The sequence below is a fragment of the Lissotriton vulgaris genome, chromosome 8, assembly GCF_964263255.1.
Source record: "Lissotriton vulgaris chromosome 8, aLisVul1.2, whole genome shotgun sequence".
In the NCBI taxonomy this organism is placed as follows: domain Eukaryota; kingdom Metazoa; phylum Chordata; class Amphibia; order Caudata; family Salamandridae; genus Lissotriton; species Lissotriton vulgaris.
In genome coordinates, this window is record NC_141696.1 from 19,005,435 (window position 1) to 19,077,523 (window position 72,089).

General features: G+C 44.3%; 1 protein-coding gene across 1 annotated transcript; it reads left to right on the plus strand.

The window, feature by feature from the left end:
• The first annotated feature begins 6,737 nt into the window (after positions 1 to 6,737).
• LOC147693252 (uncharacterized) lies at positions 6,738 to 44,512 on the plus strand. Its single transcript, XM_086933650.1, has 5 exons — positions 6,738 to 7,219; positions 13,391 to 13,492; positions 30,062 to 30,160; positions 41,951 to 42,052; positions 44,244 to 44,512. Exons 1-4 carry the CDS (start codon positions 7,087 to 7,089, stop codon positions 42,043 to 42,045), a joined length of 429 nt encoding a protein of 142 aa, XP_086789776.1. The 5' UTR covers positions 6,738 to 7,086; the 3' UTR covers positions 42,046 to 42,052; positions 44,244 to 44,512.
• The last annotated feature ends 27,577 nt before the right edge of the window (positions 44,513 to 72,089 follow it).

The following is a 72,089-nucleotide window of genomic DNA, read 5'->3' on the forward strand; positions in this document are numbered from 1 at the left end:
TTCTTCATTATTCACAATCCGGGTTCAGAGCCAACTTTTCAACTGAAACCGCTCTGCTTGGGGTTACTGAGAAACTGCGCCAGCATTTAGATCAAGGGGAAACTGCGACACTCATTCTATTAGATTTGAGTGTTGCATTTGACACTGTGTCGCATAACATCTTGCTTAACGCCCTCAGGTCTCTTGGGCTGGACGGCACTGCCCTATCCTGGTTTGCTTCATTCCTTGAGGGTCGCACTTTTCAATTCTTTTCTACTAAGGCATCATCCAAGATCTGCGTATCAGCATGTGGAGTCCCACAGGGATCCATTTTAAGCCCCCTGCTCTTCAACATCTATATCAGACCCCTGGCAAAGATCGTGGAAGAGGCGGGTCTTTCCCTATATTCGTATGCTGATGATGCACAGATTGCCTTTTCGCTTTCCACCACTAAAGACGCTATGACATCCACCCTTCGGTGCGGCCTATGGCAAGTGACAGAGTGGATGCGCCTTAACTTTTTGAAGTTAAATGGGGATAAGACCGAGGTCCTTATCTTGGGCAAGCACAAGGACCTATGGGACCCTCACCACTGGCCTCAGGAAATGGGCTCCTTTCCCTTCCTATCACCCATGTCCGTAATCTGGGCATCATTATTGATGATAGTCTCTCTATGAGAGAACAGGTGGCGAATGTTGCTGCCATCTGTTTCACGATCTTGAGGTGGCTTCGTAAGATCATTTGAATGCTTCCTGCATCCACTCAACGCACGGTAGTCCAGGCACTCATCACCTCTCCCCTCAATTACGGCAAAATTCTCTATCTCGGTAGCTGCCAAACGGTATTGAGAAAGCTATAGGTAGTTCAGAACTCTGCAGTGCGCCTCCTTTGTCAAGTTCCTAGACAGGCTTCCATCTCGCCATATTTACGTGATCTTCACTGGTTTCGAATTGATCAAAGAATTACATTTAAAACCCTTTGTTACATCTTTAAAATCAAACAAGGTGTGGCACCAGCGTACCTGCAAGAGCTCATCCATCCTTACATTCCTTCTCGTCCCCTGCGCTCTAAAGCCCATGGAGACTTCGTGATTCCCAGATTTAAACTTGCAAGAATGGGAGGCCGTTCCTTTTCTTGTCTTGGCCGAAATCTGGAATTCTCTTCCGGTGTCCTTGAAGAATGATCCGTTTTATCTGAGCTTTCCAAGATATCTTAACACTTGGCTCTTTTAGTAGCAAATGGTTCTTGACTGCTCTTTTTCTAGCACTTTGTGTGCTAGGCGCTGGGAAACCCTTTTTGGGTATCTGCGCGCGTTACAAAACTTATTTATTAATAATAACCATAAAGGATAAAAAGCGAGGCCCATTACTAATTTTCAAAATTTCAAAAGATGCTGTACAATGTAAAGGTGAAAATTGCCCGTCCTACCAACCTGAACACTCTGCTGGTAGGTATCGGTGTTGCCACCTGAATTAGGGCAAGAGAAAATGGAAGCGCACATCAAAAGGATGTTCTAAATATATACAAGTGCTAATGAATGCTATGGAATAAGATTAGAGAGGGCTCACCCGCCTCAATGTTGCAGTATGGTACCCGTTAGGCTCCAGAAGAGTACATAATGTACGAGGGAACGTATCCTTATCTTAAAATAATGCGATATTTAGTATATATATATATATTTATATATGGCTGCACCCGCAATTGTGCTGGGCATCAATAAGAGAATTGTGTTTACACTTACCCTTGTATATGTTGCAGGGTAGTGAGCAAAAAAAAACAATATAGGTGCAGAATTCAATCAGCAACTGAAATGAGAGATAAAAGGGGAAGGGGTTGATTACAAGGCTAAAAGGTAACCAAACCCCCAGTAGGATCCCTTTATGGCCCGTTTATTACCTTTACGTAGAATCCCTTGGTCCTCTGTCCAACGCAGTAACCTCAGAATGAGCCGAGCCAGTAGGAAGGCTTATAGCGGCTCGATGACACGAGGACTTACAATGAAGTGTCCCCGTGGCGTCAGACTTACGTTGGTGAAATGACTCTTTGTAGCAAGTCGGTCAGGCTATTGTAATGGAGGAAAAACTTTAAGACAACACCCCGGCAGTAATGAATGAGCCATGTGGTGCGTCCAAGATGACCTGTGGATGATGCTCAACTGAATGGTTCTAAGGGGAACTCATGGAGGACGATTTAGAAAGGAATAAAGAACAATAACCATGGAGGACGATTAGCTCATTTGGCATGAAATAAAGAACTCATAGCAACATAAATCACAAAACAAGGTACATACAAAACTAACATATTTATGCCTACTTTCTGTGACATAACGATAATTACAGTGAATGACGAGCGGTGCAAGGTACATACAAAATTAACATATAGATGGCCTTCTCGCCGTGACATGCTCATTCTACCCGACTTCCCAGTCATGGGTCATGTAATGTAAACTGTTTCCATTCTATACATGTGTTCCGGCACACTATACACCTTATTACCTTCAACGTGTAATTGATTTGCCTCACGGACGTTAAGGTTCTATGCAAACACATATGTTAATATCTGTATGAAATTATTGCTCTTCATTCACTGTAATTATCGTTATGTCACAGAAAGTAGGCCATAAAACAACAGCACGCACCTCTCTGCAGGTAGAATTCCCAGCAAGGAAATTCAGGGGGGCTTGTGGTGAAGTCTTTGTGTCCCTGAGACTTCAGAACAGGAGGCAAGCTCAGCTTCAAGCCCTTGGAGATCTTCCTCAAGATAGTAAAATTATACACAGAGTTCCTTTTCTCCTTTCCTTGAAAATAAGTAACCATTGCAGCCCAACCCCAAACAGCAAACAGCACAGGGGCGGTCTCCTCCTTCAGCTTCCTTGGTTTCTCTCCTTGGCAAAGGGTTTCTCTTGATTCCCAGAAGTGATCTAAAGTTCTGGGGTCTGGGCCCCAATATTTATACTGGAAAATCCTTTGTCCAATGAAGGCAGAGAGCGTCTGTACCCAGCCAAAACCAGTTCTGTCCTCCCTGGTGCAGCTTCCTGGCAGGAGGTGGAGACGGCATTTTTGAAAGCAGACCTGGCCCAGGAAGCTGAAAGGACCCCCCCTACTCTATATTCTATGAAGGTTCATGTCGGTAAATGGAAATCTCATCCCCCTACTCTCTATTCAATTTAAGTCCTATTCGGCCCAGCCCTGACCCATCAGTCTGCTGGAGCCAAGACCCTCTCCAGCCCCCTGTCACTCACAAACCAGACATGGAATACACAACCCTAGCAGAGGCATGCTGAATGGTTAGGCAAGAAAATACCTTCTTTCTAAAAGTGGTATTTCCAAACACAGAATATAAAAATCACCCTCACTAAAAGATGTGTTTTAACATTCTGAGTTCAGGCATACTAACCTTTTTTTTCTGATCTTGTTCCCTGGGTCAGTTATGATTATGAGATGTTATAATCAATCTGCCCATTCTGGCCCATGGGAACAGATACCCTTGCAATAGTGAAAAACAAAATTGGCTGTAATTCACTATCAAGACATGCCACACACATCAGGGCATGTCCTACCTTTTACATACAATGCACCGTTCCCTTGGCCCTACCTTAGGGGTGACTAATCTAGAAAAAGGAAGGTTTAGGGAATGGCAAGGGAGTGCACTAGCCACGTCTACATGGCAGTCCCGGACTGCACACAGGCTCTGTAATGGCTGTCCTGAGCCATATTTTGCAAGCCCCTTCTGTGGGTGGCACAATCATTGTTGCAAGCCCACCAGCAGCATTTTATTTACAGGCCCTGGGCACACATGGTGCACTGTACTAGGGATTGACAAGTAAATCAAATAAGCCAATCATGGAGTCACTAATCCATTACAACAATTTATAATAGGGAGCACTTGCACTTTGGCACTGAATAGCAGTGGCACAGTGCCCAAAGCATCAAGACCAGCAAAAACATAGCAAAAATACAGGAGGCAACAGCGATAAAATGGAAGGGAGACCCAGGCCAATGGTGCCAGGTCTAACATAGCATATGCCTCACTTATGTCACATTTGACATTTCAAAAGTTAAATAATCTCTTAACACACTATTATAACAATATATATCTAGCATGTAATTGCGCATGTTAAGATGGCTGCCACGTATTTGGGGTCAATTTATGGTTTGAACTATGAAGGGTATATAAAGGCCGAACAAGATGGCATCCATGCAGAACGCCATGAAGACAGCACACTACGGGAAGTACGGGAAGTACTCTACAGATCGGTAAGGGCTATGACCTCTTAACAGCGCTAACAACTATTTTGTGCTGACATATAGGGCTAGATGTAGGTAGCCCAATACCGGTCAGTCACAGCCAAAATTACCGAATTTCGGCTGTTACCGACCGGTATTTGGCATTTGGAATGTAGGTGGCATGATTGTAGGATTCGGTATTTTACCGAATCAGTAACTTAAGGAATCGGTAAAATACCGAATTCTTAACATACCGTTTCAGTAAATTACCAAATCCGTAATGTAGAGAGCACTCAAGTGAGTGCATTCCTCAGTTAAGGATTCGTTATTTACCACCAACTACAAGTATGTATGTGTGCCAAATGTGCACCTATGCACTATTCAGGAGTGCAACAGGGTGTCAATGTGACACCCTACCACCCTTGAGTGTGTTCTCCATTTTACAGAATCAGTATTTACTGATTCGGTAATTCCAATTCATTCCTATGGGCCTCCGGGCCCATAGGAGTGAATGGGAATTACCGAATCGATAAATACTGATTCTTAATTACCGAATCCTACCGATTCAGTAAAATTTACTGAATAATTAGCTACATCCCATTCACCGATTCTTAAATACCGAATCGGTAGAATTCTGTATTTATGAATCGGTAAATGGGAATTGCCTACATCTGGCCCATAGTAAGATAGTAACAGATGTGTTCTAAATTAGCTAGGCGTCTCACAGTACGCTTATTTCAGATACTCTGGCATATTTTATGGATTTTGCCCGGTCTAGTTCAACGGGGGCGATCCTGCCGTTTGTTGCCTAAATAGCCAGGTGATGGGGATACATTTACTATGCTCATGAATATAAGGTAGTGCCTCCCGTCTAGGTGTTAAGCCTTAGGCTTTAAGCTAATGGGATTATGCGAATGATGGAGATGGTATACACTCAGAAAAATATATATCCACATAATATTGCCACTGAGCTCTGAATCTGTCATGTGTAACATGGTGCCCACACAATGGGACCTCATGTTGTGACTCAAACTTCTTTTTTTCACATTTCAGAGTTGCGGAATGACATAATTGACATTTTACATTTAAATATGCCCGGACTTATGAAATGATGGTAAGTGAGGCATTTTAGTAATAACTACATAATAAGATATCAGATATCAGATGATGCGTGTATCACAAGTATATCCAGTTATTGAATCATTTCAGCTCTTTGGACGAGAAATAACCAAATACAACAAGGGGACACATTTGGAAAACCCTGGTTCTGGTGATGACGTAACACCTAAGCTTGACCTACACCCACAGGTTTTCTCGCTCTTCAATTCCATTTTTTTCTTTCCCTTCTTTTACATCGGTATCCATACCTTCCTGTTAATTGGAGTGGCTAATAGATAACAACAGCTATTTTACAAGATCCGAAATACTGTGCATGGCACAATTCGGGTGATATACTTTGGTGATGGGTTTAACTCTGGATCCCATCACTCCCCACATTCCTTATGATGCCATTGTTTTATGTTTCTGCCCTGATGAAGACTAGTTATATTTAAGGGCCGAAACACGTGTTGGCAAGGAGCTGTATTGACATGAATGGCGGATTGTAATTCCTGTAAAGAAGCCTGGAGGTCTGAATAAAAGACACTGGACACTTCTACATATAATCACACTCCTTTTCTTGACTTTGAGTGCCTGGATTCATTGTGATAGGTGTAAATATCAGTTAAAACAAACCATACCACTGAAATTCACCAGTTACAGTTATTTCAAGTTATTATACATCGTGCCCTATGGCAACTATACCTCGCTCCCCCTCCTGTTAACAATTGCTGCGGGGACATTATAAATGATGTCATAACTGATTCAACATGAGGGGTAGTTAGCAGGGCATGGAGAGGGTATGCAGTATAGTTACTTTAGGACACAAGTTATATTTACTATAACTGGTGAATTTCAGCGGTTTTGTTTTGTTTAAAAACTGTAGGTTTTAACTGACATTTTCACCCAGCTGTTTCATCCCTTTGTTTTTTAAGCATTACTGGCTCCTCTGAAGGACAAGGGCTGCTTTAAAACAAGTTCTCTGTTTGGAAATGCAAAGACATCCATGGTGGTCTGGAGTCCCTCGCAGGCCACCGTCCCTGTATTCATGGCCAACCTCAGGGGGTTGCACAATCAATATTCATGGGGCTCGTGGCTCTGCAGTCTGCTGTCACTCAACATGTTTTGAACTCACCAATGTGTACATCGAATGCAAAGAAGCTGAGAGTGATTTAAAAAACATGGGGGGGGGGTCAAGGCTCGAAACTTGGAAGGATTAAAACGATTAAAAAAAGAAATGTAACAAGAGGGAAATAATTCAGTTTCACAAGTGACCGAGTCCCAGTGAGGAGGAAATATGAAGAGTTCACACAAGTATTAATCCATCACTCAATTAATCGCACTAGATTTGTAGAGCGTGGCTGATCCCCGCGAGGGCTTCTGGGCGCTGATTAACAGAAACATTCTCTAAACGTGGCGCTGTGCCAAGTCTGAAGAAGAGATGGGAGCGTGAGTATGAGGTGAGGAAGGCGTCGATACTGGGCTTTTCTGCAGACCTTTTCATCTGTGCTGGGAAGGTCCCGGAACAACCCGGATGAGAGGGACAGGTTACAAAGCACACGCAGGTGAGCAGCGGCCGAGGATCACACGTGGCATCATGGAGTGAGACGCGGCACTAATGCACCAGGAACAGCTGAATAAATAAAGAAACCATGAACCCTCAGGGGGATTAGTCAGTGATGCTGGGAAGTGTGGCCCTTGCTTCACCTGGCCCTGGGTGACGTCACTCGCGCAGTGCCTCTGGACAGGCGTCACCGACAATGCAGGGTGTGCCACCCAAGGGATGTATAAAAGCCACCGGGGCTCAGCTGCTGGGATCACTCCCGCCGACTCCAGCAGCATGAAGGTCACCGGCTCCCTGCTCCTCCTCGCCCTGCTCGCCCTCTCGACTGGGGGCGCTCTGTCAGCACCACAAGGTAAGAGCCCGAACCAAGATTACTTTTGAGGCAGGTGATGTTTGTTGGCAGCTCGAGAGCTCCCCAGACTGCAGGGGCTGCTGAATTCAAACCACAGGAACATACATTAACACAGGGCACTGCTGAATTCAAATCACAGGAACATACATTAACACAGGGCACTGCTGAATTCACACCACAGGAAAACACATTAACACAGGGCACTGCTGAATTCAAATCACCGGAAAACACATTAACACAGGGCACTGCTGAATTCACACCACAGGAAAACACATTAACACAGGGCACTGCTGAATTCAAACCACAGGAACATACATTAACACAGGGCACTGCTGAATTCAAATCACCGGAAAACACATTAACACAGGGCACTGCTGAATTCACACCACAGGAAAACACATTAACACAGGGCACTGCTGAATTCAAATCACCGGAAAACACATTAACACAGGGCACTGCTGAATTCACACCACAGGAAAACACATTAACACAGGGCACTGCTGAATTCAAACCACAGGAACATACATTAACACAGGGCACTGCTGAATTCAAATCACCGGAAAACACATTAACACAGGGCACTGCTGAATTCAAACCACAGGAAAATACATTAACACAGGGCACTGCTGAATTGAAACCACAGGAAAACACATGAACACAGGGCACTGCTGAATTCAAACCACAGGAAAACACATGAACACAGGACACTGCTGAATTCAAACCACAGGAAAACACATGAACACAGGGCACTGCTGAATTGAAACCACAGGAAAACACATTAACACGGGGCACTGCTGAATTCAAACCACAGGAAAACACATGAACACAGGACACTAATGAATTCAAACCACAGGAAATACATTGACACAGGGCACTGCTGAATTCAAACCACAGGAAAATACATTGACACAGGGCACTGCTGAATTCAAACCACAGGAAACACACATTAACACGGGGCACTGCTGAATTCAAACCACAGGAAAACACATTAACACAGGACACTAATGAATTCAAACCACAGGAAATACATTGACACAGGGCACTGCTGAATTCAAACCACAGGAAAATACATTGACACAGGGCACTGCTGAATTCAAACCACAGAAAAACACATTGACACAGGGCACAGCTGAATTCAAACCACAGGAAAATACATTGACAAAGGGCACTGCTGAATTCAAATGACAGGAAAATACATTGACACAGGGCACTGCTGAATTCAAACCACAGAAAAAAACATTAACACAGGGCACTGCTGAATTCAAACCACAGGAAAATACATTGACACAGGGCACTGCTGAATTCAAGCCACAGAAAAACACATTGACACAGGGCACTGCTGAATTCAAACCACAGGAAAATACATTGACACAGGGCACTGCTGAATTCAAACCACAGAAAAACACATTGACACAGGGCACTGCTGAATTCAAATCACAGGAAAATACACTGACAAAGGGCACTGCTGAATTCAAGCCACAGAAAAACACATTGACACAGGGCACTGCTGAATTCAAACCACAGGAAAATACATTGACACAGGGCACTGCTGAATTCAAACCACAGAAAAACACATTGACACAGGGCACTGCTGAATTCAAACCACAGGAAAATACACTGACAAAGGGCACTGCTGAATTCAAATTACATGAAAATACATTGACACAAGGCAAAGGCACTGGGAAACAGTGAGGGGACAGGGTGGGTGGTATATTTAATTGAATTGGATTAGGGATTCGTAAAGCGCTGCTGTCCCTCCTAAGGGAACACCTTGGCACTAGGCGGTATACAATTCAGAGGAGGTACTTTTGAGTAAAGCAGAGGAAGGGCTCTGGGAACCTTTTAGTGTTCTTCCAGGGCTTTAAGTGGACCGGGTCTCACCAAGTCTGACACCGGCAGTTTTTTTAACACCTTGCCTGCTCATGACGGAACCACACCGCCATGAGCCACGGGCAGCGTGTACTCATGACGGCGTGGTTCCGTCATGCGGCTGCCGCGGTTTTAATTTCCCGCCTGTGCGGGGGAATTAATGAGGAGGCGGGGCCGTGATGGACCCACGCAGTCATGAGCACACGCCGCCCGTGGCTCATGACGGCGTGGTTCTGTCACGAGCACAGCGGCGCCGCGCACACCCTCCATCTTCCCACGCCATGGCGAAATTCGCCCTGCAGCCAAGGGGTCAAGGGGGCCTCGAAATTGGTCTCCATCGGGCTCTGGTTTGTGCCCTGGCACGGGTTATCCATTTTTCTTGGACTGCAGTGACAGCAGGAACATCATGTGTGCATGCTTACACTGTTCTTCTCACTAGTGGAGAAGTTACGGCATGACGTCATGCCAGGTGACCCCCGCCCCCAGTTTTTTCATCCTACATAAAGCCCTGAGTTCTTCAGATGAGAGAGTGGCAGATAGGGTCAGGGGCTGAAAAAAAAGCCACGCCTTCAGCTGTTTCCCGAAAATGGGGTTGTGGGACCGTATGTCTCAGCCTCGCGGGGAGCTTGTTCCAGGCCATGGTCACAAAAAATGAAAAAGATCTGCCTCCTTCCGGCTGTACGCCTAGTTTGAGGAGGTTTAAGGAGATTCACAGTGAAGTCGCAGATGGGAAACAGTCGGAGCACCGCAGTCTTAACCACGCGTGTTCCATCTCCGCAATCTAAACCATGCTTGCCTTAACCACGCACATGCATGGTTAAGGCAGTGCGCGGTCTAGCTGCTGGGGAAGGAAGCAGGGAGACCGTGCAGGAAGAGATCCGCGGTGAGGTAAGTGGGGCTGGGCTGTAGTTTGGGTTGGCACTAGTTTTCAGGGCTGGGAGGCGGCAGTCGTTTTCAGGGCTGGAGGGGGCCGGGGGTAATTCATATTCAAAATTACCCATTCACGCATACCACTCTGATTCAAATATACCCGTTCCCCATACCCTTTCACATTTAGACCCACCCTACACTATCAAATAAGCCCTGTCATATTCAAACCAACTTATTCACTATCATGCATGCCCCATCACATTCACACATACACGTTCATATATCACGTGCCGCTTTGCATTCACATATACCGTTTCACATTCACATTTACCCTTTCCCACTCACCCATCACCTTTCCCATTTACACATTTCATTCACGTTCACATATACCCCTTCACATTCAAACATACAATTCACATTCACTTATACCCCTTCACATTCAAACATTTCCTTTCTCATTCACACATAGCTTGGAATGTTCATATATACCCCTTCACATTCACGCATACCCTTTACAAATACTCTTTTATGTTCACATGAACCTTTTACATACACACATACCCTTCCATATTCACACATACCATTTACATTCATGTATACCATTTTATATTCTATCATACCCCTTCACATTCACACAGCGGTCTGAATATTCATTCATAACATTTCGTACTTGTGCATAAAACAACATTCAAAATGACCCCTTTCACATCCATTGCTAGTCCTTCCCATTCATAAACACCCCTTCACACTCCCACATGGGCCTTCAGATCTCTTTGTATCTTTAGACAATCTCCCATGTCCTCCCACATTCATGCGTACACCTTCAGATTCATGCTCGCTGACTTACATTCACACATTGTCCTTCGCTTGAAGGCATGTCCCTTCACTTTCACACACCCCTGGACATTCACACATACCCCTTCACATTGATGCACACCCTTTCACATTTGCACATAGCACTTCACATTCAAGAATACCCCTCTACATTCATTCACTACCCATCGTATTAACTCATTGGTTAAAACATTGACCGAAGACGTCCCAAAAATCAATGGGAAAACGCTCCCGGTGCTACTCTATGCGGATGACACAGTCCATATGGGCCGCACTCCTAATTCCTTTCCCACCTTAGTGCATGGTTTTGTCAACCACATGGATAGCTTGGGCCTATGTACTAACTTTAAAAAATCTTTTCTAATGTCATCTGGTTGCAGGAAATGCCAACTTAGTTTTATGTCTGTGGGCAATCAGAAGTTGATGAGCACTAGCACCTTTCCTTATCTCGGGGTGGTCTTTGCTGCGAACGGCTCCTGGACTGAGCACATGGCTCACTCCAGGAGCAAGCACTGAAAGGCCTCCAACTCAATTCTCAGTCTTCTAAGCCCAAAGATATCAGGTGACATTTTAGCAATTTACATTTTTTTTTTGAAGTACAATGCCTGCCAACAGCCTTGTATGGTGCTGAGGTTTGGGGCATCGCCAAGAGCCCCTGTATCCAACTGGAAGAGAATAGATTTTGCAGAAAGCTACTAGGTGTCCCAATCTCCACACCTCTATGTTTGCCATAGGGAACTCAACCTAAATTTTATAGAAAATTTTATTAAGACCCACCCTGCCTTCTTTTGGTTATCCGTTTGGAAATACCGGGCCGCATCCCTAACGAGAGAGATCATTAGTGATTGTATTGGATGTGAGAAAGGGAAGGACATCCCTTGGCTAGCAGGGGTGTTTCAGAGCCTATGCAGCGATAACAAGGGAAGTATCTTCCTGAATCCTAGCACAGCAGTGACTATGAATACAAATGAGCTCAGGGGTGCCCTCTATTCATGATAAAGAGTGGAAAGGATTGAAAAGGAATCCAAAAAAATCCCTTGTCCATAGCTACATGGCCATTGAACATCCCGTGCATCCGCTGGCTAACTACCTTACCCTGTCTATGAGCCATTGGGAGAGGAGCCTTTTATTTCACCTAAGGGCAGGCCCTATCACATTTGTTTTATGTTTTCCCCTTGGTCACCACTCTGGCCTTGACCACCTTCCTTGCCCATGTGATGGTTAGAGTGGACAATCTATCTTACATTTTTTGTTTTTCTGTAAATACTATTTAAAAGTATATTAAGTGGCTTTTAACCCCGTATTTTAAAAAAATGTCACCCATTAGTCTAGAAAACGCTTACCTGAGGTTACTTTCCCTGGATAACGAAAAGCTAGTTTTTCGCTCATGCAGTTTTTGGAGAATTGCTGTTCGAGCACGTCAGTTGATGTCCAATCTTTGAGTTTCAATATTATTTATTCATGTATTTTTGCACAAATTTGACAGATTATTGTATACTGTATGTTGCTAATGGATTTTACTATGACTCTCTTATTTGTAAACATTTAACCTGCTGAGTAGCTGCGCTTTTATGGATAAGATGACATCCGAATAAAGTGTCTTTGAACCTTGAACCATAGGTTCACGATGACCTTTAAACCATCACATTATGAAGCCAAAACAGGTCGAAACTGGTCTGGGTTTTCTTGCATTTCCTCTGAGGTGGACCTGGCCTGGCAGTACAGGGTGGACTGTTCCGGAATCAAGACTGATTTACATCTGGCTGATCTGTGTCTAAAGTAGGATAGTGACAAAAAGCAAGGGTCTGAAATGTGACCCCAGTGATTTCAAATGCACAGATGAATTCCTGCGTTCCACCCATCGCCATCGCTTTTCCTCAACGCTGGTCTAGGTCGCTGCATCTTGTGTCTTTTAGCAAGAGCTCAATACCTGGTGATCGCATGGCAGGACCCAGCGTGCCGCAGAGTGGGGAGATGAGTCGTAGGGAGCTTGAGGTGAACGCCCTGCCCAGCTGTCCATACGAGGGGGGCATCATCTGATCTGAGCCCTCGGTCATCCAATCAGAGGCAGGAGCTGCTACCCCTGCATTAGCCTTTTAAACCCTGGCACCAGCCTTGCTGTCCCTGCTCTGAGGAAAGGACACTGTCTTTCTGAGCACAGTTTACCTTATATAATTCGATCCGTTAGTCCTTCTCTTGTCCCTCAGCATCAAGTAGGAGACTACTTCATGCTTACTGCCTAAGAGTCTGGGGAGACATCTGATGTCATGAGTCCCAAAGCATAGATGATGTCACTTCTTGTACAGCCGCCATTTTGGTGACTTGTTGTTCATGTTTCAGTCTGGAACATCCCAAGGGAGGGTTTCTCTCTAGGGGGTGAATTAAGAATGAGGCAGGTGGGATTGGATTTCGGTGTTGAGAAGTCAGCGAAGGTTCAAGGTTCTGAGGGAATGGCGTATCGACTCCCGCCTGCCATTACTCATAAACATCTTCAGGCAATAAGATGCTATTTCATTACTATGGTGAAAGAATGGGGCACTCACAAGTTTTTTACATGTTAATAATGTATATTCATACTGCTGTATTTCTCTATTCTAGGTGTAGGACTGTGCGCTGAAATGTGTGGACCAGAAGGATATTGTCCTGAGGGTCAGACCTGCGTAAGCAATGGCTGTGGACATGAGTGCAGACCAAGCCCCAGTAAGTATTGACGCGTGATAGGAAATGGCCAACTTCAGAAGAGAAGGCTGGCAGCAAGTCTTGGGGTCCTCCCATGGTGGAACCCCTCCTCCCAAGGGTTGTGAGGGTCCCACCCTGAGCTGTGATGCTGCCTTGAGCCTTTGTCTGAAGCAATAAAGCTTTAATGCACCAGTGTCTCCTACTAAAATGGAGGCATGTGATGTGATGAGATCATGAGACTGATCACTGGACACACAGCGTTGGCTAAGATGATCAAACATGTGTGAGTTGTACATATTTTGTTTATAGTGTTCATTAATATATAACTAAGGTATAGTCTTATTTGTATATTTATTTTATTTGTTGTGTTTATAAAGGGCAATATTACTATTTAAGTCAGGTGATGTTTGTTGGCAGTTCAAAGCAAACCAGACTACAGGTGCTGCTGAATTCAAAAGCACAGACACATATAACTACATTAACACTGGACACAAGACCTGGGAAATATAGCAATGGGACAAGTTAGCATATTTAAATCACAATGAGGTCTTAGACAGGGACATCCCAATATATATTTTGAAATCAGCCAAATTAAAATAAACAACATTTTAGCAGAATCCCAAAGAAATTTTAAAAGAGCATTTTTTGGTTTGCTTTACGATTTTATAAATCACGTGTAGGTTTTTCAAAATGTCAATTGGTGGTATACCTCAGAAACAGCTGAAAGCCACACTGATCTTAAACAGATGTGTGGAAGTTGGTATCACACCTTTTAAATGTTGTTTAGAGAGTAAACAAGGTATTCATTAGGAGGTGAAAGAGTTAATATTCATAAGCAGCCCCCCGCGGGGCCTCAGGTGCACATCCAGGGGCTGCTCCCAGTGGGCTGGGTTTAAAGCGCCCTGAAGCCAGATTACACAAGTACAGCGTCATTCCATCCACGCAGCCACCCTGCCAGGGCACCGGGGACACTTCCCTGATTCCTCTTAGCTCAAGTAGGGGGAAGGAAGGGAGTCCCTGCTCTAAATATAGAGGGGGGGGTCTCTCCTCACCCCCAGGTTCGCCCATGTCTTGCGTCCGCAGCATCTCAGTCTAATGAAAGACTGATTGCACAGAAGGAGGTGTGGAGAAGGCACATGTAAGGCTGCAGTCCCAACCCCACCCCTGCGGAGACGAGGGTGGGTGAAGGTAATGCCTACAGCTCCCCTCCGGCTCCACAGCCTCGACGTCACCATTTATGGCTTTAGTGCCCCAAATAAATCCCAGCTCCACACACCGGCCATCAGTTCTGATAAACAGGGCTGCCCTGGACGGTGATCCCCTGAAATACCAGGGTTACTGAAAGCGACATCACAAAACCTTTGACATCAATGATAGCACAGGAAGTGACATCACACACCCTTTGACAACAATGATATCACAGGAAGTGACATCACCCACCCTTTTGGCATAAATGATATAACAGGAAGTGACATCACACACCCTTTGACAACAATGATATGACAGGAAGTGACATCACACACCCTTTGAGATCAATGATATCACAGGAAGTGATATTATATGACTTTGAATCCCAGAAAGTGATGCAACATGACCTTGAGCCTGATGACATCACAATAATTGATGCCACTCCCCTCAAGAACGATATTATTACAGTTTTCAGGCAACGCAGCAGCTACTTTGCGGCGCTGCACCGCCTAAAAGGGAGAGGGCAGGAATGCCCCATATATAACATTATATGGTGCATTCCTGTCCTCTGCTTGCACGGGCGTGCTTTTGGCTGTCTAGCGCAGTGAAGTCTGCTTTGCATCATGATGCAAGTCTGCCTTCTTCTAAGCAGGATTGTTTTGGGGATGGAAGGGGCACCTGATGCTTTTCCTCATGAATGCGAAAATTACAAAAAACAATTTGATGGACAGAATGTAGATCAATGTCTTACATTCACCCCAGTACAAGGATCTGGGCCTAAATCCATCGTTTTTTGCACTCCACACCACCCTGGGTCAGATAATGGCTTTATGCAAATCAGCTCTGACCCTGTGCCCCATGGGAACAGTCCAGTCCGAACTACAACAGCCATATCTTTCCCAGACCAGAATCAAGCATTCGAGGACCGGACCGGTTTCGAGGTAACACCTCTCATCAGCCCGGCTAGCTTGACTCCAGTGGTGTGGAGGCTCTGGGACCCACGTCTGAGCTGCCCCAGTACACTCAGGGAGAAAATTACAAAAAACAATTTGATGGACAGAATGTAGATCAATGTCTTACATTCACCCCAGTACAAGGATCTGGGCCTAAATCCATCGTTTTTTGCACTCCACACCACCCTGGGTCAGATAATGGCTTTATGCAAATCAGCTCTGACCCTGTGCCCCATGGGAACAGTCCAGTCCGAACTACAACAGCCATATCTTTTCCAGACCGGAATCAAGCATCCGAGGACCGGACCGGTTTCGAGGTAACACCTCTCATCAGCCCGGCTAGCTTGACTCCAGTGGTGTGGAGGCTCTGGGACCCACGTCTGAGCTACCCCAGTACACTCAGGGAGAAAATTACAAAAAACAATTTGATGGAGAGAATGTAGATCAATGTCTTACATTCACCCCAGTACAAGGATCTGGGCCTAAATCCATCGTTTTTTGCACTCCACACCACCCTGGATCAGATAATGGCTTTATGCAAATCAGCTCTGACCCTGTGCCCCATGGGAACAGTCCAGTCCGAACTACAACAGCCATGTGTGACATTGATCCACATTCGGTCCATCACTTGTTTTGTTTGCAAATTCGCCATAAGTGCGCTGGGGATGCTCAGACGTGGGTCCCAGGCACTCTACACCACTGGAGTCCAGCTAGCCGGGCTGATGAGAGGTGTTACCTCGAAACCGGTCCGGTCCTCGGATGCTTGATTCCGTTCTGGGAAGGACATGGCTTTTGTAGTTCGGACTGGACTGTTCCCATGGGGCACAGGGTCAGAGCTGATTTGCATATCGCCATTGTCTAACCCAGGGTGGTGTGGAGTGCAAAAAAACGATGGATTTGGGCCCAGATCTTTGGACTGGGGTGAATGTGTGCCATTGATCCACATTCGGTCCATCACTTGTTTTGTTTGTTTCCTCATGAATGCAGCACACAGAGAAAGAGAAATAAAAGTCAAGGAAAAATCAAGATATTTCTCCTCGTTACACCTCCCTTGGGAAGGCGTCGGATTTAGACATATTCCAGGTCAGACACTCATGATGAATGTGGGACTGCGCCTAAATTCATGGCTGATGTGATTCCACCCATGGAGCGCCTCCATGGGCAGAGTAATGGACCCTGCGGCTTCTGCTGTCTTGAGTCACTCCAGCTTTACCGAGCCCCACAGGGACGTGCGAGGGGGCCATGCGCGGCTTGGTAAATCTGACTTTAGTTTGGCATTACTGTTGCGTCACTCCAGATTTACCGAACCCCACAGGGACATGCAAGGGGGCCATGCGTGGCTCGGTAAATCTGACTTTAGTTTGGCATTACTGTTGCGTCACTCCAGATTTACCGAGCCCCACAGGGACGTGCGAGGGGGCCATGCGTGGCTCGGTAAATCTGACTTTAGTTTTGCATTACTGTTGCGTTACTCCAGATTTACCGAGCCCCACAGGGACGTGCAAGGGGGCCATGCGTGGCTCGGTAAATCTGACTTTAGTTTGGCATTACTGTTGCGTTACTCCAGACCGAGCCCCACAGGGACGTGCAAGGGGGCCATGCGTGGCTCGGTAAATCTGACTTTAGTTTGGCATTACTGTTGCGTCACTCCAGATTTACCGAGCCCCACAGGGACATGCAAGGGGGCCATGCGCGGCTTGGTAAATCTGACTTTAGTTTTGCATTACTGTTGCGTCACTCCAGATTTACCGAGTGCCACAGGGACGTGCAAGGGGGCCATGCGTGGCTCAGTAAATCTGACTTTAGTTTTGCATTACTGTTGCGTTACTCCAGATTTACCGAGCCCCACAGGGACGTGCAAGGGTGCCATGCGTGGCTCGGTAAATCTGACTTTAGTTTTGCATTACTGTTGCGTTACTCCAGATTTACCGAGCCCCACAGGGACGTGCAAGGGGGCCATGCGTGGCTCGGTAAATCTGACTTTAGTTTTGCATTACTGTTGCGTTACTCCAGATTTACCGAGCCCCACAGGGACGTGCAAAGGGGCCATGCGTGGCTCGGTAAATCTGACTTTAGTTTTGCATTACTGTTGCGTTACATTGCGCGATGCAAGGGTAACGCAACACTTTGATCAATGTGGCACCTAGTGTATGTATTGATAAATAAAAGGGACAGTTACATAAAACATTTAAGAAAATGGTCAACCCCACCAATATAAATCGATATGCAACAATGCATTAAATATACCCTCCATTAGTGGCTTGATTTATCCTGTTTCATTGTTTACATAACGTGATTTATGACGTCTTGTAAGGAGGTGCCACACTTGTGAAACATAGAGGGGACTGGGTATTTGAAACATCATTAGGTATGTCCGGGAGACAGTTTTGGAAGTTTCGTCACCTTCATGCAATGAAAAAAAACAGAAAATAAAAAAGCACACGTCCACACACACACGCCTGCACACACATACACCACTCACACACAACAAACACACACATGCGCACATACACGCACACACATGATTTACTTCATTTCTTCCATGTTGAAGATGAGAGACGCACGCATTTCAACCTAATCAGTCTTAAGCACAAGATCTCACTCTGAACATAAATCCAGCATATACAAAAAATGGACACACAGTTAGGAGTCCTAACTTTTCTACTACTAAATGCCTTCAGTGAATACCAACAGTAGTAAGGTTAGGATTTTATCTCAGATTAGTTTTGTGAATCGGCCCCAATGCCTTTTATGTTTTAAAAACCAAAACATAAATAAAAGGCATTGTCAATTACAATGCCAATAGTTCAAAAGCGTGTAAATGCGAGACATATTGCATTGCAAATGCTTGTTTTTTAAATGATTGTTTATGTGCAGGAAGGTGTCCCTTCCTGCACATAAACAATTATGCATGGTGTTTTGCTGTTTTGCTGTTTTAATGTGTACTGCAACATGCAGCACATATAAAAACATCAAATACGAGTCGAAATAAAGCACGTCTCCTTGTTGCGCCATGTTAAAACCGGGTTTTTTTGGTCTTAATGTTGGCGCTGCCCTATATCTACGCCACCCTTGTAAATATGGGGCAGTGTCAAAATCAATGGGTGTTGCGGCAGGAATCCAACCACAACACTCATTGACCACCCATTTCACGCTGAATATGGCGTGAAAGGGTGCCTTATTTACAAGACAGCATTTAGCTATGTTAAATAGCTTAGCACTGTTTTTTTGTATCGCCACAGGAACGTCGAATAAAGTGACATTCTTGTGGCAATAGGACCTTGAAAATATGCCCCCAAGTCTGTGAAAACAACATAAAAAAGAAAAATGAACCATTACACAAGTTTATGTTCACTCAACATTAATGTTCTAAATTACGGTGATTTACAGGTGAAAAGGGTTTCTATTAGGAGTGAGTGTAACACGCATAGTTTGCAATAGCGTCATTATGGCAAGTTACAGCTAAATTATTCGGACTCACATGAATTTCTTAACCCTGCATTTAGTGCTATTTCCAAAATGGACCCAATGATGCATTTTGCGCTGAGAAAATAGCGCTAAATGCAACAGAACAGGAAGAGCAGCGGCCAGCCATCCACTGTGCTCTGTTGCTGTACTCTTGTGTAGGCATTTTTGCTCAAGATTATGCAAAATTATGCAAGTGGACATAATCGCTTAATTTCCAGTAATTTCACATCACAGAGTAATGTGATATTACTGAAATTACTTTGAATATTTCAGCATAATTAAAATGTCACCCCGGTTGCCAGGAAGCGAGGGTGAATATTGTACGGAAAGAATGGGGACGTTTTGCAACTAATACTCATTGGGCGTGTTACATATTGCAGCATATAACTCAATTACGCAATCACAACTACGTGTGGCAGTAAACTTAGCTAACTCAGCATTTTTCTTGAAGAAATTCTTGTATGAATCTGCGTCTGGTTTCTTCATTGTCTGGTGTTCTTTTTATGCTTTATTTATATAGGACACGTATATGAATAAGATTTCACTTTTTCTACGTACTTTTACCTTTGCCAACTACTGTGACTGTTACTTATTCGAGAAATCTTTGCCCTGATGAAGCCCACTTCGGGCTAAACGCGTTGGCTGTTTCTTGGCTGTTTTCATTGGTCATCCTATTTTGAGAATATTGGATGTTCACTTGTATCATCGTGTCAAGAAGCTTTATTAAAACTTGACTTTTTATAAATCTACGAAGGACATCAGTTGTGCTTTGTTGTATCGACACTTTCTGTCATTATTTAGTTTGCCTCTCCACATACTTGTTTTAGTTCTTAACACTGCCTTTAGTGCTATTTTCGTAGCACAAAATGCATCCTCGTTTCCAAAATGGACCCAATGATGCAATTTGTGCTGAGAAACTAGCGCTAAATGCAACAGAACAGGAAGAGCAGCGGCGAGCCATCCCCTGTGCTCTGTTGCTGTACTCTTCTGTAGGCATTTTTGCTCAAGATTATGCAAAATTATACAAGTGGACATAATCGCTTAATTTCCAGTAATTTCACATCACAGAGTAATGTGAAATTACTTTGAATATTTCAGCATAATTAAAATGCCACCCAGATGTAATTTCTATGTCTGTCTTATGTACAGTTGCTTGCTGAAAGGACCCCCTCTGCTCTATTAAAATTGTACTCCAGTTTATTGTGCTGTGTTGAAGCAGTATTTCCTGGTGTCATATTCTTACAGTAATAAAACATAAACATCTCACCAGTTTGCAAAGGTCATCTACGATCCCTTCTTCTACCAAGTCCCTAAAGACAAACAGGGAAGTAATACCGGACGGGCAGCCTAAAATAACAGATACCTCTCCGACAAACGCTCCTTGGAAGCCTATTCCTGCCAAGCCTCTAAAGAAACACCAGCAAATAATAGACCTACCACCAGAGTCGGTACCCTACGTGGTGGTATGAACCGGGGTTCCAGAATTAACAGTGGTAAAAATCGAAGGCCACCAGGAGCTTAAAAACAAAGTGATATTTTGGTTGAGGAATAACAGGCCATTACCCCCCAACCTAAACGGTGAAATTCTTCAAGTCAGAAGACTCGGGTGGGTAGGTACCAGACCAAAGGACATAAGAGGAGACGTCATCATAATAAACTTTAGAGATCGCAGAGTAATCAGACACATTGGTGATTGGTACTCTGAGAGAGGAGGGGAAGAAATCTCCACACACTAGCTTAGCTACTTCTACCCTCAATCCCTATTGGCTCATCCCCCAAGATCATGCGCCCTTTATGGGCGCTTTTCAGAAAAGCTCTGGTTTTAAGGGCTTTCAATCATTTCTCCACGCTCTCTGGGCTGGAAGGAGTCGATTGACTTTCTAACCTAGATCCAAGGGTCAATTACGTTTTAAAACAATTAGAAACCCCAGCAATCCCAAAGGCTAACTTATAGGGTGGTAATCAGCCTGAAATCTCGGGTTCTAACTTATACCCACCGATATTCTATCATGAGACAGATAATAAACCCGTCATGGCAGGAGAAATTGCATCGGGCATTATTACACGTAATAATGGCGAGGCCTTGGGATACACGGATGAGTTAACCGTGGAACAGCCTCTAGGGTCAGTGGAAACTCACCCAGGTAAAGTAGGCTCTGCCATCGTCCTTCTTTTCTGGAATATTGCCGGATTAGGCCCTAAAATAGAAAACGGTATGGGGGTAAGCTTCATACAGAAATTTAATATAATATGTCTCCGGGAGACTTGGTCAACAACCAAAAATCCATTTGGTAGGTTACAAAACTTTTTTCTCCCCCGCAACACATGTTGCCTCAGGTAGAGCAAAAGGTGGTTTGACCATATACATTTCAAACACAATAAGGGGCCTGGCCATAACCTCAGTAGCTCTGGAAACAAATGACCCGATTGGGAGCCTTCGCTTTAGTATAGATGACGCTGTTCTATTGGTAAATTTTTATAACAACTTACCGGTTGGTGAACTATTGACTGTCATGCGACAGTTGCGCTCTCAATTATCTATCTTGACTGGGGGCTCTGTTAGTGGGGCTACCATTCTATGGGGGGGGGCGATTTTAATCAACATCCCTGCCAACACAGTAACCGTAACTTGTGTGGGTTAACGGACGAGAACGAGGATCCTTTAGTGCATTTTTCCCATTCAACTATTGGAAACTGTCTAAATGATTCTCTTCTTGACCTGGATCTCAAAATTGTAAATAAAATGAATACTTCTACCCAGATGTTAGATGCAACATTTATTGGCAGGGGTAGCCATACCACTATAGACTTCATCCTGATATCCAGTACATCAGGGAACCGTGTTACAAGCTTTTCAACACTTTTCAAAGTGATCACTGGGCCCTCACCATAACACTTCACCTATTACGAGAGCACAGCACTCAAAGTATAGTTAGCGCATTGAGGCAAAACTCTTTACACTTGGACAAACTTAACGGATTCTCCTTAAAATGGGAGAAAGTTGACCTCCAAGAACTTTTGATCAGAGTGATAAAAATGGCATACTGTTCAATCCTCAAATGCTTAGATCTGTCAGTACAGAGTGAAGAATTATTAAGAAACTTTAAGACGGTCATAAAAGCAATAAATGCGGCATTACTCGTAAAGTTAAAAAACACTCAAGGGAAGAAAGCAGGATGGTTTAATCATAGATGCACAGCAGCGCATTCTAAAGTAAAAATAGCACTGCAAAACCCAAATAGGGTTCCCCAGGAAATAGCAAACTTGAGGCGAGAGTGTAATATAGCATTAAAGGACAGGAAAATTGAACTCAAGCAGGCCCTATGGGATCAACTACATAAAAGCTGTACCCATAAAAATAGCTCAGCATTTTCGTCTGTGGTAAAATCCCCATTTCTATTAGATCAAAAGGATCAACTGGCCATTGATGTGGCAATTGATGAATTGAGTTGGGTGGACCACTTCTCAAAGATCTTTGGTGGGGGCCCAGTAGACTCAACCGAAGATTCAATCGTCGCTCGACTCACTACCACGTATCCATTGGAAATAGAAATTGACATCAATGAGGTTCTACGGGCCATTAAAATCAGCAAAAAACGGTAAAGCCCCAGGACCCGACGGTGTCCCGATGGATCTATTTAAAATCGAACGAAGACCTATGGGCACCAATTCTCACAAGGGTACTCAGGGCAGCCTGTGAGGTGGGGCTACTGGACTCATGGTCCAAATCAATCATGGTCCCCATCTTATTTATATTTATTTAATTATTTAAAATATTTATAAAGCGCGACTGTCACCTGGCAGGTATCCTGGCGCTGATAGCTACTCCTGTGGTTTATTGACGGGGGAACTGAAGGAGACCGGTTATTTAATTATTTATTTTTTACGGACAGGGGAAAGAGCCAAGTTTTGATGCGTTTCCTGAATGGGAGGAGATGAGGGATATGGCGGATTTCGGCAGGTAGACTGTTCCATAGCTTGGCTGCAGCTACTCTGAACGATCTTCCTCCCGTCCTGGCCTTCTTATATCTGGGCACTCTCGCAAGGCAAGCAGTGGTGGACCTAAGTGTTCTGGTAGGGGTATACCAGGAGAATAGACGTTGGAGAGGTCTGGGTCCTGTTCCATGCAGTGCCTTGAAGACCAAACAGAGGGCCTTGAAGGCAATGCGTTGCCTCAAAGGCAGCCAATGTAATTCGGCCAGTGCGGCAGTGGCCGAGGATCTCCTGGTCCATCCCAGAGCCAGTTTGGCTGCTGCTGACTGGACTCGTTGGAGTCTGTCCAGAAGTGTCGCCGGAGATTCAAGCAGCAGGGCGTTGCAGTAGTCAAGGCGACTAAGAATAGTACACCTGACTACTAGTGCTCTGGCAGAGGATGGAAGCAGAGGCAAGACTTTGCGCAGTGAGCGCATAAGGCCGGTGCAGGTTGCGACTGTTTATGAGACCTGAGTCTCCATGCTCAATTGATGGTTGAGCATGACGCCCAGGTTGCGGACGGTGGTAACTGGTGGGGGGTTATTGGAGTTCTCCGGGGGCCAGAACTCAGCGGGCAGAGGGCGGGATATGCGACTCGCAGGGCAGTACATCACCTCAGTCTTTGAGGAGTTGAACTGAAGTGAGTTCTGGTGCAGCCAGCGTGCCGTGTCTCGTAGGCAGTCATGGAAGGCTTGTAAGGAGATGGAATCTTCGCCTTCCCACGAGAGAAGGAGCTGTGTATCGTCCGCATAGTTTACTGTGGTCATGTTATGTGACTTGATTAACGTGACCAGAGGTTTTAAGTAAACGTTAAAAAGAATCGGACTGATAGAGGAGCCCTGGGGAACACCGTGTGGGACCGGGGAATAGACCGATTGAAAAGGGGGAAGGGAGACAGCTTGTTTTCTGTCGCTGAGGTATGAGTGGAACCAGATAAGGGCCGTGCCGTCAATCCCTGCCGCTCTCAGCCGCTGGAGCAGGATTCTGTGATTAACAGTATCGAATGCGGCAGACAAGTCAAGTAGGATGAGGGCCGCGGCTTGGCCCCTGTCTGCGCGCATTCGAAGCTCCTCCATGGCCGTGAGCACCGCGGTTTCAGTGCCATGGGCTGGGCGAAACCCAAATTGGAACTCGTCCAAAAAGTGGTGCTGCTCGAGGTGGGTTGAGAGGCATTTACTGACCCAGCGTTCGAGCACCTTCACTGGGAAGGGCAAGAGTGATATGGGACGGAAGTAGGACAGACAGTCTGGATTGAGCGTGGGTTTCTTTAGCAGCGGGGTAATAAGCGCTTGCTTCCAAGAGCGGGGAACGACGCCACAGCTCAGGGATTGGTTGCATATCAACCGAAGGGTGTGAAATAGATGGTGCCCACAGGCTTTCCATATTTTCGATGGCAGCGGGTCAAGGGGGGATCCGGAAGTAATGCCCTGTGCGACTGTTTCGAATTCTACTTGAGAAATAAGAAAAGGGAGACCGTCAGGAGGTATCATGCTACCGTCTGATCTCTCTGCTGGATTCCTTGGGTAAAGTTGTGGGCAGAATCATCCTCGAACGCCTTCAGCAGTGGGCAGAGGATGGCAGGATCCTTTCAGACATCCAGTTCGGTTTCAGGGAGGGCCTAGGGACAGTTGAACAGGCACTGAACCTGACATTGATTTTAGGGAAATACGTTTGTGCAAAGGCGGGCAGTATTTACATGGTATAAGTGGATCTGTCAGCCGCCTTTGACTGTGTTTGCCACACCAAATTATGGACAATATTGTTGGACATGGGGGTAGACTTGCCTTTGGTAAATTTCCTGTGTGAACTTTACACAAATGCTTCAGCCAGGGTGAGGTTTGGTGTAAAAGGAGAGCTATCGGCGTCGTTTGGAGTGGAGAGGGGAGTGAGACGAGGATGTGTCCTGGCTTCCTTTCTCTTTAAGCTTTATACCAACGGACTGGAGCGAGCCATGTTGAATGGGAGCCAGGACCTTCCTCAAGTTAAAAATCGCTCGATCCCGGCTCTGCTCTACGCGGACGACGACGTTATACTGGCGCGAACACCTCTAGAACTCCAGAAGGCTCTAAATAGGTATTCCCAATTTATGGGTGAGCTGGACCTACATATTAATATCAAAAAAACTTTTATTATGACTGCAGGATTAGGGAAAAAAGGGCCAAAGAGTATATTCTTAAATAAGGAAAAATTGGAAGTAACAGCACAGTACCCCTATTTGGGCATTATTATCGACCAGAAACTAAATTGGCTTCCAGCCATAGAGTCAAGAAAATTCCACCTAGTAAGAACCACTATGGCCCTTGCAAATTTCTCTAAACAATTGGGCAGGAGACCGCCGGCAGAGCTCTTAACGATATATAGAGCTAAATGTCAGTCAGTAGCGCTATATGGCGCGGGAGTGTGGGGGTACGCTAACACCAATAACCTACAGGTGGCAGAAAACGCATTTCTCCGATTCCTTCTAGCGATTCCAAAAAGCACATCCACCTTTTCCTGTCACATAGAATTGGGAATCTCTTATCTAACGGACCTAGCTAAAATACAGCCTCTCCTCCTTTGGCACCGCATATGGTCGGTGGACAAAAACACACTTACCCAGCAGATTATCTTAGATTGTATGGCCATGGACTATTCAAACAAAACTGGATGGCTAGCATATATAAAAGGTTTTTTAACTGACCTAGGATTGGAAAAATATTACCTGACTCCAACCACAATCCGGTCATTATCTAGGAAGGCATTACAGGCTCTCTCACTTGCCTATCTAGAAGAAATTCGGTTAACTAAAGAAGCCTCCAAACCATCTGTCCAACACTGCATCGCTGTACAAACAACTTTTTCAATTCAGCCCTATTTAACCTATGATCTTACTACTTTTGAGAGATTTCTCTTAATAAGATTTAGGTTAAATACCTTACATCGTTTGGTTGCTTTTCCAGAAAGAAACAACTGGGATTCAGTATTATCTTTATGCCCGTGTGACGAGATCTCAACCCAGGCAACCATTCATACTTTCTTTTTTTGTAAGTATTATAGAGAGCACAGAAAGATCTGGCGGACCCCGCTACTAAAACTTGTTGGAATTAGAAGATGCCGCCCGGCTTTGCTATTTTTACAGATGTTGGGCGATGAGTGGATGGCGAAGTGCATTGTCAAGTTCTTGAAATGCATTTTCCGACACCGATTAAACCTGTAAAAAGAGGAAAAATAAATTGCCACATAGTGTCGTGGTATGATAATTAAACTAATTGTGTAAAGAAATTGAGACTTTCCCTTAGAATATTCTATGTATACATAATGATTGTTCTGAAAATTCAATTAACTGTGTAAAGAGAAAGAGACGTTTCCTTAGAATGTTTTATGTATATATAATGAATTCGTTTTAATATTGTATAAATTATAGAGAAGCACAATGGTAATTTCCCTCTTTTTAAAAAAATCAATACGTTTTTTAAGAAATTGCACTAAACGCTAGTATTTCGTTTTAAACTAGATCATGAAATGTAATTGTTTTTTATAATGTAAATGCTTTTATGGTTTTTTATCTGCCAAAAACCGAATAAAGAAATACTTGACTTGACTTGACCACAGGTTTTAAATAATTTGCATTTGTTTCATTTCATGATATATTCTAAGTGCTGATTTGACATGCATTTCTTTTACCAAACAGAGTGTAATGTTCCAACCAGAGCTGTAGAAATTAAACAGCACAATTACTGCATGGGTTACTTGCTGTTCTTCATGCCTCTTTTGACACCTGTGAGGCCAGAGTTTGCAAAGGCAGTGCCAGGGGTCTGAAAGGGTAACCCCAGAGCCGCACCCCCTGGTGAGCCCTAAATGATGTGAGGTCTGCAGATCAAAAGACAAAAACAAGGGGGTGCTTGGCCACTCCCCTCTGCAGAGGTATGAGCTAGCTGTGTTCTTTCAATGTGTATCTGTCTCTCTCTGCCCCACAGTGGGGATGTGATAGATAAACAGAGAGACATAGAGAGAGACAGAAAGACAGACAGAGATAGATAGGCAGAGAGATGGTGAGAAGGGGAAAGGAGAATGAGAGAGGGAAAATTGTGAGTTACAAAGGTGGACAAATTGGGAGAGAGAAGAGATAGTGAGAGGGCAAGTGAGATAAGAGAGCAAAAGGCAGAGAGTGAGGAAATACAGAGATGGCGAGATTAGAGGACAGATGGAGAAACACGAGAGAGAAGAGTGGAACAGTATGACAGTGAAAGGGGAAGTGTGAGAGATGCAGCGAGAGAAGGATAGAGGTGTGGGAAGGGGAGATATCGCAGATTACCAGAGAAGGAAAAATGGTGTCAAAGAGAAAAATCCAAAGAAGCAGAAGGAATCAGAAGGGAAAAGAGGAGGAGGGAGATATTCATACCAATTGAATTTCATGCATGATCCTTCACACTCACACATACCCTTTCACTTTCACACATGCCATTCACATAAACATCATCACATTAACAATACCCTTTTCCATTCACATACACCCCTTCGCATTCACACACCCCTTCACATTCACACATACCACTCTGATTCACACACACCCCTTCACATTCACACACACCACTCTGATTCCCATACACCCCTTCACATTCACAAACCACTCTGATTCACATGCACCCCTTCACATTCACACACCCCACTCTGATTCCCATACACCCCTTCACATTCACACATACCACTCTGATTCACACACACCCCTTCACATTCAAACACTCCACTCTGATTCACATACACCCCTTCACATTCACACACCCCACTCTGATTCCCATACACCCCTTCACATTCACACACCCCACTCTGATTCCCATACACCCCTTCACATTCACACATACCATTCTGATTCACATACACCCCTTCACATTCACACACACCACTCTGATTCACATACACCCCTTCACAATCACAAACCACTCTGATTCAAATGCACCCCTTCACATTCACACACCCCACTCTGATTCACATACACCCCTTCACATTCACACATACCACTCTGATTCACACACACCCCTTCACATTCAAACACTCCACTCTGATTCACATACACCCCTTCACATTCACACACCCCACTCTGATTCCCATACACCCCTTCACATTCACACACCCCACTCTGATTCCCATACACCCTTTCACATTCACACATACCATTCTGATTCACATACACCCCTTCACATTCATACACACCACTCTGATTCACATACACCCCTTCACATTCACACACACCACTCTGATTCACATGCACCCCTTCACATTCACACACCCCACTCTGATTCACATACACCCCTTCACATTCACACATACCACTCTGATTCACACACACACCTTCACATTCAAACACTCCACTCTGATTCACATGCACCCCTTCACATTCACACACACCACTCTGATTCCCATACACCCCTTCACATTCACACATACCACTCTGATTCACACACACCCCTTCACATTCACACACACCACTCTGATTTACATACACCCCTTCACATTCACAAACCACTCTGATTCACATGCACCCCTTCACATTCACACACCCCACTCTGATTCACATACACCCCTTCACATTCACACATACCACTCTGATTCACACACACCCCTTCACATTCACACACACACCACTCTGATTCACATACACCCCTTCACATTCACACACACCACTCTGATTCACACACACCCCTTCACATTCACACACACCACTCTGATTCACATGCACCCCTTCACATTCACACATACAACTCTGATTCACATACACCCCTTCACATTCACACCCCCCACTCTGATTCCCATACACCCCTTCAAATTCACACACCCCACTCTGATTCCCATACACCCCTTCACATTCACACATACCATTCTGATTCACATGCACCCCTTCATATTCACACACACCACTCTGATTCACATACACCCCTTCACATTCACACACACCACTCTGATTCACATATACCCCTTCACGTTGTCCTATACCCTTTAACATTTAGACCTACCATACACTTTCAAATGAATCCTGTTGTATTCAAACATGCCCATTCACTTTCATGCATGCCCCATCACATTCACACATACACTTTCATCACATTTACCCTTTCACACTCACACATGCCCTTCCATTTTAGCACATCATTCACATTGAATTATACCCCTTCACATTCATATAGGCCTTTCACATTCACACATAGCTTTGAATGTTCATCTATACCCCTTCACATTCTCGAAAACCCTTCACAAATACCTTTATATTCACACATGCCCGTTTACATTCACAAATACCCTTACACACTCACACATACTATTTCCATTCAAGTATACCCCTTTATATACATACATACTGTTATATCCAGGCCCGGACTGGCCATTGCGGGCACTTTGCAATCCCCCGGTGCGCCGCAAGGGTGGGGGCTGATTTTGGGCCCCTGGGGGCCGTTTTTGTTACAGGGCCGTTTTTGCAGCCTGGCTATAAAATCGGCCCGATAACAAAATCTGCCGAAAAGGGTCCCAGGCAAAGAGCTCAGTCACCCCCTCCCCCTTTTCCGGAGGGGGGGAAGGGGGGGGGGGGGGGCGGCCGAGCACTTTGCCAGGGCCGGTTTTCGTTCCCAGTCCGGCCCTGGTTATATCCTGCCTATTTAATCATATGTATCCCAGTTTACCTTTTTCCTGGATTTCCAGCGATAATCGCACAATATGTTGCCATCGCTGGTATTCCTATCGCTTTTGAGATAAGCGTCGCTGATAGCGCGTCATCTCAGCGATAGAAACCAGCGAGAGCCGGCGATAATTATCCTAGCACTAAGTGCGCTTAGCGATAATTATCGCCGGTTGTTGGTGATCTGCCCCAATGAAGGTTAAGGTTCTGAGGGAATGGCGTATCGACTCCCGCCTGCCATTACTCTTGAACATCTTCGGGCAATAAGATGCTATTTCATTACTATGGTGACAGAATGGGGCATTCACAGGTTTTTACCATGTTAATAATGTCTATTCATACTGCCGTATTTCTCTATTCTAGAAGTAGGACTGTGCGCTGAACTGTGTCCACCAGGAGGATGTCCTGCGGGCCAGACCTGCGTAAGCAATGGCTGTGGACATGAGTGCAGACCAAGCCCCAGTAAGTATTGACGCGTGATAGGAAATGGCCAACTTCAGAAGAAAAGGCTGGCAGCAAGTCTTGGGGTCCTCACATGGTGGAACCCCTCCCCCCAAGGGTTGTGAGGGTCCCACCCTGGGCTGTGATGCTGCCTTGAGCCTTTGTCTGATGCAATAAAGCTTTAATGCACCAGTATCTCCTACTAAAATGGAGGCATGTGATGAGATCAGGAGATAGATCACTGGCTAAGATGAACAAATATGATGTGTGAGTTGTATATATTTTGTTTATAGTGTGCATTAATTAATAACCAAGGTATAGCCTTATTTGTATATTTATTTTATTTGTTGTGTTTATAAAGGGCGATATTACTATTTAAGTCTGGTGATGTTTAAAGCAAACCAGACTGCATGTGCTGTTGAAGTCAAAAGCACCGACACATATAACTACATCAACACTGGCCACAAGTCCTGGGAAATATAGCAATGGGACAAGTTAGCATATTTAATTCACAATGATGTCACTAACAGGGACATCAATATATATATTATTAAACTCTCATAATAGTCCACACTTAGAACTAAACCAGTCCCTTAGAAATGAACAACAGTTTAGCATAACCATAAAGACACTTTAAAAAATCATTTTTTGTTTGCTTTACAATTCTATAAATCAGATTCTAGATATCAACTGGTGCTATACCTCAAACAAAGCTGAAAGTCACACTGGGGCATATATACAAAGGCTTATTGCTGCAGGAACGTCACTTCTTGCGACGTTCCGTTGGCCATAAACTCTTCACGTTAATAACACGGCGACGTTAAACCACTTAACATGGCTAAAACGCCGCCTTGTAAATAAAGCCGCCTTTCACGCTACAATTAGTGTGAAAGGTCCCGGCAGTGGGTGTTGCATTGAGCATTCGGTCGCAACACTCTTTGATGTTGACGATGCTTCCTATTTACAAGGGTGGTGTAAATAGGGGCAGCCCCAGGTCTAAACATGGCGAAACAAGGAGAAATTGTTTATTTCTCTTCGTTTTTGCTGTTTCCATCTTAGTCCATGAATGACGGTTCATGTGCAGGAAGGTGTCTCTTCCTGCACATGAACAACCATAAAAAAATGGCAATTTGCAACTTGTAAGTGTCCTGCACAATGCAGCACACATAGGGGTTACTAATCACCATTGGTGATTGTTTATGTGCAGGAAGGGATACCTTCCTGCACATTAACAGTTATCCCCTCAACACAGACACCTTTTCACTATGATGCAAGGGTTCCTGCGTTGGTGCTGCAGCTGAACTAAGAGCCAGCGCTAGAGGAAATACAGGACTATGCCGTATTATCGTAAATATGGCACAGCCCTGCATTTTCAGAATGGCGGAAATTGGTACGACACCTTTAAATTGTGTTTATGGCGTCGACAAGGTATTCATTAAGCGGTAGAAGGATCATTGTTAAGTCAGATAAGAGATTCACCAGCATCCCACCCACCCTGGCCTCTAGTGCACATCCAGGGGCCGCTCTCAATGGGCTGGGGTTTAAAGCGCCCTGAGGCCAGATTACACACGTACAGCGTCTCTACATCCTGCCAGGGCACAGGTGACACTTCTCAGATTCCTCTTAGCTCAAGTTGGGGGAAGGAAGGGAGTCCCCACTCTAACTATAGAGGGGGGTCTATCCAGACCCCCAAGTTCGCCCCGTCTTGTGCCTGAGGTATCACAGTCTAATGAAAGACTGACGGCACAGAAGGAAGTGTGGAGAAGGCACGTGTTAGGCAGGCAGTCCCAACCCCGCCACTGCAGAGACAAGAGTGGGTGTAGGTAATGCCTACAGCTCCCCTTCAGCCTCAACGTCATCATTTATGGCTTTAGTACCCCAAATATTTCCCAGCTCCACACACAGGCTATCACATCATTATTTCTAGGCGCGTGGTCAGTTCTTATAAACAGGGCTGCCCTGGACGATGATCTCCTATAATATTAGGGTTAGTGAAAGTGACATCACACACTCTTTGACATCAATGATATCACAGGAAGTGACATCCCACACCCATTGACAGAGGCACTGAGTGAGAGTTAGTGAGAGAAAGCAAGAGAAAGTAGTCAGACAAATGGGTAGGAAAGTAAAAGGGAGACAGAGGAAAAGACAGAGGAACAGACAGAAAAATAGAGAATTCAATAGAAACAGACAGTGGGGAGAGTGTGAGAGGGAAAGTGGGAACAGGTGTAATATGTACAACAGAGAAGCACACACATACCGTTCACTTTCACATAAATCATGTCATATTCAAACAAGCATGACCCTTCGCACTCGCACAATTACCCTTTCACATTCACACATACCATTCACATACAGGACACAGCCTTAACCAGGCAGCCTAAACTGCGCATGACTAAACAACACAGGCGGAACCACGCACGTCTAAACCACGCATATGCCTTTACCACGCATATGCCTTTACCACACATATGCATGGTTTAGACTTTAGTAGTAGTTAACGCTCTCTACTCAGAGCGAATGGTGGAGGGTCGGAGTTGACTTACTGATCGGACGAGGAACCGAGTGGTGAGTACGATTCCTGGGAGTTTAGGGATCTGGTAATTTTTTAGGGTTTTAGGGCTCAGGGCGGTTGGTCAGGGTATTTTATAGGGCAGAGAGGCCAGTTTTAGGGATTGTAGCGTTGGTCGTGAGGCTAGCGCCGAGTGAGCGGCCTGGTAACGCTAATAATGACAGGAGCCAAGTTTACGCGTGGCTCCAGACTGCCGTCGTAGCCCCACCTCTTTATTTTTATAAGCTCCCGCGTCTGACATCACGCGTCAGCGCGGGGACGCTCCGGTGGCGCGGGTCTGCTAGACTGCTGCCCTGCACCCAGGAACACTACATTTCTTCTAACCTTTATCAAAATAGAGAAACATCAACATTACAGTATATTATAAACGATGGATCTGTTACCAGTCTGTTAGTGTTCATTCAGGGAGTCAGTCCACCAGGTAATCAGCCAGTTGGGAGGATGGCGCAGGGTTCCGTATTAGTCCATACCTGGACTGCCCCCCTCTGGATGTTGTGGCCCTCGGTGTCCCCGGAGTCGGGGTGCTGTTTCCTCCAGCTGGAGGAGACGGGCTCGACATTCTGCTATCAGGGGAAGTTGGAACTTGGTAGGTATCTGGGTCTCCTGGGCCTTCTTCCTCCGAGATGTACGGCTCCGCCTCAGGCTCCACTCCGTGCGGTGTGCTCGGGCAGGACTGTGTTGGACCCGGTGAATTGTTCTGATGTGCTTTATTGAAAAATGAGACGTCCATGGTGACCGTTTCAGCTCTTCTCTGGGCTGTCACCATAGTCCCGGACCGGCGAGTGACAGTCCACGGTCGGGGTTAAACGGGAGTCGAAACTTGCTTCCTGGGTAGTGGTCTTTGACATATACTTGGTCGCTTGCTTGAATCGTGGACTCACGGCCCCTCGTCGTTTGCTGGCTTGCTCGTTGGAGTGAGTCCGCTTTGCTAGGGCCTTTTCTTTGCTGGATCGCTCGGGAACCCACGTGGAGTGGTTCGGGAGAGTGTCTTTCACAATCCGGCCCATGGTTGACGCACTTGGTGCTGCCTCCGTTGTGACGTGTGGGGTCATGCGATATTCCCTCAGGAAACTGTAAATGGCCTTTTCTAGGGGTGACCCGTCTTCGAGGGCTATGCGGATGGTCTTGTTGAGCGTGCGTATGAACCTCTCGACTTCCCCGTTAGCCTGGGGCCAGTGCGGGGTTATCTTGCAATGGTGGATGCCCCAGCTCTTGAGGTACTCTTCGAATTCTTGACTTTGGAAGGGTGGTCCATTGTCTGTCTTGACTACCCCGAATATGCCATGAGTGACGATCGTCTTCTCGAATTTGGCGATGACTTCCGTGGCCAATTGGCTCCCTACGATTTCCACTTCCGGGTACTTGGTGAAGTCATCAATTATCATGAGCGCATATTGCCCGTCCGGAAGGTGGCCAAAGTCCGCACTTACGCATTCCCACAGTCTCTGAGGGTTGTCTTCGGTTACCACTGGGTGAGGGCGGTCCGGCTGCCCCGCAGCTTGACACCAGTTGCAGGATCTGACAGTTTGTTCCACCTTGGGGTCCATGCCCGGGAACCACACCTTCGCTCTCAGTTGGCTCTTGGTTTTCACCATACCTTGGTGTCCTCTATGCGCTAGTTCTACCGCCTGATTGGTTAGGCTGGCTGGCAGGACTAGGCGGGGTCCTCGTAGGAGGCATCCTTGGCTGTCGAGAGACAATTCTTCCTTGATTCTCAGGATGGATTCTAGGGTAATTTTTGCTTGTGGTGTCCTTTTGCTGAGGGATTCCTGGATGGGGCGCCAGTTCCCTGATCTGACTGCATCAGCGACCAGTGTGAGGCACTCGTCATTCTGAGAAGCTTCAATGATGGACTCGAGGCTCATGGGAAGAGGTCGGGATCTTTCCGTCACCAAACGGACATACTCCTCTGTGTCTTCCGCTTCTTCCTTCTCTTTCAGGGTAGCTTCTCGGGGGTGCCTGGACAGGTAGTCTGCGGGATTAGTTGACCCTGGCTTATACTCTACTCGGTAGTCGTACCCTTGTAGCTGAAGGATCCACTTCTCGATTCTCAGAGGTGGTTTTGAGACTGAGCCTTGGAACAGGGGTGGGAGAGGTTTGTGGTCAGTGGTCACTGTGAAGGAGTGGCCGTACACATAGACATGAAAGTGACGGCAGGCCCAGTGGATGGCTATGGCCTCTCTCTCAAACTGTGAATACCTCTGCTCCGTGTCCATCAATGAGCGGCTGGCGTAGGCGATGGGTGCCCACTCTCCGTTGCTCTGAAGTTGCGTCAGCACCGCCCCTAGGCCAAAAGGGCTGGCGTCCACGGCCACAATGATGGGCTTGGAGGGGTCAAAGTATGAGAGGGTGGTGTCAGCTGAGAGGGCTGCCTTTGTGTCCCGGAATGCTTTCTCTTGCTCCGGGCCCCATTGCCACCTGGTGGCTGACTTGGTCAGTTCTCGGAGAGGTTTGGTGAGGTTGGAGAGATCCGGGATGAAGCGTCCACAGAAGTTCACCATGCCCAGGAAGCTCCTTGTTTCTGAGACATTCATTGGGGCTGGGGCCTCTTGGACATCCTTTACCTTGTCGGGATCCGGTGCCACTCCGTGGTCTGAGAAAGTGTACCCAAAAAAACTGATTTTGTGCTGCAGGAATTGGCACTTTTCTCGGTGTAGGGTTAAACCTGACTCTTTGATTCTTCGTAGAACTCCTCGTAGTCTTTGGTGATGTTCTTCAACGGATGTTGCATAAATGAGTAGGTCATCGCTCACGTTTAGAACTTCTGGGAGTCCACTGAGGACTTTGCGGATGGTGTTCTGGAATACCTCAGCTGCACTCGATATCCCAAAATTAAGGCGTCGATATCGTCTTAGTCCTACATGAGTGGAGAAGGTGGGTATGTACCTTGAGTCAGGGTGAAGAGGTAGTTGATGATATCCTGATCGAAGATCCACCTTGGAGAACCACTTCGCCCCATTGAGTTCCCCTAGGATGTCGTCTATTGTGGGGGTCAGGTGCCGTTCTCTCTTCACCGCTGTGTTCGGGTGGCGCATACCCACGCAGATGCGGACCTGTCCTGGTTGCTTGGGTTTTCGGGCCACTACAATTGGAGATACCCACGGGGTGGTTCCACTGACCTTTTCTATGATCCCCTGTCTCTCTAGTGTTTAGAGTTCCTCTTCAACCTTTTTCCTTAGGTGGAACACAATGCGCCCATGTCTCAGCGCGACTGGTTGGACTGATGGGTCGATGTGGAGAGACACCTCTTTCCCTTTTAGGCATCCGATGCCTTTGAACACGTCTTCAAACTCCTCCATTATGGTGTTGAGTTCTTCTTCGAGTACTGCTAGGGCGTAGGATATGAGCTTGAGATCTTTGGCCGACTGTCCGCTCAGCAGCATGCCGCTGCCCTCCTTCATAACATAGATCATTGAGGGTACCTTTGCCTCGTGGTGCTGTAGTTCTGTTTTGAAACACCCGATCAGAGGGATAGGCGTCTTCTGGCCATATGCGAACACTCGGATCTTTGCCTCGCGTAGTGGAGGTTTCGTCCTTAGTTGGTTGTATACACTCGCTGCCATCCGTTCAGTAGACGTCCCTGTGTCAATGGTGGCTCTCACCTCTTGTTGGTGAATCTTAATGCGTCATTTTGGGAGGCGGCGCTTCTTCCTTTCTGGTTGATTGATGGCGTTCACGTAGTAGACTGGATAGTCCTCAGTATCGTCATCCATATCTCCACTATCTCTTTCTTCTCTCACCACGTGTGCAGCTCCCTTTTTGGCTCTCGTGGACCTGCATACTGCTGCAAAGTGGTTCATCCACCCGCATGCGCTACATTTCTTTCCTCCCGCTGGGCAGTCTTGCAGGCGGTGGGGCTGTCCTCCACAATATTCACACTCCTTCCTTTTGTCTGGTTGCTTTCTTCCGCCCATTTGTCTTCCCTTGGGTCTGACTACGTTCACCTTTTCTGCTGTGTTAACCTTTTCAGTTTTGACAGGTCGGTGTAGGGCCGACTCCATGTGGGAAGCCCTCGCCTGGGACAGTTCTTTAGATCGGCCGAGCTTGAGCATGTCTGCGAGGGGTTTATCGTCTTCTTGGAGTATGGCGACTCGGAGTTTGGACGAGAAACAGCCTTGGATGATTTGCCCTTGAATTTCCTCTTGTTCGTCTCGGAACCTACAGGAGCTAGCCAGTTCTTTCAATCTGCCATGGAAAGCATCTAGTGACTCATCGGCTTCTTGCTTCGCCTGGCGGAAGATGAATCGCTCAGACCTCTGACCGAGATGATCAAGATATACAATGCCAAATGCATTAGTACAGCCACCTTCGGAGCAGGGGTCTGGGGAACGACAAACGCAGAACAGTTACAAAAAGTTGAAAACTCTTTCTTAAGATTTTTACTGGCTGTACCAAAAAGCACAACTACATTTGGATGTCACCTTGAACTCGGGGTGGATTATATCTCCGACATCATTAAAATCCAACCGATCATGTTGTGGCGCAGAATATGGGCAATGGACGAGTGCCAGCTCACAAGAACAATAATTCTGGACTGCATGAAACTAGATAACATGACAAAGATAAAATGGTTGGTCAGTAACAGACATATCGAAAAAAGAACTAAAAATACTCTGTCTGTCGCACTTATCTCAACTACGGTTGTTGAGTGAAATAGGGAAGCCATCAGTCCAACAATGTCTACTAATACAGCTGGTCCCCACCATCCAACCGTACTTGCAGTATGATTTAACACAATATGAAAAACTTCTTCTTACTCGTTTTAGGTTTAATTTATACCATTATATGGTTTTATTTCCCAACCAGAATGACTGGACACATAATATTTCGGTGTGTTCTTGTGACCTAATGTCCCCACAGTCTACAAATCATGTCCTCTTTTTCTGCAAATTTTATACGGCACTACGTAGGCGGTGGATAATACCATTATTAAAAGTTTTAAAAATTCGCAAATGTCGCCCTGCCTACTTGGCGCTACAATTTTTGGAAAATAATCTGATGACAGAATCTGTTGCACAGTATCTCAAATTATGCATTAGGCACTGATCGAACTTATGAATTCTGATTGAGTATCTTTTTCTGATATAAGATGGATTGCTAAAAATACGCCTTCAAGACACTGTTTGATACTGAATGAATGTGATTTTTCATATTTATTGTGTTTTTATGTACTTTTATGGCTTTCAAAAAAATGGAAACCGAATAAAGATGATTTGATTTGATTTGATTTGAATCGCTCATAATCCTTACTCGCCATGGGTTCAAAGTAGGCGGTCAGAGCTGCGAGGAGTGTTTGGTACATCTTCGGGGTGGCTTCCGTCAGCGTTTTATAAATGCAGTGTATATCCTTGCCCCCTAGGTGGAGGAGTAGGGCTCAAAGTAGATTTGGAGGCGGTCCGTCCAATCCCGTCAGCGTGGAGTGGGGGAAGATGGATCTCCGTCCACTACCAAGGGCTCTAGGGCGGGAATGGATACCTTTTTGGCACGTGCGCGGTGCGCCGCTCAGAGTCTGGGATGCTCTTGGGATGCGGCGGTGGCCCTGGGGACTGACAACCGTCCCTTCTGTGGGTCGACCGTATGGGCACCTCGGTATGGGGGCACGCTCTTACGACCGGGTCCTAGGGCCTCGGTGGTGATGCGCGTATTAACTTCCCCTTGGGCAAGTCTTGGCCTGGGGTAACGGCGTGGTGCGCTGCCCTTACCCACTCAGATGTCGTCGGAGGCGCTGGTGCCGCTCCGCAGGTTTTGCCTTCGCCTCTGTTCCTTGTATGCTGGCTGTGTCCTGAGCGAGGACTCTGCGCATGTGGCTTAGGGCCTTCCGACTATTCTCCCCACGTGGTGCTCGAGAATGAAGTTTGCCGCCCTTAGAGACCGCCAGGCTAGGAGGGCGTAGTGCAGGCAGTGAGGTGGGTTCTGTGTGACCCTCGTAACACTATTAATCACAGGAGCCAAGTTTACAGTTTACGCGTGGCTCCCGACTGCCGCCATAGCCCCGCCTCTTTATTTTTATAAGCTCCCACGTCTGACGTAACGCGTCAGCGCGGGGACGCTCCAGTGGCGCGGGTCAGCTAGACCGCTGCCCTGCGCCCCGGAACACTACAGGGCTCAGAGTGGGGGGCTGGGTAGGACTCAAGTCCGTGTTTTAGGCCTTCTGGACGGGGGTCAGGGTACTTCTTACGGCTGGGGGGACGGTTTTCAGGAGGTAGGCTGGGGTGTTTTTTAGGTCCAGGGTCAAGGTTTTAGGGCTCAGGGCAGGGGGGGTCGGGTCAATTTCAAGGCTGAACCTGGGTTTTAGGGCTCGGGGTGCAGGGCCTGGCGAGGCAGTTCGATTTTAATGCCGGGGTCCGGGTTTTTAGAAGTCAGGGAGGGGGGCTGGGTTGTTTTTAGGTCTGGGGTCATAGTCTGGGCAGGGCGCTGGGATTTAGGATGGGTTTTAGGACTCAGGGCAGGGGCTAGGGCATAGCCTTAATTGTGCATATGCTGTTACCAATTATGCCATTACAACTAAATTGGTTGTAAAGGCATGCGTGGTAAAGGCTTGCATAGTTAAGACACGGTTCTTGTTAAGACCGCGTTGTTCAGGCATGCGTCGTGAGGGATTGCACCCCTTCACATTCACACATGCCACTCTGATTCACATATACCCTTTCACGTTCACCCCTACCCTTTCACATTTAGATCTAACATACACTTTCAAATAAGCTGTTTCATATTCAAACATACCCATTTAATGTCACGCATGCCCCATCACACTCACAAATGCTCCTTCATATTACATATACCCCTATGCATTCACATTTACCCTTTCACACTCACACGTCATTCACATATACCCCTTCACATTCAAACATACCCTTTAGACTCACACATAGCTTTGTACGTTCATATGTACCCTTTAACAGTCATGCATAGCACGTTCACACACATATTCATGCATACTCCATACGCATGCATATCACTTTGCATTCAAAAATCCCCCTTCACAATGACACATACCACTCTGATTCAGATATACGCCTTCACGTTTACCCATACCCTTTCACATTTAGACGTACCATAAACTATGAAATAAGACCTGTCATATTCAAACCTACTTATTCAATGTCATGCATGCCCCAGCACATTCACACATACACTTTCATATCTCATATGCCCCCACATTCACATATATTCTTTCACATTGACATTTACCATTCGGAACTCACGCATACCGTTTCACATTCGGATGTCATTACTATTCACTTATACCCCTTCACATTCAAACATACCTCATCATTCACATTTATCCCTTCACATTCAAACATACCTCATCATTCACATTTATCCCTTCACATTCAAACATACCTTTTACATTCATGCATGTCCTTTCAAATTCACACATAGCTTTGTATATTCATATAAACCCCTTCACATTCACCCATACCCTTCACAAATGCTCTTTTATATTCACATATGCCCTTTTATATTCCCACATACCCTTCCACATTCACACATACAATTTACATTAAAATTCATGCATACCCCTTCGTTCTTGTGCATACAACTTCTTTTTCAAAATTACCCCATTACATTCATTGATACTCCTTCCCATTCATGCACACCCCTTCCCAACCCGCCATGGACCTTCAGATTCTATTCTTATCTTCTGGCAATCTTGCATGTCCTCTCACATTTTTGTGTTCACCTTCAGATTCATGCTCATTGACTTACATTCACATATTGCCCTTTGCTTGAAGGCATATCCCTTCACTTTCACACATCCCTTCGAATTCCCACATTCCCCTTCACTTTGATGCACACCCCTTCACATTCACACATAGCACCTCACACTAAAGCATACCCCCTACATTCATTCACTATGCATCACATTCACTCAAAGGTTCACAATGACATTTAAACCATCACATTACGAAGCCAACACTGGTCTGAGTTTTCTTGCATTTCCTCTGAGGTGGACCTGGCCTGGCACTACAGGGTGGACTGTTCCTATTGGAGTGGACTCAAGACTGATTTACATATGGACAATCTTTGTTTAAAGTAGCACATTTACCTAAAAAGAAGAGGGCATATTATCAAGGCGGGCGATATGAAATTAAAAAAGCGTAGATAATTTCATCGCACTATTAGCAAGCTGTCGCTAACATCAGTTAGCGACAGCTTTGAGGCGATAGCGAGCGGTTTGGGGCCCGCTTTGCATGTCAGCAATATTTAATGCTAATGACATGCAAAGTGGGCGTACCCAACCTGTAAGCGACTGAAAGCAGTCACTAACATCGCTATTGCCTATTATCAACGCAGGCATAGCGATAAAAAAATCACGCTAAGCGCAAATATCGCTGAAAACTAACGTCTGCTCGGACCACTTCTTAACCTGTATATCCAATGGGACTTGGATATTCAGGTTAAGACCCTATTGGCGTTAATGCCTGAATATCACTGGATTTTCAGCGATATTCACGCATTGAGCCGCTATCGCCGCATATTATATCGCATTTGAGATAAACGTTGCTAATAGCACGTTATCTCAGCGGTAAAATCCGGCGATGTGCGGCAATAAAAAAAAGTTGCTAAGCTCATTTAGCGATAAATATCGCTAGTTGTTGATACTATGCCCCAAGGGTCTGAAATATGGCCCCCTAATTAACAAATGCACAGATCAATTCCCGCATTCCGTCCATCACCAGTGATTTTCCTCAATGCTGGCCTTAGGCCGCTGCACCTTGTGTCTTTTAGCAAGAGTTACATACCTGGGGCAGGATTCACAAAAGTAAACTGACTAAAGTCTAACTTTACGATTTTCGGTATTCACAAAGGGCATTTAGGAGTAGTACATTTAGACTTTTGTCTCAGTTAAACTTAAGTTTTGATCTTAGGGCCTACAGGTAGGGTGGAACATCTGATGTCATGAGAACCAAAGCATAGATGATGCCACTTCTTATGCACCCATCATTCTGGTGACTTGTTGTCTATATTTGAATCTGGGACATTCCTTGGGAGTGTTTCTCTCCAGGGGGTGGATTTACAATGAGGCAGGTGGGATTTGGATTAGGGTCTTGAGAAAAGTTAGTAAAGGTTCAAGGGTGTGAGGGAATGGCGTATTGACTCTCGGCTGTCAATACTCATGAACATCTTCAGGCTATAAGATGCTATTTGCATTACTGTGGTGCCTAAATGGGGCACTCACAGGTTTTTAACATGTTAATAATGTCTGTTCATACTGTTGTATTTCTCTATTCCAGAAATAGGAGTGTGCGCTGAACTGTGTGGACCAGAAGGATATTGTCCTAAGGGTCAGACCTGCGTAAGCAATGGCTGTGGACATCACTGCAAATAAACCACTGGTGAGTATTGACGCATGATAGGAAATGGCCAACCTCAGAAGAGAAGGCTGGCAACAAGTCTTGTGGTCATCCCATGGTGGAACCCCTCCTCCCAAAAGTTCACTTTGTATTGAGGGTCCCACCCTGGGCTGTGCTGCTGCCTTGAGCCTTTATCTGAAGTAATAAAGCTTTAATGCATCTCTTATAGTAAAATGGTGAGATGTGATGAGATATCATGAGACTGATCACTGGACGCACTGCTTTAGTTAAGATGATCAAAACATGATGTGTAAGTTGTACACATTTTGTTCATAGTGTGCATAACTAATGTGTAGTCTTATTTGTATATTTATTTAATTTGTTGTGTTTATAAAGCGCACAAGGTGCTCTGAAGCAGAGCTAACTGTAGGTAGACCTGCTGCGTGACACCCACTGAAGCTAAAAGAGTTGCATATTAACCCCTTCGATGCTCATGACGAGCTCAGCTCGTCATGAGGCACGGTTGAGCTGTGCTGATGACGAGCTGAGCTCGTCATGAACAATAGAGTTCAAAGCCTCCCAGCACAGGAGGGGAAAAGCCATAGCAGCCAAGGTGTTAAGATTCTGTCCTGAACTTCAGGTAGAATCTGAGAGCCTGTGGTAAGTCATTTCAGGATGAAGCCATCCGGAGAGCAGAAGCCTTACCGCCCTGGCCGGCCTTCCTAATCTTAAACATCTCCTTCAAGTATACCCTGAGGAGCTGGATGGCATGGACCAAGAAACCATCTGCCTGAAGCTGTCCATTGTTATAAAGGGCTTTAAAATTAAAACAAAGACTTTTGACTAGGTCTCGTTCACGTATGGGAAGCTGGTGCAAGGAGTGCAATTACCAAGAGATGGGAACACAGCCGGGCAATTTAAGGAGAAGTAAGGCAGTTGGATTCTATACTAGTTGTGCTTTCGACAGATTAGATGAAGGTAAACCAATTTACAGTCGACTACATAATTCATTCTTGCTCCCTCAATGGCTTGAATAGTGGGATAGCCAGAGTTCTCAGCGATGAAAGAAATATGTTCCCTTAAAAGTCAGAGGTGAAAGAAGCTGCCCTCAGATGCCTCAGTAATCAGGATCTTGAAGGAAATGTCATCATCAAATATCATACCAAGATTTGTAAGGGTCCTGAAAGAAGCTGGGTTGAGGCCCAGTGTGTCAAATCAGCAACCTGAGGATCAAATAGATGAAGGACCACCCAGCACTCTTAGCAGAGTTTTGTCTGAGTTACATTTAAGGAATTTTCTTGACATACAATATTCCTTCAATCATATTGTGTGTGTTTAATGTACCACCTTAAGTGGCAAAGGTATGCTCAGACGTGGGTCCCTCTTCTAACTGTGTGACTAGAGACAAGCTACATACGACTGACGAGCCCCAATTAGGGCAAAACTAGTCTTGCGTTACTTGTGTTATGGGTCAGGAAGGACCTCCCCAGGCTTTACGGGCTGCACTGTTCCTATTGGCACAGGGTCAAGACTGGTTTGCATATGGTGTATCCTGAGGTGGCATGATGGGGGAAAAGAATGATGTATTGGAATGCAAGTGATTGTTGTGGTCACACACATTGAAAGCATGTCTCCCATCATATTTTATGTGTTTGATGTACTATTGAGAACGCCACATGGTATATGCGCTCCTATTCCCTCTACATGGAAATCTACAAAGCATACATTTAAGCAAAGTTGTAAAGGAACCAACTGTGCAAAAATATTTTCTATTCTTTTTTCATATTTTCTTCAATAAAATCATTTTCCCTGAGAAGAAAGCACTTCTTCCACACCCTATCAAATCTGAGTGTGATCCAGCCCTTGGCTGAAATAAAACCCTTGCCATTTTGAGGGAGGGCGGAGTGATATTAGAGTTCACTCTGTGGGTGTTCCCAAACGTCCTACTTCCTTAGTGTAATTTATGACTGTAGGTGTCTCTCCATTCATAGTGGAGAACGCCACAGTATTAAATCATTTACTCCTGCCAGGAATCCCTTTGAGAACTTGTGACAGACTTAAGTGGAGATATTTTCAGTACCCTTCCAAACTAGTCAAGAGCTTCTGGTCAAGGTTCAACATTTGTCATGTTAACTGTTGTTATGCAGATTACTTTGTCGCACTACCTCATTGATCCTTAACTTTGCTGCCAAACCATCCATGGCCGTTTGTTAATTGTATCCTTGTTTTTCAGCCTGATGGAATCATCCAACACGTCTCACTCTAAGGTCTCCACATTTGATTAGTCTCGCCCGGACTCTTCACTCTTCGCGTCAATCGAGAATGGAGCAGTTGGGGCATTGTTTGCTTATTGTGTTTGTCACAACTCGTCATTTATGATGTTGCTTGGTACATGATGCGGAACAGGAAAAATAAATTATTTCCTATAATATCAGACTTCTGCTCTTTAATAAAATATAGATAGAGTTTCGTGCATTGACAATAAAAAACCTCATACGTTCATGACATACTCATTTCTGATGGGTACCTTTTGATAATCTACAATGGGTGACTTACGAAGTAGTTAGTTAGTTTAGTTGTTCCCTTTCCTCCAAGCTATGGAAAAGTGTGTGATCATCTCCTTCCTGTACCTTAGTACTCTCATTACTTGCATCTTCTTTATTTTCTTATCTATTGGATCTTCTTTAAAAGGACTGGCTGAATATATGTCTAGTTCTATTTACTTGCGGGCATATCTATACACTATAATTGTCCATTATGAGCATGGTCCTTGAACTGAAATAAATAAATGCCAGCTCTGTGTCTTGAACTCAAACCTCTGGCCCTGTGGCTCTAAACAAGTATCTACTACAGAAATATCTATGTACCAAAATATTGCAGTCGAAATAATAACTACCAAAATATCTATTCTTAAATCAAAATTACCAAAATACTGCACATAATAAGCAAATTATAAACATATCTACTACTGAAATATCTACTAGAGGAACACAGTGTTTTAAAGATCAAGTCACAATAAACAAAAAAATAGAATATAAAATATAGGATGGGGAAAAAATGATAAAATATTAAAACATAAATAAGTTAAATAGTAATAATATAGTAATTAAATCATTACAAATGGTTAAATTCTCCTCCCCCAAAAATAAAAATACATTTACTTTCAACACTACTTTTCTTGATCATACACTATAAATAACGTTGAACACTTTTATAAATATAATATTAAAGAATCTCTTTATAAAAAATACAACTTGAAAATAAAGTGTTCAAAATACATAGAACATGAATAATATACCACAATTTCTAAGTTTAAATTTCTATTATATTGTTATTGTTTGTTGTTTATATTGTGCCCTTTCATATGACATCACCTATTACATCACTCAGGACCTGTTCTATGATATCATTAATAACATTCCTGATTACATTTGAAATGACAGAATTAATGACATCACCATCCATGGTACATTTTTTTTCAGATTAAAATGCTATCGTTTAACTTACATTGTCATCTATCTTTAACATCACTTTAACCTTTAACCATACAGAGAGGTATATATGAAAACAATGCTGCACTGTTCAGCCCATGACCCTCTCACACAGCCAGCGCTGACTTCCGCTGAGCAGTCAATAAGAAATTCAGATGCAACTGGAATATGTCTTGAATAGAAAATCAGCACCTCTTGACACTGACATTCATATGTTTAATTGCATAGCGTTAGACACTGGTTCCACGTTTCTTTCTAAATAAGGCCTATCTCCGACCATCATTTTGTTTGTTTCCCTAAAACGTTAAATTCACAGCCATCTTGAGTCGCAGTACAGAACATAAAATAGGTCTACAAACTTTGTTACAAGTTTTGGATACAAACAGCCACCAATGTTGAGTAGGGTTTCTTTATTATATGTAATATATTACTGAAAATCAAACACTATAAGATAGCACATACACTTTCAGATATTCCATCCTTTCAGAAACTTCTGACAATCACCAATTAAAAATGTAATTTCAGAAATATATTAATCTAGTTGAGGTGGACATTCTACCATTATAGATGACTAGCAGCCCGTCCCGACGTTGTCAGGGTATGAATTGCTGCCGGCCAGTAGTATATTGTTTTGTAGGATTTCGTTTTGATAGCATTTCTTATCTGAGACAGGCCTGTGAAACGCTCCGACTTATAGTGCACTGCTGATGCACTTAAGAGTGCGCGTTCAGTAGTGTGTGAACTCGAGTTTCCCTACTTTATTTTTCCTTGCAATATTATATAGCGCTAACTCGACAACATGGCATGAGCACAATGTACATTACAGAAGAACACATTCATTTGTGGTAGGCACAGGGAGACAAAGCGATTTGCCTGGAATCACAGGATGTTGAGCTGATGCCGAGATTCGAACGTAGCTCCCCAGCTCTAAAGTTCGCAATTCTAGAACTTGGTGCGGGAGGTGTGTCTAAAAGTGTATGTCGGTGCTGGCCATCAATGAGAGAGACCTGTGCATTTTTCAAATCGGTGGTGAAAAAATATGAGTATGAGAATATTCCTGTTCTCTGAGCTTTACGTAATGCTCTTTCCTTTCCCTTGTGCCCAGAGCCAGCGAGGTCACGAGACAGGAGGGGATTAGAAGAGAGCAGTCAATGTCATTGCTCATTTTTAGCCTGCAAAGCAACTGTTTGTAACCCCTGCTTGAAGGAGGCAGCCCGGGTCAGTTTTCCTCCTGGACACTGAACTCGCTTGACGACTTCAGTTCTGTGTTGTGGCAGTGGCTGCTGATGAAAATGAAAATCGTTTTATCAAGTGATAATTTTAAAAGTTACGTGGTGGGTGGGAAAGAAATTTTATTTTTATTTTTTTGTTAGCCACTGGTCGCTCTGACTCCATATTTAGTTTGTCCTTAATTTTGAAGTGGTGCCTATGACTGTCTAAGGTTTTCTAGTTGAGTTACTTCTAGGCCTGATGCAGCAACACCTAATACGAATAAACAGACTCTCGCTAGTAAGAGCAATAGTTTCCTTGCAGGCATCAGCCATTTACCTTATAAAAACAGGGCAGATATAAAACGAAGAAAAAGTAGTCCCCTTTGCTGAAACAATACTAAAACGCCCAGGTTCTTTCCCGATGTCATCACGCAGACGTCGCGGCCGGCGCGACTTGCAAGGGACTACTTTATTTTTATTCCTAATTTTTTAAACAACATATATTTTTTATTTTTATATAGCCTATGTCCTTCTGCTTGCCCTGAGGTTTTGAAAGATGTCTTGGGTGTTTGGATTGGTGGTGTACTTTTCGAGTTTACCTGGCTCAAAGGACACAGGGGCATATTATCAACAAATAGCGATATTTATCGCTAAGTATGGTTAGAGAGAATTTTTTTATCGGTAAGCATCGCTAAGCATCGCCTATTTTTATCGCTTAGGAACCTTGCTATTATCAAGGTTTATCTCCTAAGCGATAAAAATCGGCCGAAATGCATGAATATCGCTGAAAAGTCAGCGATATTCATGCATTATCGAGCTAATGCTCTTAGCCATGTTATCCCCCTCCCATTGGATAACATGGCTAAGAACTGCTCCTGGGCAGGTGTTAGCTTTTGGAGATATTCGCGCTTAGCGCGAAAATCTCCAAAAGTTGATAATAGGAGATAGCGATGTTAGCGACTGTTTCCAGTCGCTAACATCTTGGCACGCCCACTTTGCATGTCATTAGTGATAAATATCACTGACATGCAAAGCGGGGCCCAAGATGGTCGCTATCTCCTATTAGCTGTTGCTAACTGGTGTTAGCGACAGCTTGGTAATAGGGAGATCTCCGCTTTCTTGGCTTTTAAAGCCAAAAAGCGGAGATAAACCCCCTTGTACATATGCCCCACAGTTCTCTTTTTATAATAGTAGTATAGATAGATATACGCATGCACGAATATGTATGCATGTATGTATGTAAGAACACATTTGTAAGGCTGCACATAAACCGGGACAGGCCAGGCCAGACCAGACATAGAAGTAAGACTAAAAAACTTTAGTTCTACTTTTATTTCTAGCCTGTCCCGGTTTTTGATTTTCAAAATCTGGTCACCCTAAATGTAATCGTAGCTAGATAATGTACTGTGTTTTTATGCATATAATGAAATTAGTGTGCAGTTGGGTGTAGTTCCCAATATTGCCACGAGATGGCAATATGGGACCATAAATAATTGCTCACTTTTAAGTCGCCATGCAAACTTGTGCTGTCGTTACAATGTTCTGTCCTTTTCCCTTTATTACCAAAAGCCAGTTTTACAACGTGCTTCCAACATCACCTGCTTTTAAAGGCCTGCAGCTGTTCGCTTTCCTCACGTGCCGCAGAGTCAACAAGGGAGGGATTTAGAAATGCACTCCGAGTGGAGCCCTCATTCGAAGCAGAGTAAATGTTTATACCAGACGAGGTTAATGTAAATGTGGCAGAAACTTCCGTCGGATGCATGCATTAGACACCATTAAGTAGGCAATGTATAGAGAAGATGTGAAGGCATGCATGCTGATAGGGGAGGTAAGCACACAAGGAAGGGACTGACATCACGAGCCGGCGGAACTACAAAAATGGCCGCTGTGATGTCATTTTGTAGTCCCGCGGGCCGTTTTTTCACCGATGGTCAGTGTTGCAAGCTCCAAGGGCAGTGAGTTATAAAATACGAATAAACAGACTCTCGCTAGTAAGTGCGATAGTTTCCTTGCAGGCATCAGCCAATACCTTATAAAAACGGGGCAGATATAAAACGAAGAAAAAGTAGTCCCCTTTGCTGAAACAATACTAAAACGCCCAGGTTCTTTCCCGATGTCATCACGCAGACGTCGCGGCCGGCACTACTTGCAAGGAACTACTTTATTTTTATTCCTAATTTTTTAAACAACGTATATTTTTTATTTTTATATAGCCTATGTCCTTCTGCTTGCCCTGAGGTTTTCAAAGATGTCTTGGGTGTTTGGATTGGTGGTGTACTTTTCGAGTTTACCTGGCTCAAAGGACACAGTTCTCTCTTTATAATAGTAGTATAGATTTATACTCTGAAGTGTCAATGTAGGCAATACGCAAGGCCAATTGAGTTATGTAAGTAATTTATTACAATTACAAAGACCCGCGAGTGCAGGACCGTTAAGGCAAACAGCTGGGGCTAGAATGACAACTCACAACAGCGAGCCTGATAATTGATGTGACGTAGGCACCCGATGTCCAATGAGCAGGGGGTAGGGGAAGAACACAAGGAAAAGCTGGAACGCCAACCTTCCAACATATAGTGAACTTTACATGTTACAACATCTCCCTTCCTTCAAAAAGAGCAGAATGAAATTAATACATTATAAAATCTCTAAACTTGCTAGGCATCTGTACCACTCTTCCTGAACTTGTACTAGCAGATTCGACAGTATTAGGATAAAATAATGACTCCTGCTCATTCTGCAAACTTACACTTTCATTGTACTTATTTGCAGCAGAACTTTGGGAATTCAAATCTTGGATGTTAGAAGAGGAATCTTCTAAACACAATTCTCTATTTGATCTTAATGCCACGTCAGCAGTGTCTTTTCGCTGGCACATTTCACCATTGGGATTTGAAAAGGGACACATTTCAGACTCCTTATCATTAACCATATTCTCATCACTAGATGTCACCTCATACCAAAAGCTATCTGAAAGTGATACAGTATTCTGATCTTTATAATCAGACATCAACTTCTTTTGAAAGTCTTTGATTTTAATTACATCACTTTTGTTCCTCCAACCCAATTCTGAAACACGAATTGCACCTCCTGATACCTCTACAACTTCGCTAGGATCAAAAAATTTAGAATCTCCTTTCTGTTTTACAATTGGTTTTTTCACTAACACCCAATCCCCTACAACAATGTCTTTGTGAACAGCTTTATGCGTGTCATCATAGTATTTCTTGGATTTTAGTTGTTGCTTGCAGATAGAACTCTTGACTTTTAGACTATCATCATCCACAACTGTAAAGTCACTTTTCCCTTTTTGATGCACAGAAAGCTTGGGTGATATAGTTGTGACGGCTTGTCTACCTCTCATAAGAAAGAAAGGGGAGAAATTGGTAACGTTATTGACAGTTCTGTTATACATATCCACTCTATCTTGAGTGAATTCAACAACTGATAAATTGTTTGCTAGGGCCATTTGAATACCATCTTTAATAAACCTGTTGACCCGCTCAACTTGCCCATTGGATCTGGGGGAGTACAATGGAGTCTTTTCTTGTGAAATTCGATTTTTCTTCAAAAATGTCGTCATCATTTCCGATGTCAACTGTTTACCATTATCTGACACTAAGATTTGGGGTAAACCTTCAATAGTAAAAAGTTGTTCTAAAAATTGAATAACACTCTTAGAATCTATATTGGGAACAAACTTGAAATATACCCATTTGCTGTAATAGTCACAAACTACCATTAAAAACTTACATGAACTTTCTAAAGCATAAAAAGGGCCAGAGAAATCTATGGCAATTTTATTCCAAGAAGAAGATGGTATGTCCACTAATCGCAACTCCTGAACTCTGGACTTCCAACGTTTGTCAGAATTCAAACACGTGGCACAAGATTCTACATATGAATTAACTTCTGAGTCCAAACCTGGCCACCAATAATATTGTTTAAGGGCTTTCTTGGTTAATGTAGATCCAAGGTGAGTTCTGTGAGCCTTATGCAAAAGAATTCGTCTTACCTTAGGCGGGGGTACCAACAGTTCACCTCTCATTATGAACCCGTCCTCGATGCTTAAATCATCTGCCACTTGTGCATACGTTCTCAGATCTGAACTCAAATTTCTTACTGGGGGCCAGCTACTGGAAATAAATATTTTGACTTTACTTAATACAGGGTCATCATTAAGCTGCGAAACCCAATCAGATTCCTCACAAATACTGGTAAATTGATTGCTACTGTTTACAAAAGAAACTACACATTCAGTGTCATCATATTCCTTGCAATCATCACATTCAAGTGGAAGGCGTGATAAACAATCAGCTCTCACATTGCATTTTCCAGAAATATGTTTGATAGTGAAGTTATACTCTTGTAATTTTGACAGAATCCTGATTAATCTGGATGAAATTTTTCCATTCCCTCTACCACAACCATCCATAAGAAAAGTGAGTGGCTTATGGTCTGTAACCAAGTCAAAACTTTTGCCCCATAAATACATTCTTAGTTTCTCAACTGCCCAGACACAAGCCAATGCTTCTCTTTCTATGGTGCTGTAGTGTCTTTCAGTTTCCTGTAACCTCCTAGAAATAAATGCGATAGTATGACTTTCATTGCCAACCCTTTGTGAGAATACTGCTCCAATACCCACTGAACTCGCATCCACAGTTACAACATTATGCCCTTCAGGATTGTATGGTTTCAAAGTTGGAGCATTAAGTATTGCATTTTTAATCATTTTAAAAGACTTATCTTGTTCTTCAGCCCACAAAAATTTCTCTCCTTTGCGCAACAATACACGTAGAGGTTCAACTTTTCCAGAGTAATTTTCAACAAACCGCGAATAATATTCGCTAAGTCCGAGAAATGATCTAAGAGCATCCTTATCGCATGGCCTCGGGGCATCAGTTATGGCTTTAACTAAATCAAGTTTGGGCCTAATACCTTCACAGCTTAACACGTGGCCTAAATACTCAACCTCCTCTTTTAAAAATTTGCACTTGTTTTTAGATACAGTCATCCCTCTATTAAACAATTTACTTAAAACAGTATCCAATATTTCATTATGTTCTTCTACTGTTTTCGCATGTATAAGAATATCATCTTGGAATGTTTGTACTCCGTCAACTCTACTCAAAATAGCTTCCATCAATTTCTGGAATACGCTGGCTGAAGAAGCCAGCCCGAATGGAAGTCTTTTAAATCTGAAAGCCCCTAAAGGAGTGATGAATGTGGTTAACTCCTTTGACACTTCTGATAACTGCACCTGATGATATGCAGACTTGAGGTCAATAATTGAAAAATACTTTGATCCACTAGTGGCTGCCAAAATCTCCTGTATATTCGGCAGAGGGAAACAATCAACAACAATATTTTTATTTAACGACCTCAAATCTGCACATAAACGGATTTCGCCATTTCTCTTTTTAATTAAAACAATAGCCGAAATCCATTCTGAGGAATTTGTTGGCTCAATTACTTCTTCCTCGACAAGCTTGTTTAAGAGTTCTTGCAAATCAGACTTTACTGATAAAGGAACTGCCCTTACCTTATGTTTAACTGGTATTGCACCTTTCTTCAACTTAATTTCGTGTTCGAAACCTTTAACACAACCAATTCTATTTTCGAACAAAGACTCATATTTGTTAAGAATATTTTCCAAATCATCACTTACAACTGGACTTACCAAGGAAATAGAAGCTTGTACAAAATTTTCGTCCAGAACAATAGGGTCATCCGCACCTGGTTTAAGAATAATGCCCAGCTTAGCTAAATCCTTCCAACCTACAATGTCTTTTCCCTTTTCAGCCACATATATTTTGGTGGAAATTATCCTGCCTTTTATATTTAACAAGTCATAAAAATACCCATATGCATTAATGTCAGACTCTCCGAATGCTTTGGCATATATATCTGTAGCAAACAAGTCTGTATCAGGCCAATATTTAGCGTATTTCACATCTGAAATGATAGTGATCGGAGATCCTGAATCTGCCATAATCTTTACCTCTACATCTCCAATGTGGGCCATGCCTAATGGACCCTTAATATTTCCAGTTTGGTCATCAATAGACAGAACAATATTGGCACACATATCCTCCTCGAAATCATTAACATAACTTACTTTCACTTTCTGGAATCTTTGAGATCTGGAATTATTACAACACGTAGCGAAATGACCAATTTTCATACATTTTGTGCACTTTCTACCTTGTGCTGGACATCCTTGAAAATCAGCTTTATGGTTCTTTGACCCACATCTATAACATATAATAACATTTGAATCTGTCCCCCTTCCATCTCTATTTCTTTTCTCATAAGCAGGGTACTTTTGTTTTAAATCATTAACAACATACACATCAGCCCTTGAGTTTGAGGAAGCAGATAAAACTTTTGATGTCTGAAGAGATCTCTCAATCCCTTTGGCAATATCAATTGCCTCTTGTAAAGCTGGATTTTTACACGACAACAGCCTCTCTTGTATTTTCTTTTCATGGCAGTGAAAAACAAACTGATCCCTAATATATACATCCACCATGTCATTATATTCGCATTTAGTTGCTAGAACCCGCAAAGCACCAATATACTCCTCAACCGTTTCATTCTCCTGTTGTTTACGCATAGTGAAATGATGACGCCCAATCATAATATTAGGCTCCTCTCCAAACTGCCTTTCCAAACGTTTGAGTGCCTCTTGGTATTCATCTAATGGTATAAACTGTCCCGGGGGTGGCTCATACTCAGGCAAACTATCGAAAATTTCTTGACCATTTGCTCCCAATAATCCAAACAAAATTGCCACCTTCCTCTCAGGATCATAATTCTTACCATCTATTGCGATTAAATAACTCTCAAAAGCCCTCAACCAGTTTTTCCACTTCATGCTTGGTTTCCCTGGATCATTCAAGAAAGGAGCTGGAGCACATATATTTGAATTTGTAGCCATTTCTGAAAGTTTATCTTGTACCTCTTTCTTAATAAGAAACGCTATTTTCAAAACTTATTATTAAACTTAAAAAAAAATATTTTTTTTTTTTTTTTTTTTTATACCATTCAATAATTTCACAAAAATAATGCTAAATATTCTAAATATCAAGTTTAGATTCTTGAAAGAAATAGCTCATTGACAAGAGAAATTCTAAACATGGAAAACAGGAAAAATCAGTTTTTCATTTAACAAGTAACTTAAATTCCTCTCATGAATAACGATGTTCTGAGAGAAAATAACATTTTCAGAAAACAAAATGGAGTCACGCTCCAAATCGTAGGCTACGCGATGACATCAGAAACCACCCGCAATGTCAGTTACAGCTGACAGGAATGCCTGGCCGATACTCTGAACTGAAAATTCCAACGGCCGACGTTGAAATAAATGTGACCGTTGACAGTTCACAGCTGAGGAGAATGCTACTTGCTTCCTCGAAAACGCTGTCGAATATGAGAAATTCAGCGCATCAGCACATGCAAGAAAATAGATGAAAGAAGAATTAGCGCTAGAAAACTCCTTAGGCAAAAATCGAAATATCGTAACTTGCCTTAAAGTAAAGCTTAGAAGGTCGCCGAGTCTTGAGTCAAAGGAACACTCTTTCGCTTCCTAACTCGTACTCATATGGAAAAGTAAAACAATCAATTAGCATTGAATAACACGCCCCGAACAAAGAAATCTGAATAACTTGCCTTGAAAAAAAATATTTTGAAGAGACAAGACGATCCTCTGTCAAACACCGGCGGGTCTTGAATTTTTTTCGCATCCCGTCCTCGTCGCCATCTGAAGTGTCAATGTAGGCAATACGCAAGGCCAATTGAGTTATGTAAGTAATTTATTACAATTACAAAGACCCGCGAGTGCAGGACCGTTAAGGCAAACAGCTGGGGCTAGAATGACAACTCACACCAGCGAGCCTGATAATTGATGTGACGTAGGCACCCGATGTCCAATGAGCAGGGGGTAGGGGAAGAACACAAGGAAAAGCTGGAACGCCAACCTTCCAACATATAGTGAACTTTACATGTTACAACATACTCCAAAGTCAAACACATAAACATCTCCAAACTTACACTCCAAATTAGTATGTGTGCAAAACTGTTTCATTCAGATTTTTCTCCTCCCACAGCTTCTGATTATTTGGTTAAATCATACCAAGGGTACATAAAGAAACAAGAACTGTGACATGGTACATATAGAAGAAAAATAAGTAAACAAGAGGAGAACAAGTTCCAATTAACAGGCAGCTTATGAACCAGTTCATTGTCATTTTGTGCTACATTGATATCCCCTTATTGATCCAAATGAAGCCACAGTTCTTTGCCCTGATTCAGACTTCCTGGATAGTTAGTTTCCAATGCATCAATGTACTCCAATTCAAACTTTCTCAGGATTTTTTTTATACCATCTCTTGGTTTCATTTCAACAAAATCAGTGCTCACAGACATATGTTTACTTGCATCACTACTATGTTTGAAAAGGTGTATTCTGAGTTGAGGTCGTAGTTTCAACATATGTTTATAGACATCCAATAACCATTTTGCCTTCACCAACACACGTTTTGTCTATTGTGTAAAATGTTGCTGCAGACTTCATCAGAGCTGCAAACATAAATATAATCATAATTTAGGGAGGACCACCCAAGTAGTGAAGATACCGTCACCTGGGTCAGAGTCCAAAAAGACATCTTGGGGTATATGTACAAGCTCCTATTGCCACGGGAACATCACTTAACGTGGCTTAATGCTGTCTTGTACATAAGGACCCCTTTCACACTATGCTTAGCGTGAAAAGAGTGGGCAGTGAGTCTTGTGGTGGACTTTCCTCTGCAACAACCATTGATTTTGATGCTGTCCCCTATTTACAAGAGTGGCGTAAATAGGAGGCAGTGCTTAAAGTAGAACCAAGAAAAACCTGGTCTTAACTTGGTGAAACGAGAAAAAATGCTATATTTCTCCTCATTTTTTCTTTTTCCATTGGCGCTGCCTTGTGCAGCACACATGGAAAGAGCAAAATGCCTTGGATTGTTTATGTGTAGGAAGATGTCCCTTCTTGAACGTAAACAATTTTAATAAGAAAATGACATTTTTCAACTTCCATGTGTGCTACATTAGGCAGCAGACATAGAAAGTGACAAAACACATTTAAAAATCGTTTATGTGCAGCAAGGGACACCTTCCTACACATAAACAATATTTCCCTGCTTTTTGGACACCCTTGCACTATTGTGCAAGGGTGCCTGCGTTGGCACTAGTCTGCTAAGTGTAGCACCAGCGCAGTGGGAAAATGCAGGGCTGCACCATATCCTTGTAAATATGGTGCAGCTCTGCGTTTCTGAATTGCCGGAGTGAGGCGTTAAGCATGGCGGATTTTAAGTAAATATGTGAAAGAGTGGGATAAAATAGGACAGGGGGTACTCTACAGAAATATTTTAATAATCGAGTCCTACTGCCTATACTAAAATATGTGCTACTACATGCTAGGGGTGATAATCTAAGGTAGCTGCCTACGCAGACAAATCCATACTTACTAGGAGCTGCATAACCCAGTGATCATGATTCTCTTGTGACTGACGTTGGTGCTGGATGATAAATTTCATTAGCAGAGCAGCAGAATTTATTAGTAATTCTGTGTTACAAGATTAATGCAGAGTCACTAAATTCCTCTAATTCCTCAGACGAATACAATATTTCACACACCCCAACTAAAAACACTTCAAACTAGGGAATGAGGTTGTGACTCAAAAACTAGTCATGAAGTTACCAATTTTAACGGATCGATACCACTGTTCCACAAGAAAGCTCTGGGAGGTGTACTGTTAATTGCTGTTCTAACAGATAGCGGTTCCAGCTGAAACATCTGCACACTCAGTCTAAAAAACAACCTTTCAAATAAGATAATCACTTCACATTTAAATTAGTGCCCGAACCCAAGACCTCCTCTAATTCAGCTCTGAAGGATTCCACTTCAGAGTAGAACCACAGCCTCACCCAATAATGGAGCGGTTTCAAGGGCCTAAATCAGAGCTTTCCAAAGTGTGTGGCGCGATACGGTACTGTGTCGCCTCCCGTGTGTGGGTGTGTCGCGGGACTATCAGCCTGATTCATCATTCTCCCGTTTTGCGAGCCCCTAATAGCGATTCATAGCTAATCGCTATTAAGGACTCGCAAAACGGGATTCATGTAGAAATTGCATAAAGAAATGCGATTCCTACATATTCCTTATTTGCGATTAGCAATTTGCTAATCGCAATTAAGATAGCGATTTAAAGGGTGCCAGGGGTGTCCAAAGGACACCCTGTAGCACCCCTCAAATGAAATTTTACACAGGTGTTGCACACACACATGTCCAAAGGACATGTGTGTGTGCAACATGCAACTCAGAAAAATGCATTTAAATGCATTTTTCTGAGTTTTCGCAATTTACCACGAGGTCTGACCTCGCGGTAAATTGCGGCCAGAAATTGCGAACTCGGAAAAAAAATGGATGATGAATTGCATTTAAGGAATCTCAAATAGAGATTCCTTAAATGTAATTCCTCGGAAAATTGCAAGATCGCAATTAGCGATTTTTGCATTTGGGATGATGAATCCCAAATGCAAAAATCGCACTCGCAAAGGGCCAGATTCTCAGAATATGGCCCTTTGTGAGCCCATTTCAGCTTGATGAATCAGGCTGTATGGCCTCTGCAGCCAGATTAGGGCGAATGCTCTTACATTGAGTGACGCAGTTCGGCGGAGGAAGGAGAAGCAAGAAGTGTTAGGCGAGCGTGAGCCCTTGTTCCCTTGCCACGGTGACCTCTGCTCCCCAGATAAATGTTCGAATTTTTCAATACTCTGATTAGGCCCCTCGATGAAATAGAACCTGTTTCAGATGCACAAGCCGAGCGCGCGGCCTTGTTCCCTTTGGTACGGTGACCTCTGCTCCACAGGTTACTTTTGTAAATGTTAAAACTCTGTTTAGGCCCCTTGATGAAATAGAACCCGTTTCAGATGGAGCGTGCTGGTTTAAGAGCCGGCCTCCAGTTTCCTGCAAAGGTCCCCACGTTTTATTGCTGTTGAATGTCTGCAGGGCTCCGGAGTCCCTCAAGAGGCAGATGTGATCCTGTTCACACGAGGGCGGCAAAGGTCATGTAAAGTGCTCCAATACCTTCCTAATGGATAATGCTTGTCCTTTGGTACAGAACAATGAAAGCAAGCATGTTTGGAGAGTGAGAAAAAAGAGATTTGTGTTGAAACCTTGAAAAACTTGGGGATTTTACGCAACTACTGACCAAATTACGCATGTCATTCACTATTTGTAATTGAACAAGCAGAGAAACCACATGGCTGAATCATGTGATTATACCAGCAATTGCTTCATACATCCGTCTTAATAGCAAAGTATTATTGCTGTAAGAAGACATACCTTAGTGGAAACTTTAAAAAACTTAGTAAGAATGTTTTATGATCTCCTGACCAGTTGAATTATTTTCATATTAAGTATTATAAAGTAATTGTGTGCAAGATTTCTCCATTCCATTAAAATAGTTTAGATTAAATAGGACTATCATATATACTTAGGGGCAGATTTATGTTAACTGGCGCATCCCCAGGGATGCGCCAGTTAACATGCGCCACAGTGCGCCACAGCTCCACCAGCCATGGTGCGCCGCATTTATAATGCGATTCAGAAAAGGGGGTGGTGATGAACAGAGTGTCTGATTTAAGCAGACCACTCTTACCCAGTCCAAAGATCAGGGCTTGATCCATCACCGTTATTTAGCTCACTGCACCATCCCAGCTCAGAACCTGGCTATATGCAAATCAGTCTGTCCCTGGCCCAGTGCATCATGGGAACAGGGCAGACTAAACTACCAAGCCAATTCTTCACCAGAAAGGAGACAAGCTTCCGAGGACCGGTTTCTGGCATTTCAGCCGTCGTTGGCCCGGCTTGCTTGAATCCTGATGGTGCAGTGAGCAAGGGACTCATGTCTGAGTATACCCTGCCACACCTATAGTGGCCAAAAACGATTCATAAAAGGGGGGGGTGATGAACAGAGTGTCTGAATTAAGCAGACCACTCTTACCCAGTCCAAAGATCAGGGCTTGATCCATCACCCTTATTTAGCTCACTGCACCATCCCAGCTCAGAACCTGGCTATATGCAAATCAGTCTGTCCCTGGCCCAGTGCATCATGGGAACAGGGCAGACTAAACTACCAAGCCAATTCTTCACCAGAAAGGAGACAAGCTTCCGGGGACCGGTTTCTGGCATTTCAGCCATCGTCGGCCCGGCTTGCTTGAATCCTGATGGTGCAGTGAGCAAGGGACTGATGTCTGAGTATACCCTGCCACACCTATAGTGGCCAAAAACGATTCAGAAAAGGGGGTGGTGATGAACAGAGTGTCTGAATTAAGCAGACCACTCTTACCCAGTCCAAAGATCAGGGCTTGATCCATCACCGTTATTTAGCTCACTGCACCATCCCAGCTCAGAACCTGGCTATATGCAAATCAGTCTGTCCCTGGCCCAGTGCATCATGGGAACAGGGCAGACTAAACTACCAAGCCAATTCTTCACCAGAAAGGAGACAAGCTTCCGGGGACCGGTTTCTGGCATTTCAGCCGTCGTCGGCCCGGCTTGCTTGAATCCTGATGGTGCAGTGAGCAAGGGACTCATGTCTGAGTATACCCTGCCACACCTATAGTGGCCAAAATGATTCAGAAAAGGGGGTGGTGATGAACAGAGTGCCTGAATTAAGCAGACCACTCTTACCCAGTCCAAAGATCAGGGCTTGATCCATCACCGTTATTTAGCTCACTGCACCATCCCAGCTCAGAACCTGGCTATATGCAAATCAGTCTGTCCCTGGCCCAGTGCATCATGGGAACAGGGCAGACTAAACTACCAAGCCAATTCTTCACCAGAAAGGAGACAAGCTTCCGGGGACCAGTTTCTGGCATTTCAGCCGTCGTCGGCCCGGCTTGCTTGAATCCTGATGGTGCAGTGAGCAAGGGATTCATGTCTGAGTATACCCTGCCACACCTATAGTGGCCAAAAACGATTCAGAAAAGGGGGTGGTGATGAACCGAGTGTCTGAATTAAGCAGACCACTCTTACCCAGTCCAAAGATCAGGGCTTGATCCATCACCGTTAATTAGCTCACTGCACCATCCCAGCTCAGAACCTGGCTATATGCAAATCAGTCTGTCCCTGGCCCAGTGCATCATGGGAACAGGGCAGACTAAACTACCAAGCCAATTCTTCACCAGAAAGGAGACAAGCTTCCGGGGACCGGTTTCTGGCATTTCAGCCGTCGTCGGCCCGGCTTGCTTGAATCCTGATGGTGCAGTGAGCAAGGGACTCATGTCTCAGTATACCCTGCCACACCTATAGTGGCCAAAAACGATTCATAAAAGGGGGTGGTGATGAACAGAGTGTCTGAATTAAGCAGACCACTCTTACCCAGTCCAAAGATCAGGGCTTGATCCATCACCGTTATTTAGCTTACTGCACCATCCCAGCTCAGAACCTGGCTATGTGCAAATCAGTCTGTCCCTGGCCCAGTGCATCATGGGAACAGGGCAGACTAAACTACCAAGCCAATTCTTCACCAGAAAGGACACAAGCTTCCGGGGACCAGTTTCTGGCATTTCAGCCGTCGTCAGCCCGGCTTGCTTGAATCCTGATGGTGCAGTGAGCAAGGGACTCATGTCTGAGTATACCCTGCCACACCTATAGGGGCCAAAAACGATTCAGAAAAGGGGGTGGTGATGAACAGAGTGTCTGAATTAAGCAGACCACTCTTACCCAGTCCAAAGATCAGGGCTTGATCCATCACCGTTATTTAGCTCACTGCACCATCCCAGCTCAGAACCTGGCTATATGCAAATCAGTCTGTCCCTGGCCCAGTGCATCATGGGAACAGGGCAGACTAAACTACCAAGCCAATTCTTCACCAGAAAGGAGACAAGCTTTCGGGGACCGGTTTCTGGCATTTCAGCCGTCGTCGGCCCGGCTTGCTTGAATCCTGATGGTGCAGTGAGCAAGGGACTCATGTCTGAGTATACCCTGCCACACCTATAGTGGCCAAAATGATTCAGAAAAGGGGGTGGTGATGAACAGAGTGCCTGAATTAAGCAGACCACTCTTACCCAGTCCAAAGATCAGGGCTTGATCCATCACCGTTATTTAGCTCACTGCACCATCCCAGCTCAGAAACCTGGCTATATGCAAATCAGTCTGTCCCTGGCCCAGTGCATCATGGGAACAGGGCAGACTAAACTACCAAGCCAATTCTTCACCAGAAAGGAGACAAGCTTCCGGGGACAGGTTTCTGGCATTTCAGCCGTCGTCGGCCCGGCTTGCTTGAATCCTGATGGTGCAGTGAGCAAGGGACTCATGTCTGAGTATACCCTGCCACACCTATAGTGGCCAAAAACGATTCAGAAAAGGGGGTGGTGATGAACAGAGTGTCTGAATTAAGCAGACCACTCTTACCCAGTCCAAAGATCAGGGCTTGATCCATCACCGTTATTTAGCTCACTGCACCATCCCAGCTCAGAACCTGGCTATATGCAAATCAGTCTGTCCCTGGCCCAGTGCATCATGGGAACAGGGCAGACTAAACTACCAAGCCAATTCTTCACCAGAAAGGAGACAAGCTTCCGGGGACCGGTTTCTGGCATTTCAGCCGTCTTCGGCCCGGCTTGCTTGAATCCTGATGGTGCAGTGAGCAAGGGACTCATGTCTGAGTATACCCTGCCACACCTATAGTGGCCAAAAACGATTCAGAAAAGGGGGTGGTGATGAACAGAGTGTCTGAATTAAGCAGACCACTCTTACCCAGTCCAAAGATCAGGGCTTGATCCATCACCGTTATTTAGCTCACTGCACCATCCCAGCTCAGAACCTGGCTATATGCAAATCAGTCTGTCCCTGGCCCAGTGCATCATGGGAACAGGGCAGACTAAACTACCAAGCCAATTCTTCACCAGAAAGGAGACAAGCTTCCGGGGACCGGTTTCTGGCATTTCAGCCGTCATCGGCCCGGCTTGCTTGAATCCTGATGGTGCAGTGAGCAAGGGACTCATGTCTGAGTACACCCTGCCACACCTATAGTGGCCAAAAACGATTCAGAAAAGGGGGTGGTGATGAACAGAGTGTCTGAATTAAGCAGACCACTCTTACCCAGTCCAAAGATCAGGGCTTGATCCATCACCGTTATTTAGCGCACTGCACCATCCCAGCTCAGAACCTGGCTATATGCAAATCAGTCTGTCCCTGGCCCAGTGCATCATGGGAAAAGGGCAGACTAAACTACAAAGCCAATTCTTCACCAGAAAGGAGACAAGCTTCCGGGGACAGGTTTCTGGCATTTCAGTCGTCGTCGGCCCGGCTTGCTTGAATCCTGATGGTGCAGTGAGCAAGGGACTCATGTCTGAGTATACCCTGCCACACCTATAGTGGCCAAAAACGATTCAGAAAAGGGGGTGGTGATGAACAGAGTGTCTGAATTAAGCAGACCACTCTTACCCAGTCCAATGATCAGGGCTTGATCCATCACCATTATTCAGCTCACTGCACCATCCCAGCTCAGAACCTGACTATATGCAAATCAGTCTGTCCCTGGCCCAGTGCATCATGGGAACAGGGCAGACTAAACTGCCAAGCCAATTCTTCACCAGAAAGGAGACAAGCTTCCGGGGACTGGTTTCTGGCATTTCAGCCGTCGTCGGCCCGGCTTGCTTGAATCCTGATGGTGCAGTGAGCAAGGGACTCATGTCTGAGTATACCCTGCCACACCTATAGTGGCCAAAAACGATTCAGAAAAGGGGGTGGTGATGAACAGAGTGTCTGAATTAAGCAGACCACTCTTACCCAGTCCAAAGATCAGGGCTTGATCCATCACCGTTATTTAGCTCACTGCACCATCCCAGCTCAGAACCTGGCTATATTTTCAAATCAGTCTGTCCCTGGCCCAGTGCATCATGGGAACAGGGCAGACTAAACTACCAAGCCAATTCTTCACCAGAAAGGAGACAAGCTTCCGGGGACCGGTTTCTGGCATTTCAGCCGTCGTCGGCCCGGCTTGCTTGAATCCTGATGGTGCAGTGAGCAAGGGACTCATGTCTGAGTATACCCTGCCACACCTATAGTGGCCAAAAACGATTCAGAAAAGGGGGTGGTGATGAACCGAGTGTCTGAATTAAGCAGACCACTCTTACCCAGTCCAAAGATCAGGGCTTGATCCATCACCGTTATTTAGCTCACTGCACCATCCCAGCTCAGAACCTGGCTATATGCAAATCAGTCTGTCCCTGGCCCAGTGCATCATGGGAACAGGGCAGACTAAACTACCAAGCCAATTCTTCACCAGAAAGGAGACAAGCTTCCGGGGACCGGTTTCTGGCATTTCAGTCGTCGTCGGCCCGGCTTGCTTGAATCCTGATGGTGCAGTGAGCAAGGGACTCATGTCTGAGTATACCCTGCCACACCTATAGTGGCCAAAAACGATTCAGAAAAGGGGGTGTTGATGAACAGAGTGTCTGAATTAAGCAGACCACTCTTACCCAGTCCAATGATCAGGGCTTGATCCATCACCGTTATTCAGCTCACTGCACCATCCCAGCTCAGAACCTGACTATATGCAAATCAGTCTGTCCCTGGCCCAGTGCATCATGGGAACAGGGCAGACTAAACTACCAAGCCAATTCTTCACCAGAAAGGAGACAAGCTTCCGGGGACCGGTTTCTGGCATTTCAGCCGTCGTCGGCCCGGCTTGCTTGAATCCTGATGGTGCAGTGAGCAAGGGACTCATGTCTGAGTATACCCTGCCACACCTATAGTGGCCAAAAACGATTCAGAAAAGGGGGTGGTGATGAACAGAGTGTCTGAATTAAGCAGACCACTCTTACCCAGTCCAAAGATCAGCATTTATAATGCGGCGCACCATGGTGCAAAAACGGCACAGATGCGTGACGCATCTGTGCCGGAAATGTGGCGCATTGCTGGAGTTGCGTCGCAAGTGCGACGCAGCTCCAGCAAGGCTCGGTGGTGCCCCATTTTAACAATGCTGCGTCAAGACCTACGCCTGCTTCAAGCAGGCGCAGGCTTTTGACGCAGCATTGCCCTGAAAGTGACTGAGTGTAATCTCATAGATTTCACTCAGCCACTTTTGCGAGGCGCACCTGCCCCGGAACGCCCACCCTGCGCCGGAACGCCCACATGCGGCGCAGGGCTTTACAACGTGACGCATCTGCCTAGATGCGTCACGTTGTAAATCGTTCATAGGGATGCGCCACGTTTACGCCGCCTTGCGTGACGCAACAGTGGCGTAAACGTGGCGCACGGGCCTCATGAATCTGTCCCTTAATTTTTGGGGACTACGTTTATGGTGCCTCACTTTTTCTTTCCATTTTCACTTTATACCAGGGATAACTGTGGGTTTGAGTACACCTAGCGCTGGCCATTACAGCTGAAAGTTACTTCAAAAGATTTACTGGCCAAAACCAGTCATGCTGTAATTCCATATTCAAATATTCAATAATAAAGTTATTCTGCATGGCCCTCTTCCCTAAAAATAGCCCAAGTTCCTCAGCACTTACTGTGCACAGATAGGTTACATCAAGTTCGCAAAAATGAATCTACACCACCTTATCGCAATCTTTTAAGTGCAAGGTTAACAATTCTGGGTACTATTATTGTTGAAGGGCTATATACACTAAGTGAACGAGCCTCCCAAAGAATGCAGACAGAACTGGTAATGAAGAGTGACAGTTGGAGCCGTTGCCAAGAAATGCAGACGTTAAAAAACGTGGATAAGGCAAACATGGCTTTAAGAACAAGGAAAGTTGTGCATGAAGTTGCTTACTAATAGGGATGCCCGTACAAAGGTGATTTGAGAAGAACCTTGAACCCAGCCAAACCTATATGACTTTCAACCTGTCAAAGTTTTAACGGGAGACTTCTGTACTACATCCAATTGGGCAATAAAGCACATCTCTTCTAAAGTAATATGAATGCCCCCTGCCAATAAACCAGCCGGACTGTGCGCGGAGCGTAAACGTTATTACATGAAGAAAAATAAAGAAGAGGCTATCAAACTGTTATATCCTGATCATCTCTTTCCCTGCTGCTCAGCCTGTGTGTGTGATGTCATTGGAATGTTCCTGTGTGCATGGTTTGAATGTGTGGTCAGTTTGATTGAGTGGGCTGAGCAGCTGGATGCTGCTCCCGGTGGGGCCTCCTTCTTACCTTCATATTACCTACTTTTAACCAATAAATACCTACTTAAGAATACCAACGACTACTGGATCTACTTACCTAATTAAGTACTTTTATGAATGCAATAATGGCGACGAGGCAGAAAGAACTACGTGTGCAGGAACTACATTTGAAAAATGGAACTACAAAGATGGAAAGTAAAGCTTTTAAAAGAAGACAAGCAACGCTTTTGATGCCCCACCGGTGTCATGTCACATCTGACAGCCTACAGGAAACATCTATAAAGGTATGTTTCAAGCGTTGGACTTTGTGTAGCTTATTGAATTTTATAATGGCAGATTTATTTACAAGAGCGTCAAAATTTCAAGTTATGACTGGTGTCAGAGTAAAACAGTGAAAAACTTAAATATATTTCAAGCTGCGAGCAGTGTTAAAGAGATAATTGGGTGCCAGCGCGTTCAACTTAACGGAGTTTTTACATTCACTGCTCTTTTAAATTGACTGTCTACTATTTGATGGAAGCGTATCTAATAAGATAAAAGATTTAACTAAAGACTCTCACCATTACTGAAGGCGAATGTTTTATCTTGGCTGAAACAGTGAAAAGTAAACTGTCAACCAACATTTTTCTGGAGGATATGTGAGGATAATTGAAGTGTCAAGCATGCAAGTTTTGGCCTTATGGAAACTAATTTTCAAGCAGTGTCACAACGGAGCTTGTAACTTAACAACGTTTTTGTCCCTTGCATTTCAAGCCACTTCGAGTTCTGTTTATTTACTGCCTGATTTATATTTTTGATGCTCCTGTGAAAAAAACGTCCTATTTGACCTTTCTTTTCTTTAAGTAATTTTCCCCAGCAGTGTGCTCCGTTAGGCAAAGTTAGGTGAGACATTTTGTTTTATTAAGAATTAACCTTGCCTTCGTGTCTTCTTGCTGCCAACTGCCACTTTCATTTTTGAAATACTGTCTCGAGCACGCACCTGCCGTTTTAAGCTGGGAGATCCTTCAGCCTTGCAGTCATCTCTTCACTGATGACGTTTTGGAATCTCCAACCGCCTTTGGGGAAGTTCGGTGCACTCACAGCGCTGTGGCAGCAGCAGATAGCATCAGAGGCCCTCAACCTCTGACCTGTGGCGTCACTGCGCAAGGGCACGCAGCGCAGGTCGGACATATTTATGTTCTTCAAAACTTATTTTCTTCATGCCTTATTTATCTTCGTGTGGCGCTTGGAGATCATTTACAGCAGCATTGCTATGTCAAGGAGGAGATGAGTCTCTCTGCAGTTGGTCTCCACAGGAACTGGTTTTCGTTGGCAGGTCGAGTCCTTCATATTTAGTTCGTGTTTCAAATAATCTTTTCCATATTGTCTAAAAGTGCTCAGTTTCAGATCGGGTGAGACATCGCTCACCAGCAACTCTTTGCTTTCATCTGGAACAGTTTCTTCAAATGATTTCAACATATGGAACGATTTCTTTTGATGTTTTCGTTTCTATTTCAAAGAGTCAAGGTACTGTTTATTTCTTCAGGTGTCACAATTCACAACGTCTAGCATGACAACGGTGACTACTTTTATTATTTTAGTTTCTTATTTTCCATCAGTCGCTATATTTATATATGTATTGATGTACATGTTGTGTTCTGAGTGATTTACTTATTTACTTTTACTGCATGGAACTCTTATGTGCTGAAATTGATGAATTAATTTATTTATACTGTTTTCTTTAAAGGTCGATTTTAATTGTCAGGTTTTGCTATGCTGAGTTGTGGCAATGTTAGAATTTATTTATGGAAATGAACCACATTTGTGCTCAATTAATTTGAGGTGTTCATTAAGTGTTGATATGTATTTATGCTGATTTTTGATGAACCACTTATTTAATAGTGCTCTATTGTAAATAGAGGAGTTCACACTTTACTGCGATTAGTTGTGCAGTGTCTACATTTATTGCTTGAACTTTGAGGAGTTCAATGTGTGTATTTTCTTGGACTTTGAGGAGTTCAATGCTAGTGTGTATTTTGTTGAACTTTGAGGAGTTCAATGCTAGTGTGTATTCTGTTGAACTTTGAGGAGTTCAATGCTAGTGTGTATTTTGGGATTTTTAGTATGCATATTCTGCGGAGCCACATAGGTGCTCATTGTTTGAGGCGCTCCTGTATTTTCTGAAGTTTAGTTATCCAGTTTGGATTTTTAGGATGCATATGTTGCGGAGCCACATACGTGCTCATGGTTTGAGGTGCTCCATTTCTTTGTGATGAAATTATATGAGGCTGCAGAGTCCTCAGTTCTGTTTATTCATGTTTTATTTTCCTGAACCACGCAAGTGCTCTATTCAGTTAGAGGTGTTCAGTTTTACAGAGAGTCGCTAGGTAGCCATGTACCCCATGCACTAGGTATTATGCGCTTTGTTCTTTATGCTTTATTTAAGTGTGTTTCGGGTAGCGTGGTAACTCCTATGTCCTAAATTTGTTATTCTATTGGGACGCCATTTTGTCTAGTTGATTCCCTTTTATTGCTTTTCATGACAGTCTGGCCAACTGGCATGATTGGTGATATTTTGGGTTTTTGTTTGTGAAGGGGGATGGTTCTTATGTGATTTCTCTCTTGTTTTGTGCGAGGAGATATTGTTCCTCTCTTCATCTGTTATGCAACAATTTTTTATGATTGTGATATATTTGAAATTTGAAATCCTGTTTTTGTCATCATCAGGACATACTGTATTTAGTTTCACTTTCTCTCTTTTGTTTTCATTGTTTTAAAAGAGGGAGATGTGTTATATCCTGATCATCTCTTTCCCTGCTGCTCAGCCTGTGTGTGTGATGTCATTGGAATGTTCCTGTGTGCATGGTTTGAATGTGTGGTCAGTTTGATTGAGTGGGCTGAGCAGCTGGATGCTGCTCCCGGTGGGGCCTTCTCCCTTACTCCTTCTTACCTTCATATTACCTACTTTTAACCAATAAATACCTACTTAAGAATACCAACGACTACTGGATCTACTTACCTAATTGAGTACTTTTATGAATGCAACACAAACCTCAACCTTCTCTTGAAAAGGGTGCATTTTTGGGTGCTCTTAAGAGAACGTTTATCATTCTTCTTCCTGAAAACCGAGGCGCAGGGATATCACTAGGGAGTTGGGTTTAGTACAGCTGTTTCAGAACATAGAGCTACAGTGCTTCGGTCCTTACTAAATTCTGTCAAACTCGTACCTAATGTACAGCGATTTTGGACTGCGCTCAACGCTCGGACCTCACTTAATAATATATGCTTTAAGTGTAACTCCATTACAGACCTAGGGCCCGTGAAATCGCCCTACCACATATCAGCATGCCCATGAAGTATCAATGTAAGGGGTTAGCCGAGAACAGCAGCCACCACTCACCATATGTATCTGGTAACCAGTCCACCAAATATGTTTTGGGCTATAATGCCTCCAAAGGCACCTCCCCAATATGAGACCCACAACTCTCCCATGGTGTCACACACCCGACAACCACCTGGCCGTACTCCCTGTTGCCCCTCCCTGGGGTTCCACCGGCTGGTACACGGCCTGGGTTCACACCACAGGTGCTGGCCTCGTTGTCACGCTTCCTTTTATTATTGGGCTGGTTGTTGCTTTCCAGAGGTAGAAAATCGCCCTTTAGCTGCAGCATGGCACTCTGTGTGTTCCGCAACATCCGTCCCCAAAGCCGCTGGCCCTCCCGACCTGCTCAGGCTGTAGCCATGTGACAACTATAACTAGAGTAAGCGCGTGGTTATCGTTCCACCAAACCCATGCCGGGCCGAACTGAGACCTGTCCACCTTTGGGTAGAGATTAATAAGCCTTGGTATGCTAAACCTGACACAGGGACGCCAGGGTGTTGTGTATCTTCTGGTCATTTTTTGCAAAGACATATGCCATGGTGACACAACAGACAGAATATCCAGAATGTTGTTGTATAAATACATTGCTTAACATTTGAAAATGCCTTTCAAATAGAATTTTGCAAAGCTTTGGGGATTTGTCTGATTCATATAGTTGTTTTTTTTGTTTGCTCTGCTATTCAAAAAGACGAGGGGGGGAGATTTTAATTTATAAGCCACTTCCTTCTGATGGATAATTCTAAACATATATTTCTTAGCTTGATATTCCTCAGGGGCCAGACAGGATCCGGAAACTTTTCATACCTAGGCTCCCATGCACCTCTATGTTGCGTGGTGCGGCTTATAGTAGACTTTGTGCCACCCCAGAAGTGACAGAGTGGAGCCACATATAAGCGCCACCACTGTAGGCCGATGTCAGTTCCTTTCTTTCTTCTCATTGGAATGTGGTTCTGGAGCTCCGCTCCCACTTTTGTCAGTCTTTGACTTCTAAAATGAAATTCAGTGTGCAATGGAACAGTGTATTATCCTAAAACAACACATTTCCAACCATGCTGTGAGCACAGAAAACATATGAGGCTCCATTGTCTTTTTTGCTCCGACTCTGGCCAGAGCTTGCTTCCGCTGAGAGAAGATGATTGTGGGGATGTGGATGATTTACCCTCTGTCCTCCCATTGTGATGATGGCAGTCTACTACATGGACTTGCCGGAGGCCAGTGGGCTTGATACTTCCCATGATACAGGGTTGAAATTCCCACTTGGGATCCTAGTGGAAGAGAGTTCTTCCTTTACTGTGGTAATTCTGTGAGCAGCAGAGGTCCTGAACCTACGCCTGCCTGTAAACTAGAGTTGTTCAGTTAGCCATCAAGATAGTGTTGCACTCTGGTTTGTACATTCTGAAAGTCACATTTCAAGGAAGCTGTTTTTTTGTTTTGCTGTTAAGTGAATGCTTTGTTTATATTTCTGACTTTCAAAATTGGTTGAGATTCCAGCTCTGTGTTTACTGCTTACTCTTCCAGTGTAAATTCATTGTCATATAGCTGGGTCTGAACTGAGGTGGCGAAGTGAGCTAAAGAATGATGATGGATTCAACCCCCCTTTTTGTGCCGAAAATCACTGGGGCATGTGTCAATGTGTGCATGATTATTTTCTTGTTTCAGGCACAAACCTAACCTTGCTTACACCCAGTTTTGCCAGTCACTGTCTTTGTTAGAACAGATTCACAATTGCTTTATTAACCTTCCTGCTTTCTCAAATTTGCTTAAAAAATACACCATTTGTCAACTATTATTTCAAAATTTCCTCAGGGGATAACCCCCCCAAATCGCCCTTAGGTGGTTCGGGCGCTCACGTGCATTACCGTGTCGCAAGATGAACATTGTCTAAAAGGTGCGTCACCAACATGAAAAGTTTGGAAAGCTGTGGTCTAAATGATCAATACTTTTAAGCCCTGTGTCAAGAATCAGGAGCAAATTTAGTGATATGTGAGGAAGATTTAGTACTGATTTAAGAAGGGTATTTTCCTTTGTTGTCAAGTTATTCACATTAAAAATACCCCATAATTACGCTTTATATAAATCTGTGGATTAAGCCTTGAGTTTAAACAATAGAATGGCAAGAGAGACAGCTTTAAACTGACTTGACCGATACATTTTCAGAATTGCTGAGGCGCTATGATCTACTAGGAGTCTGCTCTTCTGTTACTTCGATTCCAAGGTAATCAATTAGACACCCTTAAACCCAAATAGCCAAACATCTGTACTGATTTGAGAATAATCTTAACCAAATGGGGTTTACCATTATGGGGGTTATATACCATATATTTGGTCTTGCAAAAGTCTTTAAATGTGTTTAGGAGGTTTTGCAAGCCTGAAGCAGTTTTAGTTGATAGCAGGATGTCATCTGCGAAATGTAGTGACACTCAATTTTGGAGTATCGTTGGTGCAACAGATAAGGTACTCAACAGCACCATTAATATACACAGAAAATAGAGGGGGAGCCAGAACACAGCCCTGTCGAACTCCCCTATGTAGTGGTATTGGAGTGGAAAGCTCTCTCCGCCTACCCCATCTGACTTGAGCACAATTAGACTGGTGGAGTCAGATAAGGATGTCTAGAATGTGGAAAGGAAAACACAATGATCTCCCATCATCTCTTTCCGGGAACCAGACCAAACACTGCCTTAGACCAATGAAGGACACTCACAGATGGTCTTTAGTAAGGGTGATGTACTCCCAAGTAATAACGAAAAATGAAAGATTTGGTCAGTGATACTAACTTTATTGTGAAAACCTGACTAAAGAGATGAAAGAATTTGAGCTCCACCCATGCACCAGAAGGGGCTTCCCAAAAATCATTTGCAAATAGTCAAGGGGATTCTATGTCTGTAGTTCTCGGGGTCACCCTTATTGGCCTTTTTATAGATTGTTATAATGTGTACCCTAGCCCAGGAAGCAGGTGAATCAGCTCCACTCACTAGTTCATCAGAAAGGAGATTAATATAAGGGTTCACATTTCAATCTCTGATTAATATAAATCTGCAAGGATAATAGCAGGATCTGGGGCTTTCCCCAGGTGTTCCTCCTCTAGAACAAAGTAGTTATTACATAGCTACTCACCAAGGCCAGGGATCTCCACGCCTAGCTTGTCGAGCAGGTCCTGCTCCCGGTCGAGGAGGTCAGCTCACCTGTGCGTCGCTTGGTCATAGGTGCGCCGGACCCCCAACTCCCTACGCATGGCCCGGCACACCTTATCCCACAGCTGGTGACGCTCCCGGTGGCCATACCTGTGACCGGGCCTGCCCCCTGCTGCCACTATCTTCGGGAGGTGGCGCAGAACATAAAATATAAGAGCGGCCACCTCCACAGCGCTGAAAACCTCTCTGGCCACTACATCCTCCCCCCTCAATCTCCCGCAAGGGAGCCGAGTACGGGGTGCGGGACCCTTCCCCTTGCTTTTCCCGGCTCCCTTTGCCATGGTCCTGGGTGAAAGAAGAAAAGAATAGGGGGAAAAGAAGTAAATAACATAAAAGAGAGAGCTCAACAAAAAAAGTAAGCATGGGCGAATTTTGCGAATCTCGCGTTCGCGAATTTTGCGGATTTGCGAACTCGCAATCCGCAAAATCCGCGAATTCTCGCGAATTTGCGGATTTTTTTTTTGTGTTCGCGCGGGTTTCTGCCAGTTCGCGAGGGTTTTTGTACAATTTCGCAAACGCGAACTTACCTGTCGGGTCGCAAGTTTTGCGAACTTGTTGTTTCTACGTGTCCAGCCTGTTTGGGACACTCTTCTTCATCACTGCCACCTTCTGTCACCACTGCCACTCTCTGGTTCA

What these genes read in the sequence shown, in the direction of transcription:
- LOC147693252 (XM_086933650.1), top strand. Translation starts at nt 7,087, where the DNA reads ATGTATAAAAGCCACCGGGGCTCAGCTGCTGGGATCACTCCCGCCGAC. An exon ending in TGAGTGCAGACCAAGCCCCA is followed by an intron (nt 13,493 to 30,061) that starts GTAAGTATTGAC and finishes TCTCTATTCTAG; the next exon opens with AAGTAGGACTGTGCGCTGAA. An exon ending in TGAGTGCAGACCAAGCCCCA is followed by an intron (nt 30,161 to 41,950) that starts GTAAGTATTGAC and finishes TCTCTATTCCAG; the next exon opens with AAATAGGAGTGTGCGCTGAA.